Source organism: Hyperoodon ampullatus (genome assembly GCF_949752795.1).
Source record: "Hyperoodon ampullatus genome assembly, chromosome: 4".
Taxonomy (NCBI): domain Eukaryota; kingdom Metazoa; phylum Chordata; class Mammalia; order Artiodactyla; family Ziphiidae; genus Hyperoodon; species Hyperoodon ampullatus.
Window position 1 is genome coordinate 69,809,709 of NC_136917.1, and position 72,089 is coordinate 69,881,797.

The window sequence follows — 72,089 nt, forward strand, 5'->3', positions numbered from 1 at the left end:
TATTCCACAGATGCAGAGTACATCAAGTTGATTGTGGAGCTTTAATCTGCTGCTTCTGAGGCTGCTGGGAGAGATTTCCCTTTCTCTTCTTTGTTCTCACAGCTCCTGGGGCTCAGCTTTGGATTTGGCCCCGCCTCTGTGTGTAGGTCACCGGAGGACGTCTGTTCTTCGCTCAGACAGGACGGGGTTAAAGGAGCAGCCGCTTAGGGGACTCCGGCTCACTCAGGCCGTCGGGGAGGGAGGGGTACGGAGTGCGGGCCGCGCCTGCGGCGGCAGAGGCCGGCGTGATGTTGCACCAGCCTGAGGCGCACCATGCGTTCTCCCGGGGAAGTTGTCCCTGGATCACAGGACCCTGGCAGTGGCGGGCTGCACAGGCTCCCCGGAAGGGGGGTGTGGACAGTGACCTGCGCTTGCACACAGGCCTCTTGGCGGCAGCAGCAGCAGCCCCAGTGTCCCAAGCCCGTCTCTGGGGTCCGCGCTTTCAGCCACGGCTCACGCCTGTCTCTGGAGCTCCTTTAAGCAGCGCTCTTAATCCCCTCTCCTCGCGCACCAGGAAACAAAGAGGGAAGAAAAAGTCTCTTGCCTCTTCGGCAGGTCCAGACTTTTCCCCGGACTCCCTCCCAGCTAGCCGTGGCGCACTAACCCCCTTCAGGCTGTGTTCACTCCACCAACCCCAGTCCTCTCCCTGCGCTCCAACCAAAGCCCGAGCCTCAGCTCCCAGCCCCAGCCCGCCCCGGTGGGTGAGCAGACAAGCCTCTCGGGCTGGTGAGTGCCGGTCGGCACCGATCGTCTGTGTGGGAATCTCTCCACTTTGCCCTCCCCCTGTGGCTGCGCTCTCCTCTGTGGCTCCGAAGCTCCCCCCCTCCACCCCGTGCAGTCTCCACCCACGAAGGGGCTTCTAATGTGTGGAAACCTTTCCTCCTTCACAGCTCCCTGCCACTGGTGCAGGTCCCATCCCTATTCTTTTGTCTCTGTTTATTCTTTTTCTTTTGCGCTACCCAGGTACATGGGGGAGTTTCTTGCCTTTTGGGAGGTCTGAGGTCCTCTGCCAGCATTCATTAGGTGTTCTGTAGGAGTTGTTCCACTTGTAGATGTATTTCTGGTATATCTGGCCCGCCGTCAGCATGACTGTTGCGGCTTCGGCTGCTGGGGCCCCTCCAGAGCCGGCAGCCTCAGTGAGACTGCCCTCCCCTCGGGCTCCGGGGCAGTTCCCTGGCAGTGGAGGGAAGAGACCCCGAGCCAGGAGTTCCAGCTCTGCGGAAACGCGGGCTCCCTTCTGGGCCGGTATGTTCTGTTTCTATTTCCATTTGTCTCTAGACATTTATTTCTCCTTTAATTTATTCTTTGATCCATTGGTTGCTCAGAAGAGTGTTCATATCCATGCATTTGTGAATTTTCCCATTTTCTTCCAGTTATTGATCTCTAGTTTCATACCATGGAAGTCAGAGAAGATAGCTGGTGTGATTTATTTCTTCATAAATTTGCTAATGTGGCCTCACACATGATCTATCCCAAAAAAATGTTTCATGAGCGCTTGAGAAGGATGTGTATTCTGATGCTGTTGGATAGAATGTTCTATACATGTCTCCTAGGTAACTTTGGTCTCTAGTGTTGTTCAGATGCTCTCTTTGCTTATTGACTCACTGTCTGGATGACCTAAGCATTGTTGAGAATGGGGTTTTAAACTCCCATTTATGATCAGGAGGTAGTTCTATTTTTAAACTTGGGGGGAACCTCGATAGTGTTTGCCACAGTGCCTTACTGCAATTTGCATTCCCATCAACAGTGCACAGGTGTTCCTTCTCTCCACCTCCTGGCCAACACTTGTTAATTTTTTTCCAGTTTTATTGAGGTAAAATTAACATACACCACTATGCATATTTAAGGTATACACCATTACAATATTTGGACTTACCTATATTGTGAAATGAACACAACAGTAAATTTAGTTAGCATCCTCATCTCATTAAGAAACAGTTAAGGGGCTTCCCTGGTGGCGCAGTGGTTGAGAGTCTGCCTGCCGATGCAGGGGACACGGGTTCGTGCCCCTGTCCAGGAAGATCCCACATGCCGCAGAGCGGCTGGGCCCGTGAGCCATGGCTGCTGAGCCTGCGCGTCCGGAGCCTGTGCTCTGCAACGGGAGAGACCACAACAGTGAGAGGCCTGCGTAACGCAAAAAAAAAAAAAAAAAAAGAAAAAAAAAGAAACAATTAAGAAGAGGAAGCAAAAAAGAAAAACATATACTGGTTTTTTTCTTATGATAACTCTTTAGGATATACTTTTCTTAACAACTTTTATATATATCACCCAAATGTGTTAACTATAGTTTCCTTCCTTTACATTGTATCCTTAGTACATATTTATCTTATAAACCGAAGTTTGTCCCTTTTGACCACTTTGATCAAGCTTCCCCTTCCCCTAACCCCCGTCTGTGGTTACCACAAATCTCATCTCCTTTTCTATGAGGAGTTTGGCAGTTGCTGTTGTTGTTTTGTGGTTCCATGTATAAGTGAGATCATACAGTATTTCTCTTTCTCTGACTTGTATAATTTAGCATCATGCCCACAAGGTCCATCCATGTTGTTGGAAATGGCAAGATTTTTCTTCCTTTTAAATGGAGTAAAATTCCATTGGTAGATACACTACATCTTCTTTATGCATTCACCCATCCGTGGATGCTTCAGTTGTTCCCTGTCTTGGCTATTATGAATAATGCTGCTGTGAACATGGGGGTGCTGTTGTGAACGGAATCATTTTCTTCATTTCTTCTTCAGATAATCATTGTTAGTGCATGGACGCATTACTGAATTTTGTTTGTTAATTTTGTGTCCTGCCATTTAACTCAGGTGGATGATTAGATCTAAGAATTTTTCAGATTTTCTATATGTAAAATACTGTCATCTACAAATAGAGACAGTTGTCCTTCTTCCCAATTCCAAGGCCTTTTATTTCTGTCTATAGCCTTATTTCTCTGACTAGGACTTCCAATACTGTGTTAAATACAAGTGGTGAGGAAACATCCTTTTCTTGTGCTTGATTTTAGAAGAAAAGCTTTCATCCTTTCACCACTGTGTATGATATTACATATGGACTTGTCATATATGGCCTTTATGTTGAGGTGTGTTCCTTCTATACTGAATTTTCCAGTTTTTTTTTTTTAATTTTTCTGGAGTTTTTTAAAAATCATGAACAGTTGTTGGATCTTGTCAGTTTTTTTAGATCATGTGCTTTTTTTCCCCTTCCATTCTATTAATGTAATATAGCATATTGACTTATTTTTGTGTATGCAGAACCGTCCTTGTTTCCCAGGGATAAATCCCAATGGATCATGGTGAATGACCCTTTTAACGTGCTGCTGAATTCAGTTTGCTCATATTTAAGTAAGCAATTTTCAGCTATATTCATCGGGGATGTTGGCCTGTACATTTCTGGTAGCATCCCTGTCTGGCTTTGGTATCAGTGTAATGCTGGTTTCACAGTATGAGTTTGGTAGTGTTCATTGTAAGATTTTCTGGAAGAGTTCAGTTAGAATTTGCATTGAGTCTTCTTTAAATGTTAGGTATAGCTGCTGATGTATAGCTATTCCTGCTGTTGTATTCTTTTTGTTTTTGTTTTTTATTGGTTACCATTTGCTTGAAATATCTTTTTCCATCTCTTCCCTCACAGTCTCCGTATGTCTTTTAAAAAAATATAAATCTCTTATTGGCAGCATATCATTTTACCTAGTTTTTTATCCATTCAGCTATTTAATGTCTTTTGATTGGAGAATTTAATCCATGTACATTTAAAGTCATTATTGATTGGAAAGGACTTACTATTGCCATTTCCTTAATTTTTTATTGCTGTTGTGTAGACTCGTTCCTGGTTTCTTATCCTGTTGACTGTTTTTTTCTGATGTCTTTTGGAATCCGTATGCTTGACCTCTTTATCATGTTCTTTTGTGCAGTTACTATAGGTTTCTCCCTTTTGGTTACAGTGAGTCTTACATAAAATATCTTAAAATTATAACAGCTTATTTTAAACTAGTAACAACTTAACTTTAATAGCATTCCTAAACTTTACACTTTCTCCTCCCCTCCACACTTTAGGTCATTGATGTTACAGTTTACATATTTTTTCTTTTCTGTTAATAACAACAAATTATTGTAGTAATTGTTATTTGAGTTGTGATTATTGAGTTATGGTTATTTTCACTATTTTAACTTTTAAACTAGAGTTTAAGTGCATTAAGCACCTCTTTTTCATTGTTACAGAATCTAACTTTGATTATATACTTACCATTTCAGTTAGTTTTACACTACCTTCTTATTTTTTTTATGACATTAATTGGCCACCTTTTACTTCTGTTCAGGGAACTCCCTTTAGCATTTCTTGTAAGCAGGTCTAGTGGTGACAAACTCCCTCCACTTATGTTTGTTTGGGAAAGTCTTTATCTTCTTCATTTCTGAAGGACAGTTTTATCAGGTGTAGGATTCTAGGTTGATCAGGTTTTTGAGTTCAGTATTTTGAACATATCATCCCATTGTCTCTAGGCCTGAAATTTTTCTGTTGAGAAATCTGCCTGTTACCTTATGGGGATTCCCTTGTATGTAACTTCTCTCTTTCTCTTGCCATTCTCAAAATTTTCTTTAACTTCTGCCAATTTAATGATAATGTGTTGTAGTGTAGCCTTATTCAGGTTCAACCACTTTGGGGTCCTTTGTGACTCACAGATCTGGATGTCCATTTCTTTCCCCAGGTTTGGGAAGTTTTTGACCATTACTGCTTTAAGTATAATTCCTGTCCCTTTCTCTTTTCCTTCTGAAATTTCCTTCTGCCATCATGCAGATAGTTTCTTTTGATGGTGTCCCATAATTCCTGAAGGTTTTTTTCATTCCTTCCCCCCTCCCAACTCAATAATTTCAATGTCTTGCCTTCTAGATCACTGATTATTCTGCTTGGTCAAGTCTGCTTATGAACCTCTCAATTTAATTGCTCAGTTCAGTTATAGTATTTTCCTGATCTAAGATTTCTGGATTTTTAAAAAAATTTTATTTATTTATGTTTGGCTGCCTTGGGTCTTTGTTGCTGCACGTGGGCTTTCTTTAGTTGCGTTGAGTGGGGGCTACTCTTTGTTGAGGTGTGCAGGCTTCTCATTACAGTGGCTTCTCTTGTGGAGCACGGCCTCTACGTGCACAGGCTTCAGTAATTGTGGCTCGTGGGCTCTAGAGCGCAGGCTCAGTAGTTGTGGTGTGTGGGCTTAGTTGCTCCGCGGCATGTGGGATCTTCCCAGACCAGGGCTCAAACCCATGTCCCCTGCATTGACAGGCGGATTCTTAACCACTGCGCCACCAGGGAAGCCCTGGATTGTTTTTAATGGTTTGCATGTCTTTGTTGAACTTCTCATTTGTTCATGCATTGTTTTCCTAACTTGGTTTAGCTGTCTGTGTGTTTTTGTAGTTCACTGAACTTCTTTGAGGGTTAATTTGAATTATTTGTCTGATTGTTCCTAGATCTTCATTTCTTTAGGGTTAACTTTTGGATCTGTATTAGTTTCCTTTGGTGGTGTCATGTTTACCTCCTTTTATGTGATCCTTGATTCCTTACATTGGAATCTGTGCATTTGAGTAAGTGGTCCTCTCTTCCAGACTTTACAGGTTCCCACTGTCAGAGAAAAGTTAATCTCTGGTCAGCTCAGTCTGGGCTGCTGGACATGTCTGCTGGTGATATTCTTGGGCAGGTGGTGCTTGCTATCTTGGTATATTTTTGGGTGTGGCCACTGCCAAGCTCTGAGGTTCGGGGGGCGGGTGCCACTGGCTGAAAACAGTTGCATAAAACTGCTGGCTTGATTCTCTACTCAAGTGAGGCTAGAGGATGGGCTCTGCAGTTACCTGGGTTCTCTGGTCAGGCTTACTAGGCAGTCAGGATTGGGTACTATACACAGCAAAGGTGGACCTATGAATTAGCTTCCCTGCTCCGGCAGGATAGCAGGACTGATCTAAGGGCCTGCACAGCTTGTTTTCTGGAGACCCGAATCAGGTGACTATGTACTGAATTCCCTGGTCAGGAGGGGCCAATGGTTTTATTCTGCAAGAGCCATGGGTTGTGCTGTGTCAAGCTCCATGGCAAGCATGGCTGTTGGATGGGCTCTACAGCTTCTGTGTGCTCTAGTTAGGTTCCCTTTGGGTAGGCTGAAGGCTGTATTCAGGAATTGGTGGGGCTGCAAACGTTTCCCTGTTGGGGCAGAGCAGGAGACCCAACTGCAAGGCCAGTAAGGCTCTTTGCAGTCTTGACTCAAGTCATCCTGTGCCCCAAGTTCTCTGGCTGAACAGGGCCACTGGATTGCTCTACAGCCTGTCAACTCTGCCTACTGATCCTCTACTTGTGTTGCTGGGCTGTGCAGCTTCCAGGCGTTCATGCCAGCCTTTCTGGTTAGGCAGGGCCAAGAGCTACACCCAACCTGCCAGCTGGCCTGTGGCTAAGCCCCCCTGCCTGGATTGGGGCAGAACAGGTTCCACAACTATTGAGGCTCTTCATTTGAGGGCCTGAATCAGATAGACATGTACCTGCCAAGTTCCTGGTCAGATTGCTCCACTGACTTGTTTCTGCAGATAAGCAAAGCTGCTCTTGGCACTTGGGCACTGCAGGTATGAACTCAATCTCTCAAGATCTGAATGTTGGTGATTGTAAGCCTCTCCCCCTTCTCCATCAGTCAGATTCCCAGTGGTCAAGCCCTGAAGATTCTCCTGCACCCTCCATTGGAGACCAGAATAGCAGCTCCCACAAAGCAACCTACAGTGCTGGGTGTCACCCGCCTCTTTTTTTCCATGATAGGCTCACAGCAAGGTGCTACTCCAACCTGGGGGAGGGGCCAGTGCAGTGTGTATCCGCTCCTCTTAACCATCTAATGTGGTCTCTCTTGGTCTCTGTGGCACTGGGAGATGCTTAAGCCTCATCCCCATGGCCTGGAATTCCCTCAATGGTGGCTTGTCCATGAATAGTTGTTAGCTGGTCTTCTTGTGAGACGGAGCAAAGTCAGGAACAACCTATGTTGCTATCTTGGTGACATCACTCTCTCTAAAATACCTTAGTATATGCAGAATGAGTCAGGATTTGTATTACAGCAGTGGTTTTCAAAGTGTGGTCCCTGAAGCAGCCATAAGTACTTTTATAATATTTAAAAACGTATGTGGTCAGTACCTTGCTTGAAGACTAGCTTAACACTAATGACATCTCTGGCTTTTATCCTAAAAATACTAGAAGGTAAACCTAGTTTATGCTTTCTCAATTTTGGGAGTTAGAATAACCAGTTATCACAAATATATTTTCATACCAGCAGCAAAGCCAAAGCAGCCCTCTCAAACTAAAATGAAAAACAAGGCATAAAATAGTTTCCCTTAAACATAATATTGTAAAATTAGAAGTATACTAGGGCAAAGTCCTCATGCCACTATTTGAATTCAGTTAAATTCAAAAAATAATTATAAGTGATTTACCCATAACTTCCTGAAGCAAATATTCAGGACGTTTTGGAAGAGAATGGTTTACCAAGTTATATATTCCTTTTGACTTCTATCTCTGTAACTTGTTTGCCAGGATGATCCTGGATAAGCAGCTTAATCTGATTCGGTTATGTCATCTATAAAAATAAGTGCCTACTCCATTGCCTAACTAACAATAGGTACTTATCACATAAATGTTAGCTTCTCTTCCCTTTCTTACTGCTTTAAATCCTTAAAATGAGTTCACTTTATGGATAGTTCCGAAGATTTCCTTCATCCTTAAATTTTTTAATTTCCTTGATAATGACCTTTGCCAATTTTGTTTCTGTTGCCATTTTTTTCCCTCTTCCAGTTAATTCTGAAACAAAGTATAAATTTAACAGGGCTTTTCCTGGGCCCTAAACTGCGTTTTTCTTGTCTCTTGAAAACAATAGTTTGTCTTTTGGCAAATAAATCCCCAAATCAATATCCTACTGTCTTCTGGCATGTATCCCTTCCCCCACCAAAACAAAAGAAAAATCCCTCGTCCGGGGATCATAGGCTCAGAATAGCAAAGAGTAATGAGTAAATTTTTTTTTTTACAGTAAGATACTACTGTAGGTCAAGGGTAAATTAAACTCCCCACTGGAGAGGTTTCCTTATGAACACAGGCCTTAACTTCCTGCCTATTACTGCCAATGTATCCTCTCCCCCAAATATTCTGAGTTCTTTAACCCTGAAGTTAAACTCTGTTATACAGTTGACCCTTGAACAACATGGGTTTGCACTGTGCAGGTCCACTTATACACAGATTTTTTTTTCAATAAATAAGCAGAACAGTATTACATAATCAGTGGTTGGTTGATCTCTGATGTGGAATTATGGATATGGAGGGCTAACTGTAAAGCTGTATGTGGACTTGAGACTGTACAGAGGGTCAGCTCCCCTAAACCCTCATTGTTCAAGGGTCAACTGTATTTGAATGTTATAGTTCCACTTGAAAGATGGTGTTTGAAGCTGCTATTACATAATTCTTGGCAGCCAGTAGCCAGTTGAGACAAAAAGAAATATGGGTCCTTCTAACATAATATGAATATGATTAGCATTAAAAAAAAATCACTTGGGATGTAAGTCGAGGTATTTTTTATTTATGACATATTTACATACGTACAAAATTGGCTTTATCCAATACATCATCCTGCATAGTATCTTAAAAAACAATACCATATTCTGGGAGTAAAAATCCAAGTTTCTTAATTTATGTATAACCTAACATCTTTTAGAACACAGAACATTACCAATTTGGCTTCACAGAACACAAATTCCTGTTTAGAATTTTTTCTAGCCAAGGAACAAAGTAAATTCAACAACATCTTAAACTAATTTAGCTGACCCTGAGTATATTACTAATTTGCATAATTTGAATTAATGTATATAATACACTTTCATCTGTACTGTTATCTACTTATATTTATCATACTACCATTTTGTCTATATCCATTCATCTCAATTTTCTACCTCATTAATCCTTGAGAGAAAGAACAAAGAATGGGGAAGTAATAATAAGAGATTCAGAGGAGAAAACTACAGGTATTGGCTCAAACTTTTCCACCCAGAAGTCTGGGGCCCAGCTCTAAGTCCAGGGTTACCTGATAAACTTAATAACAAGACGATATTGATCTGAGTAATCTGAGTGCCTTCTGTCAATTGAGGCTGATGTAAAATTACTCTTCCTGCATTTCTTCCTGCTCTATTTCACAACACTTAATTAAGAAGTATACAAACTGGGCTTCCCTGGTGGCACAGTGGTTGAGAGTCCGCCTGCCGATGCAGGGGACATGGGTTCGTGCCCTGGTCCGGGAGGATCCCACGTGCCACAGAGCAGCAGGGCCCGTGGGCCATGGCCACTGAGCCTGCGCGTCTGGAGCCTGTGCTCCGCAACGGGAGAGGTCACAGCGGTGAGGGGCCCATGTACCGCAAAAAAAAAAAAAAAAAGTATACAAACTTATCAAATTCAGTAAGTAGTTCTGGGAGCACTTCAAAAGAAAAAAAAATTACACAAACATGACCAAAACAGTAGTGGCAAAGAACTGTGTTAAAGACAGGTTTTCCCAAGATGCTTGAGGGTAAAAGTCCCCAGCTCAACTCTCCCTAAAAAATGCTAGTGCAAGAATTATAAGGAAACAAGCAAGAAAAGAACAGGGCAGCTGGATGATTGGTGAAGGGAGCCGTGGCCTTAGGTTGATGACTAGCATATCTCATGCCAAAGTACCAACAGTAAAAGACCTCCTGGCTCACGCTGCCCTGGTGTGTGAGAGGTAATGAGTTACTTTTCTTGCCCCTTGTACAAGAGGGAAATCCAAGAATGAAAAAGTAAACAAGAGGCTGGGAAAGTTGACTGTGGAGTCAGTCATGCACTGATGGCTTTCAAAGATAACTCTGGGCCAAAAAAGGAATAAGGGGCCAGAACGAGATCATGTATTTATCTTTTCCATCTGCCCTTCCCTAGTCCTCACCCACTCGCAAAGAGCAGAGGGTGCAAATTACCAGGTGCAGGGAAATCATCTGCACCCAAACCACAGAATAACTCTGCCATTGCTGTTTGGGGATTCGAAGAAAACTGTCCTCTAATGGGATGTCAATGTTAATGATTCTATGAAAACGACCCTCAAAAACATCAACTAAGATATTTGAGACTTTGTAAAATAAAAAGAAAATTTTATCTTTAGGATCTGTAAAATTTCCCTATAATAGGGAAAAAAAGCAGAAATACGAACTATGGACATATGTTCCTTCATTCCTAACAGTGATGTGTCATCAGGCCAATGCCATGATAAAAGGGTAGCTTTTTAAAATAAAGGATAAAAACAAATGGTAGAGAAAGGCTTCTCTTATTCACGAAAGATGGAGAAAACATAGACGAAGTGTTCCATAAATACCAATAAAAAGGGAAAATAAGTATTCCTGTGTCCCTATTATGCTATAGCAACTGGCTACATCTCTCTTCTTTCTCTCATTACTTTTACACAGAAGTCTGAATTGCACTGAATGACAACTATACAGTGCATAGAAATTAACACATAACACAGATGGAAAATTAGTATTTAATCTTCTCATCCTCAGGTAAAAAAAATAGCAGAAATCAAACAAGTACTTGAAATGATATTAATACAAAGCAAACATTACATGTAATGACAGCACAGGATAACAGCTTCAATACCTTGAAAGATTTATAATGATTGTGCTGATTCTTTTATACCTAAAGAATTATATAGAAGAGTAAATAAAAATTAAATTATGTTTATATAAGAAACTATCTTCAAAATGTTATTTGAACTTTCATACATAGAGTTCAAAAGTATATGATGAACTATTTATTTTTGATTTGTATAAATCCCAAAATGGTAAAATATATTATCTGGGGGAAAAAGAAGCTTTCATTAAGTACAAACATAATGGACTAAATAAACCAGGTTCACTATAAAATAGTTTCTTGGAAAACTTCCATAAAAAGTAAAGGCAGAATGGCACGAAGTTAGAAAAGCAGTGTTTAAGGCAAACTAAATAAGTAACCTTAAAGTAAGTCATATGACCCCATAAACAACAAAGTAATTTCCTCTCAAAAATTTCTCTATTACAGTTGGAGAAATGAATTAAAGCAAAAATAATGGCTGTTGTCAGAGTTTACTTGGAAGCACTGAATACCATTATGCAAAAAAACCCAAATGCTTCTAATTTAAATATGCTTGACTCATTTGCCACTTAGTTTTCATAGAGCAATGAAAAAAATAAAATGCATTATCCCAGTGTTCATCGTACAGTATGAATGTGAAATGCTGAAACATTAAAAAAAAAAATTTTTTTTTCAGGCTATGTGTATAACATAACCAAAAAGAAAATGATAGATTCTGTTATTCTGGCCTATGTTAAAAATATGCATAGACAAGTGCACCATCTCCCTACAAGTAGGTGTCTTAGAGTCTCTTGTTGAGCACATGGCTTAGCATCAGATCTGTGATCACATGGACACACGAAAAGCTTCCAAGACGGACAGGGAAGAGATTAATCATGAATTAAAAGAAACAATGCTTTTAAACAGTGTTCGGTAAACATGTTCTTTAGTCAACTATTTCTTAAAAAACAAAATAATCAAGTACATATCATTAAGTTAAATATCTTAGCACATAAATTTGCAACCTTATAAATTTGGTGTATCAAACTGTCCTATAAAAATATTTATATATTTTTTGAGAACTATGGTATGTGCAATTATATAATCAGAAAAAGGATCTGTTTCTTTTCATCTACTGGAATGACACCATGCCTTTCTAAGAAAAAAACTGCAGCCTACAGGAAAATGATCAAAACAGCTGGACTGACTGAAGTTGTCCAGTTTAAGAAGGGACTGTCTCTTCTCCACCAGCAGCTCAAAGTTAGCAAGTGTCAGTATCCCAGGCCAGCCTTCTCACATGGTCCTGGGGGACAGGCGCTGTTTATACATGCCTGCTACTGCTTTGGCTGCACTGTAGATCATCTGCCGACGAGACATGCCAGTGAAAGTCACATGCCAATCAGTCCGGCTGACATTGAGTAAGCTCTTCTCCAGGACTTCGCCCACTGTCACCAAAAGGCCCGACCACCTCAGACTGTAGTCCTGGGGAGTTAGACTTTGAGCCTAAGGAAAAAAGAAATTGATATTTTAATACATTAAAAAACATCACTGGAAGTAGTTATGTCATAAGTGACATTTCAAAGTCTCTCAGGTTACTTCTCATAGAGATTATGACAGACCCTGAGAAACACAGCTATGCTGCCAAATGTATGAGTTACAAGGCTACAAAAAAAAACAAAAACAGTATTGCACACATGGACTTGATTTACAATGTCCACACTAAGCTCATTTTGTTGCTTAAATACAATCTAAGTCTTAAAGCTGATGACTATCTAACGGAGCTCAGTGTCAGAGGGCCTAAGTGTCAGTTCTATATTCAGTGTCACTTTAGGTTAATAATAAGATTAGTGCTAAAATAGAAATGTTACTTTTATCTTTTTACAGTAATAAAATTCCTATCAGAAAGAGAGATAATACTGCATATTAAGGCTTCAACCCTATCAGAAAAGAATTGTTAAATTAATTTGCAGAAGAGTATTCCTGGAAACTTCATTTATGTGTGAATAAGTTAGTACCAATATATATCAAATAACATCCAGTCCAGGAGAGAGCATCAACCACTGTTACATCACTTGTACTTGACCCAGCCTATATCTGCTCCATGGAAATCATTTATTCACCTACATAGGAATGAAAAAATAAACTCATTGCCTGATATCCAAGAATGATATAGTTTTTTGGCTTTAGGGTGGTAAATATAGTCCAGAGGAGTATATCCATATGTAGAAAGGATCCATGCAGTGATTCCCAAATGTGCTATATATTACAATCACCTAAGATGCATTTTTTTTTTTAACAAAACCAGTTTTCATGCTCCACCTAAGACCAATGAATTGGAAACTCACAGATGGTTCCAAGAGAAAGAGCACAATATTTATAAAATAGTTTCTGACAAAATTTGCTGTGGACAGCCCAGCAGCTTGGGAGCCTGCTCTGTCTTCCCTTCCACAGGGTACACTGCACTATCAGTATTCTACTGTGTTTCAAAGAGAGACAGCAGATAAACCACTATGGTCCTCAGAACTGTGTTTCTCAAATGCAATGTGCACATGAAGCATCTGGGGAGCTTCTAAAGTTGCAGATCCTAATTCCATAGCCTTAGGTTAGGACCCAAGAGTACTTTTTTTTTTTTAAGACTAAATGGGCAATGCACAAATCCTTTTTTTCCAGTTTTGAGATTAAATTGACATATATCACTATTTAAGTTTAAGATGTACACCACAGTGGTTTCACTTACATTTATTGTGAAATGATTACCATGATAATCACCCCATATTTAGATACAATAAAAAGAAGCAAAAAAAGAAAAAAACCTTTTTTCTTTATGACAAGACCTCTTAGGATCTACTCTCTTAACAGCGTTCATATATATCATACCATAGTGTTAACTACAGTCACCATCCTATACATTGTATCCTCAGTACTTATTTCTCCGGTAACTGGAAGTTTGTACCTTATGACCACCTTTCTCCTACCACCCTTCCTCAAGCGTGCATTTTTAACAAGTTCCCAGGTGATGATTATGATGCTAGGCCTAGGATCATACTTTTGAGAATCAAAATACTTGACATTATCAGCAAACATCCAGAAACTGGGTTTTTAATTGGGGGAGGAGGGATCATTTATATTTGTTTAACCAGCATAAACTATATAAAAATTTTTCCTGATTTTCACTAATATACTGATACATGCTAATTATAATCCCCTTAAGGGCTGATTTCTAGTCTCTTAAAAGCTCTTTAAAAATTTCAACTACAAGGGAACACAGAATTGAACATCTTGCAGTGGATAAAACAAGAAACAGCGTAGAACTGAAGAGCAAGGATAAGAGGAAGGAATCTCAATACCTATACTTTTGTATCTCAACTTTGTACCTTGTGACAGAAATGAAATGACAGCAAAAATGGCAAAACAAAAAGCAAACGACACTCTTTGAATACCACTGTCCACAGTTAACCACACTAAGAGCCTGTGTGTACTTTTCCAGGTCTTTTTTTCCTATTCATTTATATACATTTTAAAGTATATATGGGTGTATGTGTGTGTATATATATATGGATACTACATGCAGTTTATTTTCACTTAGCAATGTCATAGACAAATTTGAATATTAGTATATACAGTTTTATTAGTATATATACTTTTGATGCTTTGTTCCTTGAGCATAATGTCTGTTTCTTTCCAATATATATTTTTAAAAACAGAATAAAAATTGTCCTTGCAGTGATCAGATATCTAGCAAAAGAGTCACCAACATTTTCTGAAAAGGGCCACATAGTAAGTATCTTAGGCTTTGTGGGCCAGAGAGTCTCTATAGCAACTACTCAATTCTCCTGCTGTAGCAAAAAAGCAGCTGTAAACAGTATGTAAACAAATGGGCCCAGGTACATCCTTTACGAAAAAAAACTTCTTTACAAAAACAGGGGTCAGGCCAGATTTGGCTGTAAGACTTTTTTCTTTTTTTGTGTGTGTGTGCCTTTGTGTGTGTGTGCTAGTCCCTGATTTCAAGCAATGTAAGAATGACAGTGATAGAAGCAGCCTTACAATTACAAGGTTCCTAATGTTTTACCATTAGATCTGATTTTTGCTTTGACTTTCCAGTATGCACATACCCTTCTAATCCTAATTAGCTAAGAGTTATTCACGGTTATAATTTCTTTTTTTTCCTTTAAATTTTTATTGGAGTGTAATTGATTTGCAATGTTGTGTTAGTTTCAGGTGTACAGCAAAGTGAATCAGTTATACATGTATCCACTCTTTTTTAGATTCCTTTCCATTAGAGGCCATTAGAGAGTACTGAATAGAGTTCCCTGTGGTGTACAGTAGGTTCTTATTAGTTATCTATTTCATATATAGTAGTGTTTATATGTCAATCCCAATCTCCCAATTTATCCCTTCCCCCCTACCCACCCTTGGTAACCATAAGTTTGTTTTCTACATCTGTGACTCTGTTTCTGTTGTAAATAAGTTCATTTGTACCCTTTTTGTATATTCCACATATAAGCTATATCATATGATATTTTTCTTTCTCTGTCTTACTTAGTATGACAATCTCTAGGTCCAGCCATGTTGCTGCAAATGGCATTATTTTGTTCTTTTTTACGGCTGCATAATATTCCATTGTATACATGCACCACATCTTCTTTATCCATTCATCTATCGATAGATGTTTAGGTTGCTTCCATGTCCTGGCTATTATAAATAGTGCTGCAATGAACATTGAGGTGCATGTATCTTTTCAAATTATAGTTTGCTTCCGGATATATGCCCAAGAGTGGATTGCTGGATCATATAGTAGCTCTATTTGTAGTGTTTTAAGGAACCTCCACACTATTCTCCATGTGGCTGTAATAATTTACATTCCCACCAACAGTGTAGGAGGGTTTCCTTTTCTCCACACCCTCTCCAGCATTTATTTGCAAACTTTTTGATGATGGCCACTCTGACCGGTGTGAGTTGGAACCTCACTGTAGTTTTGATTTGCATCTCTCTAATGATTAACGATGTTGAGCATCTTTTCATGTGCTTTTTAGCCATCTGTATGTCTTCTTTGTAGAAATGTCTATTTGGGTCTTCTGCCCATTTTTTTGATTGGGTTATTTGTTTTTTTTATATTGAGCTGCATGAGCTGTCTGTATATTTTGGAGATTAATCCCTTGTCAGCTGCTTCATTTTGCAAATACCTTCTCCCATTCTGAGGGCTGTCTTTTCATTTTGTCTATGGTTTCCTTTGCTGTGCAAAAGCTTTTAAGTTTAATTAGGTCCCATTTGTTTATTTTTTATTTTATTTCATTACTCTAGGAGGTGGACTGAAAAAGATCTTGCTGTGATTTTATGTCAGAGTGTTCTGCCTGTTTTCCTCTAAGAGTTTTATAGTATATGGTCTTATATTTAGGTCTTTAATCCATTTTGAGTTTATTTTTGTGTATGGTGTTAGAGAATGTTCTAATTTCATTCTTTTACATGTAGCTGTCCAGTTTTCCCAGCACCACTTATTGAAGAGACTGTCTTTTCTCCATTGTATATCCTTGCCTCCTTTGTCATAGATTAGTTGACCACAGGTGCATGGGTTTATCTCTGGGCTTTCTATCCTGTTCCATTGATCTATATTTCTGTTTTTGTGCCAGTACCATACTGTCTTGATTACTGTAGCTTTGTAGTATAGTCTGAAGTCAGAGAGCCTGATTCCTCCAGCTCCATTTTTCTTTCTCGAGATTGCTTTGGCTACTTGGGGTCTTTTGTGTTTCCACACAAATTGTAAAATTTTTTGTTCTAATTCTGTGAAAAATGCCATTGGTAATTTGATAGGGATTATATTAAATCTGTAGATTGCTTTGTATAGTATAGTCATTTTCACAATATTGATTCTTCCAATCCAAGAACATGGTATATCTCTCCACCTGTTTGTGTAATCTTTAAATTCTTTCATCAGTATCTTATAGTTTTCTGAGTACAGGTCTTCTACCTCATTAGGTAGATTTATTCCTAGGTATTTTATTCTTTTTGATGTGATGGTAAATGGGGTTGTTTCCTTAATTTCTCTTTCTGACCTTTCATTGTTAGTGTATAGGAATACAAGAGATTTCTGTGTATTAATTTTGTATCCTGCATCTTTACCAAATTCATTAATTAGCTCTAATAGTTTTCTGGTAGCATCTTTAGGATTTTGTATGTATAGTATCATGTCACTTGCAAACAGTGACAGTTTTAATTCTTCTTTTCCAATTTGGATTCCTTTTATTTCTTTTACTTCTCTGATTGCCGCGGCTAGGACTTCCAAAACTATGTTGAGTAACAGCCGTGAGAATGGACATACTTGTCTTGTTCCTGATCTTAGAGGAAATGCTTTCAGTTTTTCACTGTTGAGAATGATGTTTGCTGTGGGTCTGTTGTATATGGCCTTTATTATGTTGAGGTAGGTTCCCTCTATGCCCACTTTCTGGAGTTTTTATCATAAGCAGGTGTTAAATTTTGTCAAAAGCTTTTTCTGCATCTATTGAGATGATCATATGTTTTTTTATTCTTCAGCTTGTTAATGTGGTGTATCACACTGATTTGTGGAAATTGAAAAAACCTTGCATCCCTGGATAAATCGCACTTGATCATGGTGTATGATCCTTTTAACGTGTTGTTCAATTCTGTTTCCTAGTATTTTGTGTAGGATATTTGCGTCTATGTTCATCACTGATATTAGCCTGTAATTTTCTTTTTGTGTGATAACTTTGCTCAGAAGGGTAAGTGTCAACTCTTCTCTGAATGTTTGATAGAATTCACCTGTGAAGCCATCTGGTCCTGGCCTTTTGTTTGCTATTAGATTTTTAATCACAGTTTCAATTTCAGTATTTGTGAGTCACATTTTCTGTTTCTTCCTGGTTCAGTCTTGGAAGGTTATACCTTTCTTATCTGTCCATTTTTTCTAGGTTGTCCATTTTATTGGCCTAGAGTTGCTTGTAGTAATCTCTCATGATCTTTTGTATTTCTGCAGTGTCAGTTGTTACTTCTCCTTTTTCATTTCTAATTCTATTGATTTGAGTCTTCTCCCTTTTTTTCTTGATGAGTCTGGCTAAAGATTTATCAATTTTGTTTATCTTTTCAAAGAACAAGCTTTTAGTTTCATTGATCTTTTCTATTTTTTCTTCATCTCTATTTTATTGGGTTGGCCAAAAAGTTCATTCAGTTTTAAGTAAAAATAAAAGACACATTTTTTCATTTTCACCAAGAATTTTATTGAACAATGTATTTACTAACCGAATGAACTTTTTGGCCAACCCAATATTTATTTTTGCTCTGATCTTTATGATTTATTTCCTTTTGCTAATTTAGGGGTTTTTTGTTGTTGTTCTTCTTCTTTCTCTAGTTGCCCAACAAGGTGGAAATTTTAAAAAGTTATGAAGACATAGGTGAATACAGTAAATTTTGATTGGGATGAAACAGAGGAAACAGGAGATTCACAGAACTTATCCCAGCAGGGTGGAAATCTTCAGATGGCCATTAAGAAACAGGATGAATAAAACAGACATAGGTGGGATTAAAACAGAGGTTTTAACACAGCACTACCAAAGGTTGAGTGGGACTCCCTGCTGGTTCCCCAACATTGAAGGGCCCCAAATAAGTCTGCTCTATTTATCCTAGTTAGGAGAAATTTTAAAAGTCTGAAGGTAGAAATGACAATGAGAAATTTAAGCAGCAATCAATTGGGGCAGTGACTAGGCAGATTAACCAAGATAAAGACTGACAAATGGGCCAAAACCCCTTGGCTCAATCCCTAGTTGGGGACCCAAAGACTTTTGTACAAGAGTGAGTAAAATGGTCAGGAATGGAGAAGAGAAGTTTCCAGGAGTAGAAACAGGAGTCCCTTGAGCTGTGTTACCAAAGTCCATTAGTGAAGGCCTGATGTGTGCTACAATTAGACTGAAAGAAAGTAAAAATGTAATGGTTGATAGGATTATGAAAGTTGAATGTTTAAGCATAACATAAGGAAGTGTGTCTCCTTTACCTGGATGGATATTTGGCTGGGGGACACTTCCCCTACCTAGTATTACAAAACCAAAACCCACTGATGAAGTCTCAATGGGGGCTACAGTGAGGAACATAAGTGATGACAGAATTACAGTGTAAGTTTGTAGGAGACTTGGTATGTTTGAACTGGTTTCATGTGAAGTGACTGTTTTTTTTTCACCTGATTATATTTTGGGGATGGACACTGTATCTCACTGGAGAACGTTTCCCTTATCTAGCATTGTAAAACAGAAGAGATGGAAAGCCACCCTTCAAGCATTATTAACTGGACATGCTATATGGAACCAGTAAGACTGTCTGAGCCTGCAGTGTGGAATAGAAGTTGGAGCGCTGGTAGGGACAAAATGCTCCGCGCCACAGCCCTATGTGGAACGTAGACTGAGGCTTATGGCAAAAATCTGTGAGTGCCTCCCAGCAATGACTACCTGAACTTCGAACTAGAGAATTTCCATTTGAGGGGTGTTTACTACCTAGCCACTGGACATTATTAATTGAAGCTACTCATATGACTAAAGGACATAAAATGATATTGAAATGTGAAATACCCGAAACGTCTAGGATGATGGAGAAACACCCTAATAGGGATGGCAGTGCCTGGAAGAGTTCCACCATAATGGAAACGGTTTATACAGGATCATGCTGTCTGGGGAATACAGGGAGGAGACTAACAAGCTCGGTGTCTCTTTTCCTCTAGGACAGATTCTGGAGTCACCTGAGAAGCTGCTGGAACCGACTGCCATGTAGACAGTGCCCTATGAACAGCTCTTAAGTGAACAACCAAGAGCTGCTTGGTTTATGGGTAGCAGTTGCAAGGTGGATGGATAACATACTATTTGGAAGTCCACTGCTCTGACTGAGGAAGGTAATAACAAATCAGACGGGCAAGGCTGAACTGCATACTGTTTTCCCAGCAGTGATGAAAGAATTGAACAATGATATAATCTCCTATCTTCTGGTTTTTACTGAGTCATGGGCAGTGGTCAATGGCCTGGCCATATGGTCAGGCAGGAGGGCAATGGAAACCTGGCCTATTAAAAGGATGCCCATATAGGACACACAACCCTGTGGAAATCACTGTGGGAACTGGAGGGATGCATTAAAGTAGAACATGTTGATGCCCATCAGAACTCCTTTCTAGGCTTGGAAGGTGAACAGAATCAACAAGCAGATATCCCCCTGCTCTCTCTCAAGACGGCCACCTGGGTCCATGAAGTGAGTAAATATGGGGTTAGTGCAGCAATGCAGAGATGGGCTGAATCTAGACACATTCTTCTTGTACACTCTGAGGCACAAAATGCCAATAAAAACTGTTCTGTCGACCAGCAAAAAAGACAGACTGCAGATGGCTATGTGGCAGATTTCCTGTTAGGAAGGCCCTGAACATAGCTAGCAAGTTAGTTGGTAGCCTTGGGGGACTACAAACGGTTCTTCACAGGCAGAGACAGTGACTCTAGGTGGGGCTTTTCTGACCCAGGGGTAGCAGCAAATGCTCAGTTACAGTTTCTGGTTCAGCACACTGTGTTTTTTTTTTTTTTAAACACCTTTATTTTAACTATGTTTTAAATCTTTGTTACAATTCCTAAGGGCCTATAGGGCAAGATGTGCCTTCACTCCATCTGAAAAAATGGGGCTAACAGTGATTGCTGCTAAATGGGCTGGTGGTAAAGACAGCCCACCTGTTCTGCACCTATGTAACCTTAACTTATCTGAATAGAAGTGGATGAGGGGGAGGCACCTGCTAGACTAGTATTGCTATCTGTAATCTAGACCAGCACAGTCGCTGAACCTAATGTCCCTTCCAAAGGTGGAAAAGTTTGGGTATGAATGGAGAAAAGGAAAAAAGGAAAAAAAAAAAAAAGGCTCAGAGCAAGAGATGATACCATCTCTCAGCTCTATTATACCACATGCCTGAAAGGGTGAAGCCATATACTGTATCTCTGACACCCCTCCTGCTGTTTTTTTTAATTGAAGTATAGTTGGTTTACAATGTTGGGTTAGTTTCAGGTATACAGCAAAATGATTCATTTATACATATGTATGTACAGATCTATTTTTCGGATTCTTTTTCATTATAGACTACTACAAGATATTGAATACTGTATAGCACAGGAAACTGTAAGTCCTTGTTATCTACTTTTTATATAGTAGTGTGTATCTGTTAACCCCAAACTCCTGATTTATCTCCTTGCCCCACCCCCCCACTATCCCCTTTGGTAACCAAAAGTTTGCTTTCTATGTCTCTGAGTCTATTTCTGTTTTCTAAATAAGTTCATTTGTACCATTTGTTTTTTACATATAAGTGATATGTATTTGTCTTTCTCTGTCTGACTTACTTCACTTAGTATGATAATCTCTAGGTCCATCCATGTTGCTTCAAAATGACATTATTTCATTCTTTTTAATGGCTGAGTAATATTCCATTGTATATATGTACACCACATCTTCTTTATCCAGTCATCTGTTGATGAACATTTAGGTTGATTCCATGTCTTGGCAATTGTAAGTAGTGCTGCTGTGAACAGAGGGGTGCATGTATCTTTTCAAATTAGAGTTTTTGTCTTTTCTAGGTATATGCCCAGGAGTTGGATTGCAGGATCATATGGTAGCTCTATTTTTAGTTTTTTTATAGACCCTCTATACTGTTCTCCGTAATGGCTGTACCAATTTACATTCCCACCAACAATGCAGGAGAGTTCCCTTTTCTCTACACTCTCTCCAGCATTTATTATTTGTATACTTCTTGATGATGGGCATTCTGACTGGTGGGAGGTGATAACCTCGTTGTGGTTTTGATTTGCATTTCTCTAATAATTATTGATGTTGAGCATCTTTTCATGTGCCTGTTGGTCATCTGTATGTTGTCTTTGAAGAAATGTCTCTTTGGGTCTTCTGCCCATTTTTTGATTGGGTTGTTTTTTTGTGGTAGAGTTTTATGAGCTGTTTGTATATTTTGGAGATTAATCCCTGTTGGTTGCTTCCTTTGCAAATATTTTCTCGCACTCTGCAGGTTGTCTTTTCGTTTTGTTCATGGTTTCCTTTGCTGTGCAAAAGCTTTTAAGTTTAATTAGGTCCCATTTGTTTATTTTTGGTTTCATTTCCATTACTCTGGGAGACGGATCCAAAAAAATATTGCTGTGATTTATGTCAAAGAGTCTTCTGCCTATGTGTTCCTCTAAGAGTTTTATAGTATCCAGTGTTACATTTAGGTCTTTAATCCACTTTTGAGTTTATTTTTGTACATGGTGTTAGAGAATGTTCTAATTTCGTTCTTTTACATGTAGCTGTCTACTTTTTCCAGCACCACTTATTGAAGAGACTATATTTTCTCCATTGTATATCCTTACCTCCTTTGCTGTAGATAAACCGACACACCTGTGGTCAATTAATTTCCAGACTTTCTATCCTGTTACATTAAATCTATGTTTTGATGACTGTAGCTTTCTGGCATAGTCTGAAGTCAGGGAGTGTGATTCCTCCAGCTTCATTCTTCTTAAGGTTGTTTTGGCTATTAGGGGTCTTTTGTGTTTCCAGCCAAATTTTAAAATTTGTTGTAGTTCTGTGAAAAATGCAATTGGTAATTTGATAGGGATTGCACTGAATCTGTAGATTGCCTTAGGTAGTATGGTCATTTTAACAATATTGATTCTTCTATTTCTTTCATCAGTCTTAAAACAGTTTTTGGAGTACAGGTCTTTTGCCTCCTTACATAGGTTGATCCCTAGGTATCTTATTCATTTTGATGTGAATGGTAAATGGGATTGTTTCATTAATTCCTTCCTTAATTTCTGAGAACTTAAGAAAACAATTTCCACTCCTGCTTTTGAAATCTGCAAACCCATGTGCCCTCATGCTCGGAGACATTCTCATGATATGACAATGTACTAAATAGTTATTAATGACAAACTGGGATGCCAGTAATGTGCCAGTATCATTTAACATTTATGACTGTTTTACTATAAGGGATCCATGTTCAAAGACCAGGGAGTGGATTGTGATATTTTGATTTATAAAATATTTATCTGGTCTTCAACACTGGTTTCTGGCACAGAGCTCCTAGGAACTTGGCTGGTTGCCAAGGGAAGAGGGTTGGAACTTTCAGTCCTATTTATTCCTCCCCCCCCCAGGGCCCCTGCACCTCTGAAGAGGGGACTGGAGGTTTGAATCAATCACCAATAGCCAATGATTTAATCATCATGCCCATCTAATGAGGCCTCCATAAAAACCTAAAAAGGATAGGGTTTAGACAGTTTCTTGGTTGGTGAAGGTGTGGAGATTTGGAGAGAGTGGGGCACTAGGAGAGGGTATGGAAGCTCCACCTCCTTTCTCCATAGCTTGCCCTATGCATCTCTTCCATCTGGCTGCTGCTGACTTATATCCTTTTATATCCTTTTATAATAAACCTGTGATCTAGGGTGAAGTGGGTTTCCTGCATTCTGTGAGCTACTCTAGCAAATTAATCAAACCCAAAGAGCAGGTTATGAGAATCTCTGATTTCCTCTGATATACAGGCAGTCAGTCAGAAGTTCAGGTAACAACCTGGACTTGTGATTGATTGATAGGTGTCTGGAAAGGAGGGGTGCAGGCAGTCTTGTAGGACTGAGCCCTTAACCTGTGGGATCTGACACTATTTCTAGGCAGAAAGGTGTCAGAATTGAGTTTAATTATAGGATATCCAGCTAGTATAGGAGAACTGCTAGGTGGCATGGGGGAAACTACCCCCCCACACACTGGAATTCATTTCAGAACCCTTTTTAATGTTCTAATAAATACATTTCAAACTTTTATTAGTTTTACCATTTACTTCTTAAGTGATACTGAATGTATTATAATTTATTTTTTGGTTAGGTTACAAGCTAGTCTCACAGAATAAAATGGAAAACTTTCTACCTCTATGCATGAGAATCATGTATTCTTTGAATACCTTGTAGACCTCACAACACCATTAAAACAGTGATTTTTTTGGAGCTAGATGAAACTCTTGCATCAAAAGGCTTCACTAAGATAATTAGGTTAAATCTTATGAAACTGCCAAAATTTGACTGGTTTTGACTTCAATGAGCAATTTTGTATGGTTCACCCTAATGGTTATAAACTGCCATTGTTGATTCAAGAATATTTTCCTAGAAAATCAACCATTTTCTGTAATTTTTCTATATTATTGTATAACAGCATATAATCTTTTAATCACCTTCACACTGGAGTGAGTTTAACAGTACCACGTATAAGATTGTTTTCTTCAACTTCTGAAGAGAAATTTTGGTAAAATTATGGCATAAGTAAGTAAAGGTTCAATAAACTTAAAAATTCCAAGCATAAATTCTTATTCCCCATCTAACCTGTAAACCCCTAAGAAGGCCACAGGTTGCTTTCAGGGGCTCTGTAAACATGTGAGCCAAATTTATATGCGAGTGCATACATCCTACATGCATGCTCTTGGGGGAGAACCCAGTAGCTTTAGCAAATTCTCAAATACCTGAAGTCCCAAATAACTTTAGAGAGTTTTGAAATGACATTTAACAAGGTACATACATAAAAATGTGATGGAAATTCTATTAAATGGAAGACAGGAAAAATACCATTTCAGACTACAAAGAGGCCAATGTAAACAAACTCTTACATTCTATTTCATTTAAGAAAGGATTAAAAGTACATAAAAATATAGAAGGAATGAAAACCATTTTATATTAATGCTAACATTCTTCTAGAAACTATGTGGATAGGTAAACATTTTTCAACAAACCGAAAAGACGTGACTTTCATCCAAGGTTTGTAAACTTCTATATGTGTTTCTACATGTTTTTACAGATGAACAAACTAAAGAGGAAGATGAGGACAAAGAAAAAAGAACTAGAGTAACAGCAGAAAACAAAATGTGAGATAAAGGAGACAGTTAATGAAAGGTGAACATAAAACCAGAACAGGTAAATTTTTTTCTGATCACAAGGTAGTGAACACAATCATAAAAAGAGAGAAAACAATGAGAAAAAGAGCATTAACCATGTAATGGCTTACCTTGACAAAGACCGCTGGAAAACGAAAGTAGGGAGGTACTGAAACAACATGGAAGGAATAGAAAATTGAAAAGCAAAGAGAAAAGGCTAAAAGTAAAAAGAGTGAAGCAAAATCAAGAATATACCATATTTCCAATGAAAAATCTTATTTTGAAAACAGTATTTCAGGTTTCTTTGAAGCATAATGAAAAAGAAAAGGATAAAACTAACCTGTTGTACAAATTCCAAGGGTACTGGTGTGGCTTGTGTAAATGCTTCTAGATGAATACCATGCACAGGGTCTTCAACTATCAGACAGCCAATATCAAACCATCTGCAACAGAATGTATGAGTTTCACGTTGTGTATGTGCTAAATGAGTTATGGTGAATAGATAAAGTACTAACATTCAAATAAAACATTACCAGATTGATTAGAAAAACATTTCCTTGAAATTTTCAAGAGGACAATCTATAAAACAACATATAAAATTACCCTGTTGGCTTAATTCAGAGAAGGAAAAAACAAAAAATGGGGAAAAACAAAGAAAAAATAATTGAAAATTACTCATCATGGAAAGTTCCTTTTCTTGCTAAGATTTGGAGAAAAGAATGGCAATTAAGGGTGCTCAAATATGCAACAGATAAATCTACTCATTTGAAAATGCAAATAACATCATAATTTAAAATGTCACTTGCTAAAATATGGGAAATTTTATATTACCAACTCTATACTAATATATAGCCAAGTTGCAAAGTTACTATAAAAATATTTCTGAATTGTTCACAATGAATCAGTCTTTGAAAACAGCCTCATGAAATCAAGAAAACTTTCTTCAATTTAAAGATACACGTAAAAAGTGATACAGTTAAAAACTGACTTAGGTGAGGTCATCTGTAACATCACTAGTATTTTAACTAGCCAGAATCAGGAAATCACGAGTTTAAATGACAAGATACAGAGCAATAAAATTTTAAAATATACAGATTAAAGTGCAATGAAATACAATACGATTAGGAAACTTATTTACATATTCAAAGAAACAACAAAACAATATGTAGAATAACTTTGAGTGTTAAAATGGCAGTTTGTAGTATGCACATCCTAAAACTTTGCTTTAAATTAAGAACCTTAGTTATTTTATTTATTATATGAATCATTATTTTAAATAATTTATTTGGCATATGATGAATCAGTATTTTATTTTACGTGATTTGTGTATTATGCAGATGGCAGAGAATAACTGTAGTGACTAAGCTTCCAGGCACAGCACGGACGTCCTGAAAAGCAGCAACCCTGAAGGTACGAGCAGTCTCCCCTACAATGCCGGTGAACACACGAGAAAAACTCCCCTTCCTCTCCAAACTACTGTCACGCTCCCGAGCGTGTCAACCTGGATATCCCATTCTTCTCAACTCAAATCTAAACTGCTGTCACTGTCATGCCCACGGAGACCTCTTCCATTTCCCTAACTAGTGCTATTGGCTGAGGAAACATTGTCTTCTCCCTCCTTCCTCCTGTCCTTCCACCCCACTCCCACTCCCCACCCATCAGGAGGAAGAGTGTTGGTCACTGTGCACACTCAAGGACAATTGCTAAGGAATGCTCTCCTCCTCACCCTCTCCATGCAGTTGGTGAAATAAGATAGACTCGACCAATCCTATATGGAAGCTACTTAGACTTAAAAAAGGCTTAAGAATGGTGGTTCCAAGACATTTAGATTTCATGTAGCAGAAAAAAATCAAAATAGCACCTGAGGAGCTGACACAGATATGCCAATTTGTATTTTATCAAAGAAAGACCATCCACTACCACCAGTCACTTCACAGAAGGACATTTTAACCCATTTCACACATAACCCTTGGTTTTAGAACTTGATAGGTTAATCTCAGAATAAGGACAATTAATTCATGCTTACACAGGTTATTTTTCCATTTTGGTATAAAACATGCTAATTTTCCTCATGTAGCATGAACTGATGCAAAGTTTATCACAAATAGCTAGGTCTGGCTTTACTATTAGGAGCCAAACACCAATGGTCTTTTGACTCAGTTATAAGCATGTATTTCCCTGACTTTATCTTCTGTGCATTTATTTCTCATGGGAACACCACAGAGAGAAGTAGCCAAAGCAAACTATCAAGTGTTTTGGGTCATGGGTTTGCTGTTTGTTCTCATGTCCTTCCTCTAATCCCCTTCTGTATCTTAATATTACAGCCTTTTCATCCTCTCTCCTCCTTAAACCATACTGGAAACCATCCACAGACTTTCCTAATACCATTTACTATTCCTAATCTTCCTTATTTGCTAGTCTTCTGCTCAAAAAAAGGTAGGAAAAATACCACATCTAGGTATGATGGAGCAGTTGATGGCAGACCAATGCTCCCAATGAAAAGCTGGATGAGTATACAAGTCATATCTAATGGCATCCAAGAGCTGTAGAAGCAAGGAAGACAAGATGGAGTAACATTCTGGACAGGGACAACCTTTCAAAAGTATGTTGAAGATTTTCAGCTGACCCTGAGCACAACCCAACCTGGACTCAGGTCAGTCTATCTAAAGTGCACCAAACTACCCCTTCCACACACCTCACTACTCTGTTTATTAGAGGGAAGAGTGAACCTTCTCAAAATTACCTCAAGACTCTTGAGTTTCTTACAAACAATGCCTGGCTTTCAAAGATTATGAGGCATCCACAAAGACAGCACCTTATCGTCACACCAAAAGGAGGCTAAAAGAGGCCCACACACTGGATTCAGTAGACAGAGATCTTAAAATAAATATGACTCATATTCAAGGAAAGAGAGAGGTAAAGGTAGTTGAAATAGAAAATATAGGTATTCAATAGTAAATTAAATCTACTTTAAAAAAAAAATCAATGTATGGGCTACACAGCAGAAGACAGGTAAACAGAAGATACTCGAACTAAAGAACAGAGAGAAAAATCAGAGTGAGGAAGGTAGGGGAAAGAGGGGACTGACCAAATGAGAACTCTGAGGCACAGTCAGAAGGTGAACAAGCATGTAATTATAGTCCTAGAAAGAGAAAAAATGGGCCAGAAGCCAATTCTGAAGATACAATGGCCAAGAACTTTCCAAAACTGATGAAAGACATAAATCCAATGAAAGAAAGAATCAAGCTCAGGGAGTCCACAAAAATTCAATACCTAAGCAAACACATACCCCTGTACATACCATAAAACTGCAAAAATAAAATGACAGAAAAAATCCTAAATGCAGCTAAACAATACATTCTCTTCACAGAAACAAGCTGGATAGCTGATGTAACAGAAATGATGGAAGCCAGAAAACAGTACAACAGCATCTTTAAAGTACTGAAAGAAAAGATCTGCCGATCCAGACTTCTACATCCAGAAAAAAACACCCTGTGAAAATAAAGGTGCTTAAAGGCACTTTCAGACAAAAGCTGAGAGAACTCCTGGCTAAAGTCTTCCATCACAATGTATATAGTACCAAAGGATGCTCTTTAGGCAGAATGAAAATGATCCCAGACAGAAAAACCAAAACTGCAGGAAAGAATTCAGAGAATAAATATAAGTGAATGGAGTGTACAGAACTATACTAATATCTTAGGAGTTTAAAATATATACACAATTAAGATACTTAACAATACTGCAAAAGATGAAGGGGGTAAATGGTATTGAAAGTAGTTCAGTATTATCAAAAGTCATAGTTTCTATTAAAACATAATACATGGAAAAAGGCACAATGGAATCTCTAAGGTAGCCCTTAAATGAATATTTCATTTTTCCCCTCTGTTAACCTTTTAATATTCATCATCACTGGATGGTTGCTTGGTACTTACACAGAAAGTTCAAACTTCCCAACCTAGCAATCAAAGCTCTTCAGTCTGTCCCCAAACTACTTTTTGATTTCCTATCCAACAGTGTTCAGCCAAGCCGATAAAATCACTGACCCCAGAATACATCTTAATCATCTTCACACTTTTCCTCCATGCAGAATGTCCTACCTATTCTTCAAAATTCAGCTCAAGTCCCAATCATTCACGACTCTTATCTGACACTATCTCCACATAAAGTTAATTCCACTGAAAATGCACATAGCATTTTATGTACAGCCCACGTGCAGCAACGAAGACCCAATGCAGCCAAGAATTTAAAAAATAAAAAAATATGTTCCTCTACTGACTGACAGGTGTTTGGTGATACCTATCAGTGTGAAAAGATACTTTTTAAAAAATGATGAATTATGTAGCTGGAGGTTTTTTCCAAACTAAATAGATGAGAGGTAGTGTTCAACAGAACTCAAACCTAGTGACTGCCTCCAGGCCCTCTTGCCATACCTTCCATTACTCTGAATGACTGTGTAAATGATTGTTACTGGAGGTCAATCTCCAAGCCAATAACTAAACCACTGTATCATATGTAATTGATTATTAATACAATCTTAGCATGCAGGGAATACAATATCCATTTTATAATTAAAAAGGAGAAATAAGAGTAGAAATGTGAGCTGAGCTACACAGGTCACATAGCTAGATGACAGAGCTAGACCAGAACGTAATTTTCTCTCTGGTTCTAAAATAGGATACATTTTTTTTTACTAGATATTCAGTGTAAGCAATCATATTTTGCTCCTAAGAGAAACATAATAGGCCTCTTACTGAACCATTATATGCCAACAAACTGGACAACCTAGAAGAAATGCATAAATTCCTAAAAACACACAACCTACTAAGACTGAATCAAAAGAAACAGAAAATCTAAACAAATGGATTACTTGTAAGGAGACCAACTCAGTAATCAAAAACCTCCCAACACACAAAAGTCCAGAACCAGATGGTGTCACTGGTGAATTCTACCAAAGATTTAGAGAAGAATTAATACCAATCTTTCTCAAATGCTTCCAAAAAATAGAAGATGAGACACACTTCCAACACACTTCCAAACTCATTTTACAAGGCCAGCATTACCCTGATACCAAGCCCAGAAAAGGACACTACACAGAAGAAAATTAAAGGCCCAATATCCCTGAAAAACAGAGATGTAAAAATCCTCAATGAAATACTAGGAAACCGAATTCTACAATGCATTAAAAGGATCTATACCATAATCAAGTGGGATTTACTCCAGGGATGCAAGGATGGTTCAAAATGTGCCAATCAATCAATGTGATACACCACATTAACAAAATGAAAGATAAAATCATATGATCATGTCAACAGAGCTATAAAAAGTATTGGACAAAATTCAACAGCCATTAATGACAAAAACTCTCAACAGAGTGGATACAGAAGGAACATACCTCAACATAATCAAAGTCATATATGGCAAGCCCATAGCTAATATACTCAACAGTGAAAAGCTAAAAAGCTTTACCTCTAAGATCAAGACAAGAATGCCCACTCTTCCCACTTTTATTCAGCATGGTATTGGAAGTCCTAGTCAGAGTAATTAGGCAAGAAAAAAAATGCATCCAAATCAGAAAGGAAGAAGTAAAACTGTCACTATTTGCACATGACATATTATATATAGAAAAACCTAAAGCTACCACCAAAAAACTGTTAAAACTAGTAAATTCAGTAAAGTTGCAAGATACAAATTCAATACCCCAAAATTTGTTGTATTTCTATACACTAACAGCAAACTATCAGAAGAAAAAAATTTTACATACCATTTACAATCACATCAAAAAGAATAAAATAGTTAGGAATATATTTAACCAAGCAGGTGAAAGATGTCTACTCTGAAAACTGTAGACATTGATGAAAGAAACTAAAGAAGACACAAATAAATGGAAATATATTCCATACCCACGGACTAGCAGAATGAACATTGTTAAAATGTTCCTATTACCCAAAGGAAGCTACAGACTCAATGCAATCCCTATCAAAATTCCAATGATATTTTCCACAGAAATAGAACAAACAATCCTAAAATTTGTGTGCAACCACAAGACCCTGAATAGCCAAAGCAATCTTGAGAAAGCAGAGCAAAGCTGGAGGCAACATGCTCCCTGATGTCAAATTATAATACACAGCAACAGTTATCAAAACAGTATGGTACTTGCATAAAAAACAAAAATACAGATCAATGCAATAGAGCCCAGAAATAAACCCATGCATTTATGGCCAATTAATTTATGACAAAACAGCCAGGAATATGCAATGGGGAAAGGACAGTCTCTTCAATAAAAGGTGTTGGGAAAACTGGACCACAATTTTATACCAGACATAAAAATTAATCAAAATGGATTAAATACTTGAGCATAGCATCTGAAACCATAAAAAACTCCTAGAAGAAAACATAAGCAGTAAGCTCCTTGATATCTGTTGTGGCAATCATGTTTTTTGGATTTGACACCGAAAGCAAACGCAACAAAATCAAAAACAAGTGGGACTACATCAAACTAAAAAGTTTCTGCACAGCAAAGGAAACTATCAACAAAATGAAAAGGAAACCTACCAAATGTCAGACAATACCTGCAAATCAAATATCTGATATGGGGCTAATATCCAAAATATATAAAGAACTCATACTAATCAACAGCAAAAAACAAACAATCCAATAAAAAAATGGGGAGAAGATCTGATTAGCCTCCTTTTCCAAAGATGACATATAGATTGCCATATGTGAAAAGGTGCTCAACATCACTAATCCTCCAGGGAAATGCTAATCAAAACCACAATAAGATAGCACCTCACACTGTTAGAACGGCTATTATCAAAAAACAAGAAATAACAAGTGTTGACGAAGAGGTGGAGAAAAGGGAACCCTTGTGCACTGTTGGTGGGACTGTAAATTGGTACAACCACTATGGAAAACAGTATGGAGGTTCCTCACAAACTGAACTACCAAATAATCCATAAATTTCACTTCTGGGTATTTATCCAAAGGAAACGAAAATACTAACTCAACAAGACATATGCATCCCCCTGTTCACTACAAAATTATTTCCAACAACCGAGGCATGGAAGTAACTTAAATGTCTGCTGATGATAAAGAAAATGTGATTTATACACACACTCACACATATATATGTATGTATATATACAATGAAATATTATTCCATTGAAAAGGAAGGAAAACCTTGCCATTTGCAGCAACGTGTATGGACACTGAAGTCATTAAGCTAAGCTAAGTACATCAAATAGAGAAAGACAAATACTGTATGATCTCACATGTGGGGGGAAAAGCAAACTCACAGATACAAAGGACAGATTGGTGGATGCAGAGGCAGGGGTGGGAGGGGGAGTAAAATGGATAAAGGGGATTAAAAGGTACAAACTTCCAGTTATAAAATAAGTAAGTCATGAGAATATAATGTACAGCATGGTGACTATAGTTAATAATACTTTTTGTACATTTGAAAGTTGCTAAGAGAACAGATCTTGTCTTGTAAGTTCTCTAAAAAAATTATAACTATGTTAAAAAAAAATCCTCTTACTTGTCAGGAAGCAATTCTGCAATGAAGTTTTCTACTGATACAGCAGTCTGTTTTTCATGGATCACTCCAGTTCGACGTAAGCTATCTATCCGTTCCTGGGCACCCTGAAACAGTGTACGTTAGAAACTATTTTAAATTATTCGGTTTTAAACACACTAACTTATGACTATATAAGTAATATGCATATACATTTATACACAAACACATATATACTCACTGTAAACATGAAAACAATACAGAAGCACACATATGTACTCATTGTAAACATGAAAACAATACAGAAGCATAGAGAGTAAAAAGTGAAAAAAGCCCCACTGTATTCCCCTCAGTATTAAGAGTCTGCAGTGCATCTTCCAAATTATTCCTATATGCATTATTATTTTGGTTGCTATCATGAAATGGATAACTTTTATATTACATGTTCTAATTGGTTATTACTAATATAAGGAAACTATGTGCTTTTTAATGTTGATCTGGCAAGAGGCCATCTTACTAAATAAAAATCATTTATCAATTCTAGTAGTTTTTTAGTTGATTCTCTCGAATTTTTCTAGGCAGGCAATCATATCAATAGCAAGTATGTTTTTTCTCTTTCTTCTGATTCCTTTTATATATAGCCTTTAAAGTTTGCACCAAAATGACATTATTTTAACTTCAAATGTATGCATTACATCAAAGCTTACCATTTATGAAACAAAATTGAGGGGCTGAGAACACTATATAGATAACTCAAAATCATGAATTAAATATATACCTATGGCAGAAAACTAAAAGCTGGATTAATGAGGACAAGGTTGTTGTGTACTACTTTTATTTGAATCGCTTCATAAAAGTGATCATGAATGATATGATAAGAATGTGTTCAAAAAGCAAGATAAAACTATTTCTGAATAAAACTAGTCATGGATAATACCCCTATTTTTATCATGAACAGCAGAGCTAAGCAGTGAATGAGATTAAGGGGTCAATTCTTCTTCAAATGAAAATTAAGAAAGCTAGGATACTTCTAGAGACAACTGAATTTATTTCAGAGACAACTAAAATAAAGAAGTGACAACTGTATGAGAACATGTAGGCCAATTTGTCATTAGCTTAGAAACATGAAAGATGAAAGAAGATATGAGTTAAACTACAATAAAATCAAGCTGTATTTTTGCTTACTCTTGTATCTCTGGTACCTAGAGTAGTGTCTAACCTAATAGGCAGCCAGTGAGAACTTACTACACGAAAAAGTGAACAAGGGAAAAACTAAGGGCTTCTGAAGGCCTATATGGCTAATATTAGGAATCTAAAGAGTGTAAATATGGCATCTCCAAATCTAATAGTGAATGAGGAGGTCACTGTTGAATCTGAAAGAAAATACAATAGCTAAGATGAACTTAATTCTTCGTACTGGATAATGTAAATCTGCTCTGAAATTTGGGAGGAGTAAAATAATTCCCTCCTCCCAAAAGGTAGTTATGTCTAATTTTTACTATAAAGAAGTTTAAATAAATGTTAATTCAGTAAAAAACTATTAGGGGATTAGTGGGATGTTTAGAGATTCATCCGCAACTCTTCAAAGGTGCTATCTCAGCTACACACTACAACAAAATATTCCTAGATTTTATGCTCCCAGGAAACAGAAACTAAGTTGGTTCATTTTTACTATCCTACAGCACAGGGCTTGATACTTCATAGGGTTCACAAAATATTGAACTGAAATTAATTAGCATCTATAAAAGATAGGATAATGAGTTAGGTAGACAAGTGTAATGCTTGTTTTTATGGAATCCAGAAGAGAAAATGAAGAGGGGGTAAATCAGCCTCTTTCCTCCTCTGACCACAACATTACTTAAATGTGGCATCTTTTGGCATCACAGAGACACTTTGATATTAGTCACTACCAATGTTTTGAGAAGGGAATTTTAACTTTATTTTTCAGCAGTGTAGGGGATCAAAAATTAGGTAGTTTAGAGGCCACACTGAAGTAACTGTCTCAGAACTGAAGTAAGATGCAGAAATGCCTCTAGAGCTTATACTGTACTCTGAGAGCTTATACTAAGCAACTTGGTTCAGATAATCAAAATTCCATGCTTCTTCATAAATTCTTACAGCTATTAACTACATTTTTCTTGACTATAAGCTATAAAACAATGGTCATAAATATAATCGGCTTTTCAGTAAAATTAATACTTGGCATTGGAGAAGTTTCAGAAGCTTCCTAACTTTAACTACAGCTGATTTATTTCCTTAAACAATTTCATATGTTTAAAGGAAAACTTAAGTTTAGTCAAAAAAGACATTCACTTCAAATAAAATCTGATGGGGAGAAAAAAATCTGGGTTGAAATTTTAATATTCTACATTATTTTCTTTTTGTTAGTTCCCTCTACTGTTTCTGAAAAAAAACAGCTGGGAAAATTACAAATCACTTTCCTATATATATATATCAGTTTCAATGAATTTTAATTTTAAGCTTGTATTAAAGATTGTGGAAAAGGAACACTTTTCTAAATTTGAAGGGCAAAAACCAATACTAAAACAAATCTGTCAAATACTAATAAAATCACAATATAAGCTGAACTATTAATATTCAGAAAATAAGATTTTTCTTACAGAAAAAAATCCCCATCAGCCTTTCAAGTTCAGTTTATACCAATCTGAAGTATCTTTTATGCAATGATATTTAACATAAAATATTTAAGACTCATGTTTTAAAAACCATGAAATTCTGAGTTATGTTCCAAAAATCATGTGGTGATCTATCATCAGAAATTATGAATGACAACTCTATCAGTTTTTTTATCAGTTTTTTTGAGAACAATTAGAAACCACAGGACTTGAAAGAAGATTTTACCGAGTCATTACGTCATTTGCATTCTTAACATCTAAAACATTATTTTGAATTGTCCCTTCATATGACACTCAGGAGGATTTTAGGTTCCGAGGCAATCAGTGGGTGAGCAGTATATCTTTATTTTCTAATGGGAGAGGTCGGAGCTTATGAAGAGGAGATGAGAAAGAAGATGGCACGTTGCCTCCATTACAAGTATGTATTCAGGCAGAAAATTTTAGGAAAGAATACATATGGAAGTTGAGGAAGAAGCAGCTGAGTTCCTGAAAACTATCTGGGTCTACCTGGACCTTGTAAAATCTTTGCATGTCACCAGAGGTACTTATACACAAGTCTGAAGACCACTGTTTGATGGTAAAGGTACTATCAAAGTATAGCAACAGGTGGGCAGCTAGAGCTCTGGTAAGGGAAAAATCTCTATTCTCATATGGCTGACATGTTGTTAAACCAAAATTCAAAACAGATCCCAGAGTGAAAACATCTTCTGAATTAGACTGCTTACTTGAGGAAATAAATTATTAATTTAAAAAGTTTACCCTAGCACTTTAAATTCTATTGTTTGGGGTTTTATACCATGATATCTCAATAGGACTGCTAGATATTCATTTTAAAGAACATGAAGCACTATTCTAAAAGTTTGTATCTGTAAACGAAACAAAGATCTCTGCTCTTGTAGAACTTAATTCTAGTGGGAAAAAAGCATTAAAAAATAAAAATAACATAAATGTAAATTATATGGTAAATCAGAAGATGCTGGCTGCTATAGGAGAAAGATCAGAGGAGGGCTAGAGGGATCAGGAGTGCAGGGCAGGTAGGTGCAGACTGCAGTATTGAACAGGGCAGTCAGGACAGGCCCCACTGTGGAGGGAAGATTTTAGTGAAGACTTGAAGGAGGTCAGGGAGTCAACCAAGTAGATATCTGAGGAAAGAGTGGCTCAGAGAGAGCTGTGAAAAGGCTGTGAGAAGAGAGCAGCCTGTCAGACAAGTGCAAAGACCTGCAAGGAGGCCAATGTGGCTGGCGTGGAGTGAGCAAGGGGAAAGACCAGAGAAAAGCAGAAGGCCGCTGGTGCAGCCACTGTGGAGAACAGCATGGAGGTTTCCTAAAAACCAAAAATAGAGCTGCCATATGATCCAGCAGTCCCACTCCTGGGCACATACCTGGAAAAGATGAAAACCCTAGTCCGAAAAGATACATGCACCCCACTGTTCACAGCAGCACTATTTACAACAGTCAGCTCATGGAAGCAACCTAAGTGTCCATCGACAGATGAATGGATAAAGAAGATGTGGTGTGTATATACGAAGGAATATTACTCAGCCATAAAAAAAGAATGAAATCATGCCATTTGCAGCAACATGGATGGACCTAAAGATTATCACACTAAGTGAAGTAAATCAGAGAAAGACAAATATTATATGATATTACTTATATGTGGGATCTAAAAAGATAGTACAAATGAACTTATTTACAAAACAGAAATAGACTCACAGACATAGAAAACTTATAGTTACCAAAGGAAAAAGGGTGGGGGGATAAATTAGGAATTTGAGATTAACAGATATACACTACTACATACAAAAGATAAACAACAAGGACCTACTGTATAGCACAAGAAACTATACTCAGTATCCTGTAATAACCTGTAAAGCAAAAGAATCTGAGAAAGGATATATATATACACATATATGTATATATATATGGTATAACTGAATCACTCTGCTGTATACCTGAAACATTGAAAATCAACTATACTCCAATTAAAAAAAAAAAAAATAGAAGGCCAGTTCAGCCAGGCCATGTGGGGCTGTGGAAGCCTTGGTAAGGAATTTGGATTTTACACTCAGTGAAATATAAAGTTCTGAAAAGAACAGTGAAAGGGTTTGACCTTGTGTGTTGAAAGAATTACCCTGGCTACTCTGTTGAGGATAACATATAGGGCCACAAGGGTAGAAATGAGATGACCTATTAGGAGGTGAACCCAAGATTCCAGCAAGGCTTTGTGGTGGCTTCACCCAGGGTGGGAGCAATGGAGACAGTGACAAGCAGTCAGATGCTGGATGTATTCTGAAGGTACAGCGAGCAAGATTTCTTGATGAACTGGACATGGATAACAAGAGAAGTCAAGGATGACTCCAAGGTTTCTCATCTGAGAAAATGGAAGGACAGAGCCGTCATCAATTGAGATGGAGAAAGCTGCGGCGGGGAACAGGTTGGAAGGAAAGAAAAGCAGTTGAGTACTAGACATGATAAGTTTGAGACATTCAAGTAAAGGTATTAAAAAGGCAACTTTTAGGGCTTCCCTGGTGGCACAGTGGTTGAGAGTCCACCTACCGATGCAGGGGACGCGGGTTTGTGCCCCGGTCCAGGAAGATCCCACATGCCGCGGAGCCTGCGCGTCCGGAGCCTGTGCTCCGCGACGGGAGAGGCCACAACAGTGAGAGGCCCGCGTACCACCAAAAAAAAAAAAAAAAAAAAAAAGCAACTTTTATATTAACCTAGTTTACGTGAGAGGTCTCTGCTGGAGATACAAACTAGAAACTGTCAGCACACAGCTGGTACTCAAAGCTGTGGGACTGGTTGAGATCACTGAGAGAGTGAAGGTAGATGAAGGGAAGGAGACCATCAGGAGGTTGGGGAGAAAAGGAGGAGCCAGCAAAGGAAGCACAGAGGAATTAGTGAGGCAGGGAAGAAACCAAGTGTGGCATCCCCAAAGGCAAGCATAAAAGACATTACAGAGGAGTCTCAAAGCCAGTGGTAGGTCAAACAAGATGCACAACACTGGTGACCTTGAAAGCATTCTCGGTGGAGGGGTGAGGGTGAGAGCCTGCCTGGGGTGGGTTTAAGAGACTGAAGAGAAGAACTAGAGATAAAAGTGTTGGCAACTCTTTGCAAGTTTTGCTGCAAAACGAAGTGAAAACCTAGGGTTGGAGGTGATGGGGAAAGTAAGGTAAAAAAATTTGTTAAGGTTTTCTTTGGTTTATTTTTGTTTTTTAAGGTGGGAGCAGTGTTTACACGCTGATGAACTGTTCATTTGTTTTTGCGTGTTTGTATACTGATGGTAAAAAGTGTATGAGAGGAAGGGCAGAACTCTTGGAACTTTACCACTTAGCACGCAGGAGGGGGCCAGGTCTACTATGGTAATCGGATTGGCTTGAGTATGTGACAAATCTTTTTGGTTTTTTTTTTTTTTTTTTTTTTTGCTGTACGCAGGCCTCTCACTGTTGTGGCCTCTCCCGTTGTGGAGCACAGGCTCCGGAAGCACAGGCTCAGCGGCCACGGCTCACGGGCCCAGCCGCTCCACGGCATGTGGGATCTTCCCGGACCAGGGCACGAACCCGTGTCCCCTGCATCGGCAGGCGGACTCTCAACCACTGCGCCACCAGGGAAGCCCTGTGACAAATCTTTTAATGGTAACAGTCCAGAAGACAAAGTATACGATATTCAAGTGGTGGTGTGAGTATGCAAGTGTGTGAAATTTGTTTTCAAAATAAGCCATTCTATTATCTGCCACTATTACATAGGGATTATATAGGTATCTATAGACTTAATCACAAATTCTTCTTGCCTCACCACCAAAAACTATGGCAGTGTCTTCCTTTGGTAAGTGCATTACTACTGGTAATGTAATTTAATAGGTCTCTATATGCTGATGAGACCTTGGCACACTCTGGTTATATACAGGCTTTGTGCCTATAACATGCCAGCTAGTCGGGTCTCTAAGGCAAGGTAGTTAAAAGGACAGGGAAAGGGAATACTCAAAGAAAGTAAGTTAAGAAAACTTTCTGGATGAGTGCCAAGTCCCCTCACCAAGTACTGGGTTAGCCAAAAAGTTTGTTCGGGTTTTTCCATAACGGAAAATACAAGGGAAGAGGGGAACTTTGCCAGGTGTGTTTACAACCTGCTTACTAGAACCCCATTACTACTCTGGAAACTTCCAAATATATGAGAATCCCATAAACCATGAAGAAATACATAGAGTGTGAAGTATTATTAATAGTGATAGTAATAAAAAGCTTACGGGATTCAAGGGGTATTATAATTTCAGTAATGGATTTAAACGTTAATACTGGGTTAAGAAGATCTCTTTCAGGACTAAAACTGCTCTCTTTCTGTGCTCTTGGCATGTGGTTCCTCCCCTCCCCCAAAAATCAAAACCTACTTTAGGTTTCTTTAAATTAAAACTCCACTGTATCTTCCTAACACTACAGAATTGTCTAATTAAAAACCAAATCAATATTTCAGTATGTAAAAACCCAAAAGCTCCATATAGACCATAGGATTATCATCAGAAATTTTAAAAAATGAACTGCCAGCTACTGTATCTTGAAAAAGATGCTCTATTACTCACTTTTAATCCAGCTGCATAGCCCACTGGTTGTGGGGCAATGCTGGACTGCCCAGCTTCCCCTATCACCACAGCTAAGCCAAAGACCTCCTGGAAGGCATCTCGGACAGCGGCAACTTTTACTTCTTTATTTGACGTCACTACAATGTCCAGTTCACCTCCAGATTCTACAAAGACCAGAAGAAAATTTCAATTCCAAATTAAAATAATGAAATTATCATAATTACTACCATGCACTAACGTTTTATTACATAATTACTCTTAACCTGGCAAAACAATGCAAGCTATAGATTACCTTTTTACTGGCTGAGGAAACTGAGGCTGATAAGGTCTCGCCCAAGGTAACACAGCTACTTAGCGATGATGTCAGGACTCAAATCTAGGTCTGCATCTTTTCACTACACTGCCTGATGCAAGCAGACACATTTCACCCTGTCATCTAATGGCATCTTACTCTGAGATTTCTCAAGAGAGCTGTTTGTACTGTGAAATATTTTGCCCTAGAAACAATGCTTTTCCTAAGTATCTTTTGGAACAGCTGAAAATATTTTCCAAATATTTAGGCTTTTTATTATGGATTTCTTTTTTCCTGATTGAAACAATGTTCCACAGATCCCATCTTTACTGGAATTTCTTAAATTATTAAAACCTAAAAGCAAGGGTTACCATAGGAAAGAGGAGGAAGACTATATGTTTGTCTTTTTTTTTTTCTCCATGTGGGACATATCTCTTAACCCTATCTAGCTAAGTACTGTTCCATTAGGCTTCAGCTCAAAAAGCTTTTCAGTTTTTTGTGATGACTCAGGCCACTTTTAATGATTATAAAGGGAGAGCTAATCAAAAAAATGTTGAAACTGTGTTAAAGTCCATTTCTAATAGTTCTTGTGCTTTCTTGATACATTTGAAATTGTTATGGTGATTTCTAAAATATTTATATAAAAACACGGTAAGTTTTACTAGAGTTTTGTTAGATCCAAATGGTCTCATTTTTGCTGCCTGTCAATAGCTTTTTCACACTATTATTGCCTTTTATAGGTGATTAAGATTATATGTTATTATAGCTTCTAATAATAGAAATTTCATTTTGTATCTTTCTCTCCCCGTTTTATTTTCCTTTATCTGGATGTCATGCAGAGTACTGGCCTGAGAAAAGTCTTTGGTTTGAATCCTGATTTTATCACTTACTAGCTTCATTACCTTGGGGAAGTCACTGAGCTTGTTTCCTCACAGAAAAATTCCTGCCACCTCACAGGGCTGGCTCTAAGGATTAAATAAGGTAATTGATTTCACCATCTAACACAATACCCATTAAAACAACAACAGCTCCAAAAATACTAATTCCTTTCTTTTTCTCACTAAAAATAAGAGCTTGTGAAGAGAAGAACATATATACTGCATTCATTATGTCAAACTTGATTATTATGAATATATGAAATCAGTATATATGGTAGGGTCCAATTTCTAAACCCTGGCAATTACAAACACAGAGAACAATTCAGCTAAGTTAATTCTTTGATTCAATTTTGCACTTAAAGGGAAGCAAAGTAGCTAAGCGTTAGCTCCATCAAGTTGTGTAACCTAGGATAATAATAAAGCTCTCTGAACACAAGTTCCTCATCTAAAACCTGAGGAAAATAACACCTAGCTTGCAGAGCTCTTATGGGAATTAGTATCTGGCAGATCAAGCATTTAATAAATGGTACTTATTATCATTATTAGGTCTTGCCCTTTGACATTTACTAGACAATTATCAACAGACTCAAGACTTATGAAAGCTACTGACTTTTTATTGCTACTGAAAATCTGTTCAAGTACCTGGTGCATAGCTATGGCCGCTAAATTGTTATCTTTAACAGAATTACTAATAATTGGTCACAAATCCTGCTAAGAGATTATGTTATTTCACTTACTGGATATGTACATAAAAAATTAATCCTCCAGTTAACTGTCTGGAGGATTCTTGGTAATGAGGGTTCAAAGGTGATTAAAATAGCTTTCCCAACAAATCTAGTAATGATGTATTATTAGTAAACAGATTAACAGCCTATAAAAATTTTATTCCTGGGCTTCCCTGGTGGCGCAGTGGTTGAGAGTCCGCCTGCCGATGCAGGGGACATGGGTTCATGCCCCGGTCCAGGAAGATCCCACATGCCGCGGAGCGGCTGGGCCCGTGAGCCATGGCCGCTGAGCCTGCACGTCCAGAGCCTGTGCTCCGCAGCGGGAGAGGCTAAAACAGTGAGAGGCCCGCGTACCCCCCCCCCAAAAAAAATTTTTATTCCTGAGTTACACATAAACACATTTAATTAAAATAGATAACTGGAGAAATGTCAAAACCAAATATGAACAAAGCAACACTTCAAATGTCAACAATGAACGGTAAAATTCATATAAAGCAACACTAACCATATTCATAATTAAAATCAGTAAGTATACTAATAATTCAAATCATTTTTACTCCTCCAAAGTTCAATCTGGGAAGTTTTCAAAATTTATTTAATGGTGACTAAGAAAAAGATGAATTAAAAGTATCAAAACCAAGACTGACAATCAATGTAAGAATATAGGAGGACTTTCACTAATTACAAGACCTGTGGGATTACACTCAGTGGCTGACACGAGCACATACTTTATATGGCAGATGCTGCTCTATTTTAAGTACATACTGATATATGGAGCCATGCCAGGGTCCAGCGTTGTAATCATGCTTTCTACTGAATGTTTTGTTTTATCAAGCACAGATTTCACCATAGGGTTCCCAGCCACACCCTGCACAGAACAAATTCACATGTAAATACTCATTCTAAGCAAAGAACACCATGATTACCGGATGGTGAGGAAAAAAAAAATTGTTTTTAAGTTTCCAATGCATTGCAGACCTATACTCTTGTAAAATATAAGAAAACTAAGGTTATGGCAATGTCAAATTGCTATGAAATTTCAAAATGCTTCCTCTCAATTTCTCTTCTCATCTCATCATAGATTGACAGCAATCTACTGACCCCACTTCGAGCAACACTGGCCTGGGAAGTATGTTTATTGTATATATATGTATGTGTGTATGTATATATGTTTATTTCATTTCTATGTATACCTATATTTTTATTTCATTTCATTACTATTTATTTATCTATAAAAAAGACTAGGCAAAACTTGTCTATCAAGGTCCCAAATAAAGACTGTAATTGGATGTCTCTGAAGACTCATATTTTGTTCCCTAATATAAAAATGAAAACAGTTAAAAAAATTTTATCTTTATTTCCCAGAACAGTTACTTATTACCTTAATATATAATACTCTGTTCTATGAAAGTTTCTTTTTTCCTACTTCCTATTTGTTTTGTTCCCAAATTCTCCCTTTTAATAAAGCCAGACCTAGTCCTCTGAATTCCTAAAACCACACTATTAGACAGAAGGAACAAGATCTGAGTATTTCCTTCCATCTATGCTTCTCCCACAGTCGAAGAAACTTAGAGATGGCATCTGGCTAACAGGCCATGATTCCACCTGTCCCAACCTACCATTAAACTAAGGTGATTCAGAAAAACAGATGAGTTCATAACACTGATATTTAAGACTGTCCACCCATCTTATGCTGAATATTAGAAGAGTTATTTACAAGATCTGTAGGGTTGAACTGAGTATTACAATTGGTAACTGACATGCTGACACATGCTCTTAAGGAGGAAAAGAAGTGAGTCTCTACATAAAGAAGACCTTTAAAAAGCACAAAGTGATATAAAGAAACAGGCTTAGAAAAATGCCATCTTTCCGATACATAAAACTCAAACGCTGTAAATCAGTTTAACCAGCTATCAATTTAAAAATGCGTTTAATATGTAATTAAATTGCAGCCAAACCCTCAGAATATTGAGGGGAACTTGACAAAGCGATTCTAAAGTTCATTAAGAAAAATAAATAGAAAAGACCAGCAAAGAAAAATTTTGAAGAGAAAACAGCAAACTTACACAACCAAATGCTGATCTGCCTTTATGAATGCAGAGACTCAGAACTGACTTTTCTATCTGACTCATCTATGAATACTCTTCATCCGCACCTCAGCACAGAGTAGGCTTTCAATAAATATTAGTGTAATAAAGTTATAATAATTAAAATAGTGTGGTACTGTTGCAAGGACAGGCAAAGCAGTGAAATAAAATACAGAGCGCAGAAACTGAGGTTAACACACAATTTAGTAACTAAGGTAAAGGTAACATATCAAATCACTGGGATATGATTTTGGAACAGTTGATTAAGTGGTTGGAAAAAAATTAAATTTGACTTCTACCTCATATAATATAGTAAAGTAAGTATCAGCTATATCAACTTGGTAAGTAAAAAAAATGAAACCACAAGAAAATCAGAAGAAATCATAAAAAAATAATTATCATATAATACAGTAGGTAAATGTCATTTTTAACATTTAAAAAAATTGAAAAAAAAAATTGATAGAAATGACTCCCCAAAATTTAGAAGGCTTTGTGTCAATAAAGCATAATAAAGTTGAAATGTAAGATAAAAATGGAGGCTACTGCAGCATATGATAGCATATAATATTCTTCTTACATTAAGAGTTTTTATCAATTCATTAAAAAAGAAAATCATCCCAATTCAAAACTGAGCAAAGAACATGAATACAGACTTAACAAAATAAAAATACAAATGGCCAAAAATCACATTAAAAAAAGTTCAAATTGAGTAACAAAGAAATGCAAATTTAAACAAGGTATTATTTTTTTGCCTATCAAATTAGAAAATACTATATTTCAATTAATAAAATCACTGCTGGCAAATGAATGATGTTATGACAGTGATCTTGGTATATAACCTTCTTGGAGAGCAATATGTATCAGTAATTTTTAAAATGTCCACACTGACATTTACCAAGAATTAACTCTGATAAAACAGAGATGCACATAAAGATTGGCATACAAGAGTGCTCATAATAATTTAATTAATAAGAATTACAATTAGAAAATGCCAATAACAGGTAAGTGAAATAAAACATGGGAAATAAATACAATGACAGGTTGGGCAAAGTAGCCTGAAGAATTATAGCTGGGAAGATGTTCATGATACACGCTAGGTAAAGACAAACAGAAGACACAAAATTGTGTCCATGTGTCACTACTCCAGTTTGCTTTTCACTAAAAAAGAGATACATTTACATAGATATGTGCATCCAAAAGACAGAGGAACTATAGAAAAAGTGTAATAAGAATAAAAGGTATTTTAATTTTTCCTTACACCTCTTTCTATTTTCAAAATTCTCTCTAATGAATATCTGTTAGTTTTATAACTAAAAAAATTAAACGTGATTTTTAAAGTAAACACCCCTTACCTTAATAAAACCCCAGAGTCCACCAGCAGATGCTTCATCCTGCCCTCTAACAATTCTAGGATCTTCTTGCTCCTCTGGAAAAGTTATGGCTGATGTGGTTCCAGTTCCCTGTGCCAGAGATGTCAAACCAGCTTGCTGAGTAATGGGAGTTGGCAAAATACCTAGTTAATGGCAAAAATGTTAATATATGTAATTTATTCCATAAACTATTTCCTATAAAAAGAAGATACAACATATGAGATGAGTAGTTCAAAACAGCTTTAATAATGTAACTATATACTCAGGCATTTCAACACTGAGATATGAGCTCAAAGAATCACCTAAACCTTTATAAAATATACAAAATTCCAAAGAAGAAATTTCTTTCCCTCTTCATATGCTTACACCAACCAAGTGCCCTGAAAATGGACAGAAAATATACATCCAAAAGTACTTCATGTTTGCCCTATGAGCACTTGGATGCAGACAGCTATAGTTTGAATCTCTTTAAAGCATAAAAATAACTGATACGAGCACTCAAGCCCATCATACAAAAAACATGTAAAAATTAGTAAACATATCCATATACCCTATTTTAACTCAAAAAAAAATTCACATATACATACACATGGGTGTCATACTTGTACTCTTGAAAAAATTTTATTTGTTAAGGTAGACAAGCCAAGTTGGATTATAAAATCACAACAAAATTGTTTCTTTTCCTAAAATGAGAAACAATAGGCAGAATATGACAGGATGAAGTTTTGATATTGATATCCAATAACCATTCCAGGGAAGTCGAAAAAGTAGGTGTAACTGACCTAGAAAATAAAATACTCCAATTCCACCATCTTATGGCACATACACTTATTTGTTTTTGAACTTTTACCTGGCTAAATAAAACTACTCCTTGGACCATTCAGTCCTGATAATTTTTTAAGTAAAGCTTTAAAAAAAACTCTCAGACTTCACCTTGATGTTTCTCTATAACTGCACAAAATGTTAGGACAAAATTTTCTAATTCTGGCTGACATTCCACATACTAATCATGTACTAAGTTTTATATCATATAAAAATCATATATTAAGTAACATCAGCTTTATTTTAATAATTTAAATGAAAATAGGAAGCTCTGGAGATCAAGGAAAAGGGAATGAAACATTCATGCACAGTAACCAGACCCCTCATACACTGCTGGTGAGAAAGTAAAATGGTGCAGCTGCTTTGGAAAATAGTCTGGTAGTTGTTCAAAAGTCAGCAGTTCTGACATGCACCCCAGTGTTCACAGCACAGCACTATTTACAACAGCCAAGACATGGAAGCAACCTAAATGTCCATCGACAAATGAATGGATATATATATATATATATATATATATATATACACACACACATATACAATGGAACGTTACTCAGCCATAAAAAAGAATGAAAAAATGCCATTTGCAGCAACATGGATGTACCTAGAGATGATCATACTAAGTGAAGTAAATCAAAGACAAGTATCATATGATATCACTTATATGTGTAATCTAAAAAATGGTGCAAATGAACTTATTTACAAAACAGAAATAGACTCACAGACATACAAAAAAACCTTATGGTTATCAAAGGAGAAGGAGGGGATAAATTAGGAGTTTGGGATTAACAGATACACACTACTATATATAAAACAGATAAACAACAAGGACCTACTGTATAGCACATGAAACTCTACTCAATATCTTGTAATAACCTATAATGGAAAATAATCTGAAAAAGGATATAGATATATGTATAACTGAATAACTACGCTGTACACCTGAAACTAACACAATATTATATAGCAGCTATACTTCAATTAAAAAAAAAAAACCCTCCAGGAAAAAAAAAAAGTCAGCAATTCTGCACCTAGGTATAAACCCAAGAGAAATGAAAACACGTTCACATAAAACCTTGCACACAAAGGTTCATAAAATCAGTATTCACAATAGGCAAAAAGTGCAAACAACCCAACAGTTTATCAACTGATGAAATGAATAAACAAAACGTGGTATATCCATACAATGGAATATTATTCAGTCTTAAAAAGGAAGTTCTGACACATGCTACAACATGGATGAATCTTGAAAATATTACACTAAGTCACAGAAGACACATATTATGAGTCCATTTATATGAACTGTTCAGAATAAGCAAATTCATAGAAACAGAAAGTAGATTAGTGGTTCTGAGGGCCATGAGGATTGGGAGGAAGTAGGGAGTGACAGCTAATAGGTATGGGGTTTCTTTTGGGGTGATTAAAAGGTTCTAAAATTGATTTTGGTGATGGCTGCACAACTTGATACAGTAATAACTATTAAACTGTACACATGAAAGGGTTGAATTGTATGTGAATTATACCTCAATAAAGCTGTTTTAAAAATAAATAAAACATTCACCATAACCACTTGTTTCAAAGTATCAGTGAGAGAGAGAATTACCTGTCACCGGAGGTGCAGAAAAAGACGGCATCAGGGGTGTCTGGGGAGCTCTTCCTGCATGTCCTCGTGTAATGTCATAGGCTGAGCCAACAGAGAATCCTGATGTGGGAGGACCCGAAGCAGGGGCAGATAAGAGAGTGTTTGGGGCAGAAGTGGAAGGTGGGAAGTGGGATGAAGGAGGGTTACTGAAGGCAGCAGCAGTTGGTGGAGAAACATGAGGTGGTAAAGAGGTAATGAGTGGAGGACCAGAAGGAACCGGTGAAGGAGGCACAAAGGGCAAGGGTGGCGAAGGCCTCACAGGAGGCAGGGACTGCTGAGGGGTGGAGTACGTGTGTGGCGGCAGGGGCTGCACAGAGGACACGCTTGGAGAAGAGAAAGCGCTGGCTGCAGCTAGAAAAAGGAGGACACGAAAAAAATGCGTCAGTCAAATGTTTTTCACTTAGTTTTCAAAGTGTCTCATTACTGTCTTCTTGGAAAATTTTAAAATTTAACAGACCCTATCCCCAGAGTTATTTTTAAATGTGTGATTTGAACTATACAACTATGACTGAGTGCAAATGACTTTCAACTCCCGTCAGTAAAAGCAGCAGCTATGTAAAATTAAGTTATGGTATTGCAGACCTTTGTGTTTTTGTTTTGATGTGCTTTTAATAAAATAAAGCCGTTTTTCATCCCTGCTGGTATGAGCATAAAACCTCACAATTTAAGGCTCAAAGTCAGAAGGTCAGAACGTTAATCACCACAGTCACAGAACATTAGACAAAGCTAACACATACTTTTTAGGATATCTCTGTCACAACAAAGATGATTTCTAGTCAGTATGAACATAAAGAACGAAAGTTAAGATAAAGCAAAACATACATGTTTTCTGTCTTCAGGCTTAAATTAAAAAAGGCTATCTCCCTTCATCCTGGCAAAGATTACAGAATTTTTAATATACAGGAACACCTCATTTTATTTTGCTCCGCTTTACAAATTGAAGGGTTGTGGCAACCCTTGTGTCAAGCAAGTCTATCAGCACCATTCTTCCCAACAGCATTTGTTCTTCGTGTCTCTGTGTGACATTTTGGTAACTCTCACAACATTTCAAACTTTTTCATTATTATTATATTTGTTATGGTGATCCGTGATCTTTGATGTTACTAATGCAAAAAGATGACAACTCGTTAAAAGCTCAGATGATGATCAGCATTTTTAAGCAATACTTTAGCAAAGTTTTTACTTAAGGTACGTACATTCTTTTTTTAGACGTAATACATTGCAAACTTAATAGACTACAGTATAGTGTAACCATAATTTTTATATGCACTGGGAAACAAAAAAATTCATGTGACTCACTTTATTGCAATATTCACTTTACTGTAGTGGTCTAGAACTGAACTCTCAGTATCTCTGAGGTATGCCTCTATGCTTTTTTTAAATGACTCTGAGAAAAGATAACAGTATCTTGACTATCCTCAAAACATACTGATGCTAGACAACTGCACGTACCTAAAGGGGCTGGGGGGGAAGATGGCTGTGCCGCTGTGGCAGCGACAGCCAGTCCCACTGAACTTGGTGGAGGAGTCCCAGGTGGTGTTGTCTCTATTCCACTCTCTTCCATCATTTTTCTTCAATTACGGTAAAACTGTAAAAATATTAAAATGTAATAAATATTACACAGTAATAAAAAGTTTTTTAAACCTTGTATAGAGAATAGTTTTTTAAAATAATCAACAGACAGATGTCTGTCTTTACTGTTTATAATGCCACTTATCTCCAGGTGAAGGGTTTGTCAAAATTCCTAAGAAAATAGTCTGTGAGAATATTTAATGTGCAAACAATCTGAGACATTTTCATACACCTACTCCATTACTGAGAAATAATTTTACATTAACTAAGTAATTAATTACCCAATATATTTCAAATAGTAAATTACTAATTTAATTTCTGCCACATGAATGCATGGTAGATTTATATCTAGATTCCAGTCACTATTACTTTTAAAATAAAAATAAATTATTTAAAGTACTCTTGAAACACTTCCTCTCTCATTAAGCAGTGTACGAGGACTACTCCTGTTAACAGTAAAAAAACAATTTTTTTACTGTGCTCAATTCCCAGGTTTTCTTAGTTTACATTCTAAAATGTGCCCCATAATGGCTAAATGATATGTCTCAGGTTTTAGAAAAGTTAGCTGTAGCAAAAATGCCACTAGATAGCATTTCGACCTAACAGTCAAAAATGGGTTACAAAATGTGGGAAAACTTCCTTAAAAATTATAAATTTTCAAGCCTGCCTCAAGTATAAAATCAAAACTTCTAAATCTACCAAATAAGTTTTTGAAGTTTTTACTCATTTAACAAACATTCAGTGACGGTCAACCACTTGCCAAGCACTGCACTGGTGCCTCTGGAAATATAGTGTAAGCAAAACAAATGGGATACTTAAAGTCCGGTTCGGGAGACAGTCAAACAATAACAGCAACATAACAATGAACCATAGCCTGAATGATGTGCTCTGAGAGCAAGAACAATTCTGCTCGCTGGGAACACGGTTTTGACTTGTGAACAGAAAAGGGTTCCCCAAGGAAGTCACATATAAGCTGAGATCTGAGGGACGATCAGAATTTAATTAGGCAAGGGAAAGGAGCTAAAGAGGGCACACGCCAGAAAAAGTGAATATAGAGAAGGTATAAAGGCCCTGGAAGGTTGAGGGACATTGACACATTCAAGAAAACGCATGCAGCAGAAAGGAATAATGAGGACCGGAGACATGGAGAGGAGCTCAGACCATGCTGACACGTATAAGCCAAATTAAAGAGATGGGTCTTTTAAGAACAGAAAGTCACTGTGGGGCATTCAAACTGGGAATGACATATTGGGTCTTTTCACTTTTTGAAGAAATTTCAGATTCACAAGAAGATGCCAAAATAGAGCCGACTTCATGAGTACCTTAAACCCAGTTTCTGCCAACGATGGCATCCTACGTAACTAGACTACGGTGATAAAACCCAGGAAATTAACATTGGTACAATGCGAGTAACTGAACTACAGACCTTATTTGGATTTCACCTGTTTTTACATTCACGTGTGTGTGTGTGTAGTTCTATGAAGTATCATCATATGCACTGACTCGTGTAGCTACCACCACAATCAGGACACAGAACTGTTCCAGCACCCCCTCAAAGAAACTCCCACATGCTGCTCCTTGGTCACACCCTCTCATCAACCATAAGCTCTGGCAACCAACTGTTCTCTACCATTTTCTCATTTCATGAATGTTACGTAAATAGAATCATACAGCACACAACTTTTTGAGATTGGTTTTTTTCACTCAACAGAATGCTCTTAAGATCCATCCAAATTGTTGGATATATCAATGGTTGGTTCTTTATTGCTGAAGAGTATTCCATTTTATAGTTGTACCACTGTTTGCTTATCCATTTATTTGTTGAAGGACATTTAGGCTGGTTCCAGCTTTTAGCAATTCATATTTGTGTTTTGGAAAAATTCCTCTGACCACAGTATGCAGTTTGTGCCACAGGGCAGTCAGAGTAGATGCAGAGAGACCATTAAGAAGGCTATAGAAGTAGTTCAAATAACATCCTAGGTTAGTGATTCTCAAATGCGGAGTGGAGGAGGGTGATTCTGCCCCTCTCCCCTGCAAGGGTCATTTGGCAATGTCTGGAGACATAGTTGGTTGTCAGAACTAGGGGGTATTACTGGCATCTAGTAGGTAAAGGCTGGGGATACTGCTAAAAATCCTACAATGCACAGGATGGCCCCCACAAGAAAGAGTTATCTGGCCCCAGACTAAGGTGATGATAGTGGAGATGGAGAGACTGGATAGGCTCAAGAAATGTTTAGGTGGTTAATACTCAGTGATAGACTGGATATGGGATCCAGGAGGGGGAGAGGCATGACTTGCACAACTGGAGAGATGGTGGTGCCATTCAGTAAGACAGGGAACACTGGAGGAGGTCAAGGTGTATGTCTGACATCTTGGAAAAGGAGGGATTATGCAGTATTTAATACTGGACATGCTAAGTTCAAGCTCCTTGAAACGTCCAAGTACTGGTGACTTGGTATGCAGCTCAGCAACCACATAAATGTGGGCTTCATCAGCTTACTGATAGTCTCTAAAGTCATGTGCTGAAAAGAGATTACCTGAGAAGACCAAGAGAAAAAAGAAGATGGCCCAACAAACCCTTGAAGAAGAGCCCAGGAGAAAAAAAAAAAAGCCTGCAGAGAAGAATGAAAGACCAGAAAGACAGGAAGAAAACCAAGAGGCTGTGGTGTCCAAAAGACAGAGAAGAGGGTTTCAAGGTAGGAATGGGCAACAGTATCAAATGCTACAGAAAAGACAAATAGGATGATATATGAAAAAGTCAATAGATTTGCCAAACTGGAGATAAAACTTAGTGAGAGCCGTTTCCATAGAAGGAGTGGGGATAATAAGACACTGATGAAAGAAATTAGAGATGATACAAATAGATGGAGAGATATGCCATGTTCTTGGATTGGAAGAAGCAACATTGTGAAAATGACTCTACTACCCAAAGCAATCTACAGATTCATTGCAATCCCTATCAAACTACCACTGGCATTTTTCACAGAACTAGAACAAAAAATTTCACAATTTGTACGGAAACACAAAAGACCCCGAATAGCCAAAGCAATCTTGAGAACGAAAAATGGAGCTGGAGGAATCAGGCTCCCTGACTTCAGACTATACTACAAAGCTACAGTAATCAAGACAATATGGTACTGGCACAAAAACAGAAAGATAGATCAATGGAACAGGATAGAAAGCCCAGAGATAAACCCACGCACATATGGTCACCTTATTTTTGATAAAGGAGGCAGGAATGTACAGTGGAGAAAGGACAGCCTCTTCAATAAGTGGTGTGGGGAAAACTGGACAGGGACATGTAAAATTATGAGCTTAGATCATTCCCTAACACCATACCCAAAAATAAGCTCAAAATGGATTAAAGACCTAAATGTAAGGCCAGAAACTATCAAACTCTTAGAGGAAAACATAGGCAGAACACTCTATGACATAAATCACAGCAAGATCCTTTTTGACCCACCTCCTAGAGAAATGGAAATAAAGACAAAAATAAACAAATGGGACCTAATGAAACTTAAAAGCTTTTGCACAGCAAAGGAAACCATAAACAAGAACAAAAGACAACCCTCAGAATGGGAGAAAATATTTGCAAATGTAGCAACTGACAAAGGATTAATCTCCAAAATATATAAGCAGCTCATGCAGCTCAATAACAAAAATACAAACAACTCAATCCAAAAATGGGCAGAAGACCTAAACAGACACTTCTCCAAAGAAGATATACAGATTGCCAGCAAACACATGAAAGGATGCTCAACATCACTAATCATTAGAGAAATGCAAATCAAAACTACAATGAGATATCATCTCACACCAGTCAGAATGGCCATCATCAAAAAATCTACAAACAATAAATGCTGGAGAGGGTGTGGAAAAAAGGGAACACTCTTGCACTGCTGGTGGGAATGTAAATTGGTACAGCCACTATGGAGAACAGTATGGAGGTTCCTTAAAAAACTACAAATAGAACTACCATATGACCCAGCAATCCCACTACTGGGCATATACCCTGAGAAAACCATAATTCAAAAAGAGTCATGTACCAAAATGTTCACTGCAGCCCTATTTACAATAGCCCGGAGATGGAAACAACCTAAGTGTCCATCATCGGATGAATGGATAAAGAAGATGTGGCACATATATACAATGGAATATTACTCAGCCATAAAAAGAAACGAAATTGAGCTATTTGTAATGAGGTGGATACACCTAGAGTCTGTCATACAGAGTGAAGTAAGTCAGAAAGAGAAAGACAAATACCGTATGCTAACACGTATGTATGGAATTTAAGAAGAAAAAAAATGTCACGAAGAACCTAGGGGTAAGACAGGAATAAAGACACAGACCTACTAGAGAATGGACTTGAGGATATGGGGAGGGGGAAGGGTAAGCTGTGACAAAGCGAAAGAGAGGCATGGACATATATACACTACCAAACGTAAGGTAGATAGCTAGTGGGAAGCAGCCGCATAGCACAGGGAGATCAGCTAGGTGCTTTGTGAACGCCTGGAGGGCTGGGATAGGGAGGGTGGGAGGGATACGCAAGAGGGAGGGGATATGGGAACATATGTATTAACTGATTCACTTTGTTATAAAGCAGAAACTAACACACCATTGTTAAGCAATTATACTCCAATAAAGATGTTAAAAAAAAAAAAAGAGGAGTGGGGATAGAAGCCAATTTCAACCGGACTGAGGTGTGAGGTGAAGCAAATATGTACAACACTTTCAAAAAGTTCTGTTGTGAATGTAGAGGAAAGATCTATGGCAGTAAGTAGAAAACAGGTATCCAGGGAAGCAAAATCCTTTCATTCAATACCTACAGACGAAGATAATCAGGGACAGAATGGCCTTCTGGGGACTTTATCACTCCCTGACAAAGCTACCTCTTTTCTTCATCTCATTTTTCCACTGGTTATTTATCTTCCTCCTACAGATGCTACCAATTCTCATAGTAAATTAGTAGAAATCATATTTAAAGATAAATATTAATGAATGCATTTGCAAAAGAACCTGTACAATGAATACAGCCCGTAAAATGGAATAATTGGTCAATTTCTTTCTGTCTTTAAAAGCCATACTATTTGAGAATTGGCTTAATGACAATATTGGGTAAGTTTTGGATGCATAAACATAATACCTTCTACTAAAGAAAAGCTCCTGTGATAAAAGTAACAGCAAAGTGTCAGAGTTGGTAAAGGTTCTAGTGCTCATTCTCGACACAAAAAGGATATTAATGTATCAGCATTAAAGAAAAAGTGATGGAAATGGCTTGGAAAATTGAGTCCTCAGTCTCTGGACCGACCCTGATCTTCCAATTTGCTTGTGTCTTGGTTCTTCAGTTAAAAAGTAGGTGGCTACTTATAAAGATACAAGGAAAGGTTTGATAAACGTAAAAGCTCGTTAAAAGCGGTTATTATTGTTGATTACCGGTTCAAAAGATAACCTCTACTACCCTTTAGTGAGCACTGCTACAGGAAGGTCTGAGTTTTGTCTCTGCATTCCCACTTCTTATCCCAAAATAACTTCCATAAATGTTCACTGACAAAATAGCAGCTGTACAGGGAAAAGACTGGAATGCCAAAATGTGTCACGTTCGCAGAAATGTACATGTTGTCTCTTAAAATAACTACTTGGAATGACAAAAACTCTCTTGGATTGGACAAATTCTGCCAATCTAGAGAACAGGCTATCCGGTAAACTTGTCCGAAGCAGTTCCCAGGAACGAACAAAGAGACAGCAGAGTGCAAAAGCCCTCTGGAGCGGCGCTAGGCACCGATGGGGGAACCCACGGGAAAGGAAGCTACATCCCACTGCCCGCCCCCATTTGTTGACCTAGGAGTCTCCCAGGCGGTAGCAGCCTCCCCCCAAGCTCTGCCACGTCTCCAGGCCGGGCTGGGCCGAGCTAAGGTCAATGGGCTCCTGCCTCGTTATCTCCCCTCCGGCCAGCGCGGCGGAAGGTGGAGCCAAACAGCCCGGGGCGCCGGCGTCGGTCCCGGAACTGGAGCAAAGTGCCGGATAAGACCCCGGGGCCGCACCCACCGTGTAAACCGCGGCGGGAACGGCTTGCCTCTCGAAGCGCACCCTGAACCCTGCATGCACCCACGGCCCGCGCCCGGACTGCACGACGACGGAACTCCCAAACTACCCTCGTTCTCGGGGCGCCTGCCGGCCCGCCCACCTCGCACTACGGCGCCCCTGGGCGCCGGTTTGGGAGCCCAGCCGCCCGCATGCACCCGAGTTACTGCCAGACTGACGCTCACCTGCGGGCCGGAGAGAGTGCCTGCGTGGCAGTGAAACGTGGGGACTAGGGAAGCTGAGCTGTAGGACTACGACTACGAGAAGACGAGCAAGACGCAGAAAAGCACTCACCACGCACACCCCCGCCTCCAAGATGGCCACCGTAGGTGCACGTCCCTGCGCTGCCACGTATGCTGCGCGCCGCCCCGCCCCTCCCCGCCCCGCCCTGCGCCCCGCCCTGCGCCCCGCCCCGTCTCGCTTGCCCTGAGCCCCGACCCGTGGCCGCAAATTAAACCTGCTGGAGTACGTGGGGCCAAAGATCCTCCTTCCCGCAGGGCTGGGTGCTGCCCAGCTCTAGGAGCATTTTCCAGCAGGACTGCCCAACTTTCCACGCCGCAACCTCCGTACGCGAGAACGGAACCCTTGTTACCGGGTGTAGCTCACTTACTCTGTCCCGTGGCCGCCCGCGGGGATGACGATGAACCAGCCCGGGTCTTCCAGTCCAGTCCCCGCCTCCAGGAGGGACCTCGCTCCGGAAACAGGAGACTTATCCTATGTATTTTCAAAGATTTCCAGATAATAGCGGTTGCATCAAGAAAGAGAGATAGCAGGGTGGCAGCTACCATACTAATTTCCCCCCCAGAGTTCATGTATTACACATTCTTTTTTTTTAAATGGAAAACCAAAGATTACCCACTTTCTTAACCTTACGTGCTGCACTTAAAACAGTTCCTGAAAGTCGGTGCTCAATAATGTACACTAAATAAATCAATGAATAGAGTGCAATGGAGGAATATAAAGAATTTGCAATCAGAAGTCCTGTTTAGGTCCAGGAGTGCCCTAATGCCACTTGAGCAGTCATGGGACCTTGTATAGGTCACTTATTCTCCCTAAGTCTCCATATTCCATCTGTAAGATAGGAATAATATTGTTTGCCATCTCTAATCAAGCAGGTAACAGAGTTAAAATAAGACATAGGAAAGCACTTTTTAAACTGAGCGGTAAACACATGAAAAACTTGTTTTTGTTGTTCCCAAATTCCTTCAGGAACTCATTTGTAGATTTAGCATTAATATAATATCCCGGACTTGACAGCTGAAAGCATTTAAAAATACCAATACCTCACTGAACTATTAATACTATTTAACTATGCCCTAACTTCAGACAAAATGATTTGCAGCTGCAGTGGGTTGTTCCCTTTGGCAGTGACTCTTATCCCACCCACTGAGAATGTGTGTAGGTGGCTATCTAGGTTACTCTCCAGAAAGTGCTGTTTGGGTTGGTGTTGAAAATAGTTACCATCTCTATCCTCTTTGGTCTACACCCTTAATAGCTATAAGAGCTGTTCCTTTCTTCATTCATTCAACAAATATTTATTAGTGGCTGCAATGTTCTGAGCATCAGTACTGGAAATGTAGCAATGAACAAGACAGGCAAGATCCTTACACCAAGGGAGAGGCAGGCTATGAGCAGGAAAATAAAAGAACTAAGTACTGTTTGTGATGGGCACTTTGAGGAAAGTCAATAAGGTAATTATTATTGACCGTAATTGGGGTAGGCCACTTTGGATAGGACAGATGTGCAAGGCTTCTCTGAGGAGGTGCGATTTGAGTACAGATCATAAAGAAGCAGCCCTGTGGTTCTCTGAACAGAAGGAAGAGCATGCAAAGGCTCTGAGGGAGGGTGACTGGCAAATTTGCAGAACAAGAAGGAAATCGGGACTGAGAGGGTGGTAAGAAATGAGGTCAGAGAGATAGCCGGGCCAAATCATAGCCAGCCTTGTAGGCCATCTTAAGGCCTTTGGGTTATATTCTGAGAGAAATGAGAAGCAGGTGGAAGGTATTGAGCAAAGGAGAGACAAGACTTGACTTCAGTTTTAAATAATTCTGATTGCTGTGTGGACTGTAGGCAGGTGCAAAGACTAAAGCAGAGTGATCATAATGAGGTGATGGTGCCTTAGAGGAACTAATGGGATGAGGGCAGAGCGGGTACATGGTGTGGACATATTTTGAAGGTTAAGCTGTCATGATTTACTGATCGATTGGATGTGGCTGTATTAGTTTCCTAAGACTACCAAAAAAAATTACCACAACTGGTTGGCTAAAAGCAACAGAAATTTATTCTCACACAGTTCTAGAGACCAGAAGTCCAAACTCAAGGGTCAGCAGGGCCTCTCTAAAGGCTCTAGGACAGCATCCTTCCTTGCTTCTTCTAGCTTCAGGGGAGCCAGATGTTCTTTGGCTTGTGCCAGCCTAACTCCAATTTCTGCCTTTATGTCCACATGGCCTCCTCTCCTGTGTCTCTGTGTCTCAAATCTCCCTCTGCCTTTCTTTTATAAACATGCCTGTCACTGCATTTAGGGCCCACCCTAAATCCACAATAATCTCATCTCAAGATCCTTGAGGATCTAGACCCTATTTCTAAATAAGGTCCTATTCACAAGTTCCAGGTGGATGCATCTTTTTTGTGAAGAACACTGTTCTACCCACTTACATGGGTCATGAGAAACAGGAGTCAACCAAATAAGCAGGATTATAAAATAGGTTTTGAAGTTAACCCTGAATTGCATTTATAAATTGTTTTACTCATCATGTCTCATTTAAACTTCAAAACAACTTTGTGTGGCAGGTATTATTATTATTCCAATATAAGAAATAAGAAAACTAAGGGTCTGAGAATTGTGTGTAGGCCTGGAATTAGAACCCAGAATTCTTCAGCTATACCCCAGATTCTTGCCTGCTTTTGGGGTGGTGGGGTAAGAAGATATGTTCTTAGATGGAGGGCATTGAGGGGAGTCAATGGAAGATTATAGCTTAATGACAGACCTACTTAGGTTTTTTGGTTTTAGCTAGCAGAACTCATCCAATTTTTTTGTACAGGAAGTTTCTAACACATAATAGAGTTCATTTCTGAGCTACAGTGCTATAGTGGAATTTTGCTTTTATTGCTCAAAACCAGAGGCAAACAAAATTATTTCCCACTTGAGGCTTTTTTCAGCTCAATTTGTAGTTAATAGATCTATTCTTAAATAGCCTTAAAACAGTCCATAAAGTTTGTACTATTCATAAGAATATTGATGTGTTTACCTCCAGGTGGAGAGGAGACCAGGCTGAGGCTCTGAGCATCTGCAGCATAACCGGGACTAGAGGCAGAGCTGAATCTGTTTGAGAGACCATGGGCTCTGCTGAGAGAACAGTCAGTGAGTTATACAACCAGGAAGGACACATCAGCAGATATGTCAAGGGTACCGGCTCATGCATAGAGATCAGGGGCTCATACCCACATCCAACTCCTGCAAAGAGGAGATGTAAGTTCCTTTGGCACCTAGGAAGGAGGAGGATGGTTGTCCCAAACACTGCATGGGACATACTTGTACTAAGAAATTATTCATTGTTTATCTGGAATTCAACTTTAGGAGGAAAGCAAGCCATGACTGAGAGTCTGAGAGGCAATGTAGTATAGATTAGGACACAGATATTGGTACCAGATGCCCTGGATTTGAATCCTGACTCTACACCTGCTAGGTCAACAGCTAGCCTTGGGCATGTCACTTAAACTCACTGTGTCTTGATTTTTTCACCTATAGAATGAGAATTATACTAATACTTACCTCATAGTTTTGTTGTTATTGGTTTTTGGTTTTTTTAAATTTATTTTATTGTTGGCTGTGTAGGTCTTCGTTGCTGCACACGGGCTTTCTCTAGTTGTGGCACGCAGGGCTACTCTTCGTTGTGGTGTGTGAGCTTCTTATTGTGGTGGCTTCTCTTGTTGTGGAGCACGGGCTCTAGGTGCCTGGGCTTCAGTAGTTGTGGCATGCGGTCTCTGTAGTTGTGGCTTGCGGGCTGTAGAGCGCAGGCTCAGTAGTTGTGGCACACGGGCTTAGTTGCTCTGCGGCATGTGGGATCTTCCCAGACCAGGGATCGAACCCATGTCTCCTGTACTGGCAGGCGGATTCTTAACCACTGCACCACCAGGGAAGCCCCTTACCTCATAGTTTTTTTACTTGTGGATTGAATAACTTAATATGTGTGAAGTGCTTAGAACAGTGCCTAAATCACAGTATTCTCTAGATAAGTGTTAGAGGTAATAGTCTCTATATATTCTTTGACTTTTAAATTGCCTAAATATTCACCTGACAATGACTGTTTTAAACCAAAAAGATTTTTATTTAGGTGAGTCTGAGTTGCAATTTCCAAATAAAGTTTTTATATGCTTCTTTGTTTGTTTTCAACGACAGAAAATTTAGTTCAGTTTTAAACAGAGTGACTCAACCTCTTGATTTGCCCAGGACACTCCCAATTTACTGCCATATTCTCAGCATAATTATTAAAAGCACCCACCTTTTACTCTCAAAAGTGTTCCAATTTGGACAATAAACGCTGTGCTAATCCTAGTTACAGAGATATTAAGAAGTTACTCTCTTTGCACATGTGAGTTATAGTGTGGAAATGTCAGTACCTGCTCCTTACCTGAACACACGTAATCATCATTACCAGAGTCCACTGCAGTTTGCTTCAAAAAACTAACTTATCTTTCTAAAATATGCATTTATAAAAACACTCTGACTCCTCATTGCCTGCATGGTAAAATCTTAAAAACTCAACTTATCCTTATTTTCTAGACTCTTCTCCTCTTCCTGAATCTTCCTCCATATTCTCCAGGCACCAGCCTCAAGGATATGCCCCCTCCTGAAACCATGTGCCTTTGCTCTGATCAGTCCCTCTGCCTGAAATGCCTTTTCCCTTTCCACCAAATGAGGAATCCTCATTTTTCAAGGACCAGCTCAAAGTTTTCTTCCATTATAAACCTTCGTGCATTGAATTTTTGTTGATTTTGTCTATATTCACTGTTCATTTATAAGCTCCTTGATGGCAACAACTTTGTCTTTAAAATCCCAATATATTGGGCTTCCCTGGTGGCACAGTGGTTGAGATCCGCCTGCTGATGCAGGGGACACAGGTTCGTGCCCCAGTCCGGGAAGATCCCACATGCCGTGGAGCGGCTGGGCCCGTGAGCCATGGCTGCTGAGCCTGCGCGTCCGGAGCCTGTGTTCCGCTACGGGAGAGGCCACAACAGTGAGAGGCCCGTGTACCTCAAAAAAAAAAAAATCCCAATATATTCAAATGTTTACATAGAGTGACATGTTATCTGCAGACAGTGACATTTTACTTCTTCTGGATTCCTTTTATTTCTTTTTCTTCTCTGATTGCCAAGGCTAGGACTTCCAAAACTATGTTGAATAAAAGTGGAGAGACTGGACATCCTTATCTTGTTCCTGACCTTAGAGGAAATGCTTTCAGTTTTTCACCATTGAAAATAATGTTTGCTGTGGGTTTGTCATATATGGCCTTTATTATGTTGAGGTATGTTCCCTCTATGTCCACTTTCTGGAGAGTTTTTATCATAAATGGTTGTTAAAGTTTGTCAAAAACTTTTTCTGCATCTATTGAGATGATCATATGGTTTTTATCCTTCTGCTTGTTAATGTGGTGTATCACATTGATTGATTTACATATGTTGAAGAATCCTGTATCCCTGGGATAAATCATGATGTATGATCCTTTTAATGTGTTGTTGGATTTGGTTTGCTAGTATTTTGTTGAGGATTTTTGCATCTATGTTCATCAGTGATACTGGTCTGTAATTTTCTTTTTTTGTGTGATATCTTTGTCTGGTTTTGGTTTCAGGGTGATGTTGGCCTCGTAGAGTGAGCTTGGAAGTGTTCCTCCCTCTGCAATTTTTTGGAAGAGTTTCAGAATGGTAGGTGTTAAACCCCCAACAGCCAAAGCAATCTTGAGAAAGGAAAACAGAGCTGGAGGAATCAGGCTCCCTGACTTCAAACTATACTATTTTGATGACTGTAGCTTTGTAGTATGTATGGCACTGGCACAAAAACAGAAATTAAATCAATGGAACAGGATAGAAAGTCCAGAGATAAACCCACGTACCTATGGTCACCTAATCTATGACAAAAGAGGCAAGAATATACAATGGAGAAAAGACAGTCTCTTCAATAAGTGGTGCTGGGAAAACTGGACAGCTACATGTAAAAGAATGAAATCAGAACATTCTATAACACCATACACAAAAATAAACTCAAAATAGGTTAAAGACCTAAATGTAAGGCTGGATACTATAAAACTTTTAGAGGAAAACATAGGCAGAACACTCTTTAACATAAATTGCAGCAAGATCTTTTTCAATCCACCTCCTAGAGTAATGAAAATAAAAACAAAAATAAACAAATGGGACCTAATTAAACCTAAAAGCTTTTGCACAGCAGAGGAAACCATAAACAAAACAAAAAGACAACCCTCAGAATGGGAGAAAATATTTGCAAACAAATCAACTGACAAGGGATTAATCTCCAAAATATACAAACAGCTCATGCAGCTCAATATCAAAAAAAACAAACAACCCTATCAAAAAATGGGCAGAAGATCTAAATAGATATTTCTCCAAAGAATACATACAGGTGGCTAAAAAGCACATGAAAAGATGCTCAACATCACTAATTATTAGAGAAATGCAAATCAAAACTACAATGAGGTATCACCTCATGCCAGTCAGAATGGCCATCATCAAAAAATCTACAAGCAAGAAAGAAAAATATCATATGATATCGCTTATATGTGGAATCTAAAAAAGAAAATGGTACAAATGAACTTATCTACAAAACAAAAATAGAGTTACAGATGTAGAAAACACACTTATGGTTACCAAGCAGTAAGAGGGGGGAGGGATAAATTGGGAGATCGGGATGGATGTATACACACTACTATATATAAAATAGATAACTAATAAAGACATACTGTATAGCACTAATAAAGATATACTGTATATACCAATACTCTGTAATGGCCTATATGGGAAAAGAATCTAAAAAAGAGTGGATATATGTATATGGATACATATAACTGATTCACTTTGCTGTACAGCAGAAACTAACACAACATTGTAAATCAACTATACTCCAATAAAAAATTTTTTTAAAAAACCTACAAATAGTAAATGCTGGAGAGGGTGTGGAGAAAAGGGAACCCTCTTACACTGTTGGTGGGAATGTAAATTGGTATAGCCACTGTGGAGAACAGTATGGAGGTTCTTTAAAAAACTAATAGAGCTACCATATTATCCAGCAATCCCACTCCTGGTCATATATCCAGAGAAAACCATAATTTGAAAAGGTACATGTACCCCAATGTTCATTGCAGCAGTATTTACAATAGCCAGGACATGGAAGCAACCTAAATGTCCATCGACAGATGTATGGATAAAGAAGATGTGGCACATATATACAATGGAATATTACTCAGCTGTAAATAAAGAATGAAATAATGCCATTTGCAGCAACATGGATGGACCTCGAGATTATCATACTAAGTGAAGTAAGTCAGACAAATAAAGACAAACATCATATGATATCGCTTATATGTGGACTCTAAAAAAAATGGTACAAACGAACCTATTTACAAAACAAATAGAGTTACAGATGTAGAAAATAAACTTATGGTAAGAGGGAGAGGGATAAATTGGGAGATTAGAATTGACATATACACACTACTATATATAAAATAGATAACTAGTAAGGACCTACTGTATAGCATAGGGAACTCTACTCAGTATTCTTTAATGACCTATATGGGAATAGAATCTAAAAAAGAGTGGATATATGTATATGTATAACTGATTCACTTTGCTGTACAGCAGCAACTAACACAACATTGTAAATCAACTATAATCCAATAAAAATTAATTTAAAAAACAAATGTTTATATAGAGTGAGTATTCTATGAACTTTTTTGAATTGATTTGAACTTTCTATGAAGACCCATGTGTAGAACACACATTGCAAAAAGTACTTATAATCATGTTTTTTTTTCTCCCCTAAATATGATTTTGCTAAAAATAATCATGTAGGTGGCTGAGCAAATATGCTTCCTTTGGAAAATTTGAAATTTTACTTTGAACAAGAAACCATGCAACTGAAATGAGTTCTCTGGCAAAAACAAGAAAAAAAACAAAAAACACACTGATAATATGCAGGAACATATTACAAAGGATTCTAATTTTTCTCTAGACTTTTTTTTTCTTACAAAATTTAGTTTGCATAATTTTAACTAAGTGTTCCCAAAGCATAATAACTCCTAAATATTTATACCTGTAGTATTATTGATTCTCAAGTCTTTGGATTTACAGAACACTCCACTTTTCCCCTCTAGGTTTTACATCATAGTTTAGAAAAGAAAAAGAAATATAACACAGTTGTTCTTACAAGCACATTCATTTTCAAACGATGTTTAAAACTCAGAACTTGTATTCATTCTTTTGGCAATTCAACATTTTCTGTAGGGCTTAGAATTGAAATTTTGTAATGTAATGTGGTACGGAAACAAAGGCCACCCAAAGGAGAACAAGAAAAGGCTCTTTACTCAGAGCTTGCAAGGGAGTCAGCCCTTACCACTTTGGTTTGGCAGAAACTCAAAGGCAGGCAGTGTGGTAGAAAAGCTTTTAGGGGAAAGAAGGGAAGGCTTCAGGTATGCCCTGATTAGAGGCTGTGGCATGAGGAAGCTGTAGATGAGCTACCTAGAAGCCCAATATTCTATGTGATTGGTTAGGAGGACATATTTGGCTTTTCTCTGGCTGGTCTTAAATTGGAAGCTGTCAGTTATTAATCAACTCTTGGCCATTTGGGGCTGATTGCTGCAGGGGTTACTATTTGGCTTCCTGGGCAGGTTACTATAGGTTGCAGGTCAGAGTTCTCTTTTTATATGTGGTCTGGCCATTGTCCATTTTTATATTCAGTCTCTCAGAAGTATCCTGGATGAGATCTTGGAACTGAAAAAGGACATTAGGTAAAAACTAAGGAAATCCAAATAAAAGCATGACTTTAGTTAATAATATAACAGTATTGGTTCATTAATTGTGACAAAGGCACCATACTGATCTAAGATGTTTTAGTAACAGAGGAAACTGGGTGTGGGGTATAACAGAACTCTGTACTATCTTCCTAATATTTCTGTGAATCTAAAACTGTTCTGAACACTAAAGTTTATTTAAAAGCAACAACACCTTAGAGATATCCTTGACTCCTCCCTTCCCTCACCCTCCACATCCAATCCTTTCGCAAATTCTTAGTATTGACCCCACCCCTCTGCTGTACTGGTGTCACCTTAGCCAACTTCATCACCTCTGCCTTGGAAATCTTCACTAGTTTCCTAAGGGCCCACCTGCTTCCACTCCAGGCTATGTGATTCTTTTCCACAGAGCTTTACTGTGGTCTACAAAGCAACAGAAAGCTTCAACAGGTTTAGGGGCCCGATGAATATGGTTGGTGGAGGAAGGAGAGCTGTCAAATCGTATTTCTAATGACTGGATCAAATACAGTCCCTATAAAAGTCAGCAGTTGGCTCTTTTCAGGGACTGGATCCTACAAGCATAGCTCTGTCTCACTTAGCAAGTATGAATTCAGATTTTTATTTCAGATGTTAAACATTTTTTAAAAGTTTGAGTCAATATGTTTTTTTCATTAGTAATGTATACACACAGTACAAAATTCAAAGTTATAGAAAAGTGTGTAATGCCAAGTTTCTCTCATAAGTCTATACTCTAACCTCATTGTTCTTCTCCTTAGAGACAACCACTGCTCTGAATCTCACAAGCACATGTAATGCATACTCTTTTCCTTGTGTTTTTTACACAACTGGAAATACACCACATATACTGTATTATACCTCAGTGCTCGGTGTGTGTGTGTAAATACTGCATGCACATGAGTGTACATACACATGTGTATGAGACAGGCCTGGGACCCTTTGCTGCAGTGCTGCAATGCTTGCACCTGGATAAACGTCGAGCAACAAAATACAAAGAAACTATAAGGGACTAAAAATAACTGTGTGCAGCTGGGGAAAATTATGGACAACAAAATACAAGAAAGACCAAAAAGCCCAACTGCCACTTCTGAAGAGCCAGGAGCAAAAGCACGGGGTTGGGAGCAAAAGCAGGGTACTGTGCATGTCACCTGAACACAACACCACAAAGGGGTGGGCAAACCATCTAATCTACCCCTCTGGCCCGACCCCTGGACACACTCCTACCCTCACCCCTTATAAGGAACAAACTCACCGCCACTGAGGGAGCGAGCAAGCAAGGGAACCTGTTATTTGTTCTCACTCCCCCCAATAAAGCCTTGCTTGAATTTGTTGTCTGGCCTCTGATCAATTTCTACTGATTAAGGAGGCCAAGAACACTGGTCAGTTAACATACTTGGTGGCAACCACGAAGGGACAATTGTCCCCTTCCCAGGAGAGACCCTGAGCACCTCCAGGACCACTGAACGCAGATTCCCTGTGGGTAGCAAGCAGCCTCCTGAACCTCTTGTTTCAACATCACCACGTTTGGTATGTCTGCCTACCTGGCCCCTGTGGGCCTTAGTACCCTCATTCAGGCAACACTTTCCCCCTCTCCTTTGTTCTTTTTTCCCTCACCATCCCTTTCCCTCTCCTGAAAACTCTCTACTTCTCCTCTCTGTCCTCTCCTACTTCTATCCTATCCTTCCGAGAGAGTGGATGTCAGACAGCTACAGCATCACTCCTCTCAGCTTGTGAGACCTGCTCCCTCTGGCCGGCAATGGCTCACCTTGACAGGTGACAAGCAGAGGTGGAAGAGGCTTGCCTGACACCCTGCAGATCCTGGTCCAGCAGGCTCTCCCTGACCTGAGATTTAAGAGAGTGATAGAGGTTCAAACCTCATATCATGTAGTGGCTGGAAGTCTGATCATCCCAATATTCTCAGCTTTATTTTCCTGCCACTAAGAGAAGTCCTGGTGGGAATGGGCTGAAGCGGCAGATTTCTATATACTGGTGTATGCCTGGGTGAGAGTCCCACCTGTGGGTTAGAGTCCCACAGATGACGTACAACTGACTGGTTTCTTGGGCTTGATCACACCAGCGGGCAGTGGACAGGGTGCTTGCTCCTTTGCTGGCCCTTTCTGGAAGCACACAGGTTGGTGCCTGGATAGACACCCACAGGGGGTGGATTGAAACAGCAATCTCTCTCTTTCTGCCTCTTTCTCTTTTTCAGTCTTTTCTGTCCCTTCTCCCTTTACCTCCTCACCCCTACACTCCCATCCCCTTCATCCTGAAGACTCCTTGTTCGTGTCTTTAAGTTTTGGCATTGGCATCTTTGTTTGTGATGTAGTTCTGTCTGTCCAGCTGCTCTGGCAAGTCTCTGCTGACATCGTGGGGCACAGCGCAGTACTTAAGACTTGAAATACAAACACAGCTCACATTGCCTGCGACTCCAGCCTCGATTTACTTAGTGGGATTTTAAAGAACAAAAAGGAAAGGAGAGGGGTTTGCATCTCTCTCCTCTGCCTTTGCAATGTAACTATTCTGCCTGGGCTCTCAGGAACTACCTGATTCATCTGTAATCCCCCGGACTGAGGGAATAAAGGGCCACTTTTAATTCAAGTGGGAAAACTATGAGATCTCTAGTTCTGTAGAAATTGGCTTTTTTGGCTTAATTTTGTGGGTTTAATTAATACAGACCTGTCTTTAGAGTCATCAACATTAAGTACAATACATTCATTGTACCTAAGATTACTGCAAGTCAATAAGTACATATCGTTTCTGTTATCAAATCTGTCAACAAGGAAAATTGCCTAATATGATTAACCTTTTAAGTAAATATAACTGGGATAAGAGCTTTTTGGTTAACTCTATAGGAATAATTATGTTTTAGAAATGTCCATCTAAAATAGTCTCTCCAAATTTTGGTAACTTGAAACTAAATTAAGTTAAATGATAGGAATCCATTGCATATCCAGGCCATTTCAAGTAAAACGAAATACTGGAACATTAACTGCTAAGCAGGTCTAAATTTACTACTACCACTTTTGTTTTCTTGTAAGAGGGAAGCTAAAGATATTTGGGTTTATTTGACACATCTTGAGCCACATTAAGGAAAGAACTTGTGCTTTGGGAAGATACATGTTTCTAGAGGTTATGGGATATTCCAATCAGGGAATGCTAATATAAAAGACAGTTCAACTACCAAACGTAAAATAGATAGCTAGTGGGAAGCAGCCGCATAGCACAGGGAGATCAGCTGGGTGCTTTGTGACCACCTAGAAGGGTGGGATAGGGAGGGTGGGAGGGAGGGAGATGCAAGAGGGAAGAGATATGGGAATATATGTATATGTATAACTGATTCACTTTGTTATAAAGCAGAAACTAACACACCATTGTAAAGCAATTATACTCCAATAAAGATGTAAAAAAAAAAAGACAGTTCATGGTTGCTTAAGGAAAGTAGGATGTGTGTTTTCAAAAAAGAAGGTATGAGGAATGGAAATATATTTTGTTAAAAGGAAAAAGGTGACTTTTTGTCCTGGAATTGGTTATTTCTGAATGGAAAGAATAAGGGACAGGATAATATGGCTACAGAAAGCTGCAGAAGGTTTGCGGAAAAGGAATATTGGAAAAAGAATTTTTTATGTGGTCAGGACTTTCTAAGGTTGGATTAATTTAATTAGCAAAATGGTTTTTATTAAGAGTAGGCTGATGCAAGACTGGATTTGGTTTCTCTCTCTCATAAGAGAACAAAGTTTTCCTGGAATGCTGCTTTTTATAACAGATCTTGTGAGTTCCAGTGCCTTTAAGTGATCTGTATATACTTTTGAAATCTTTTTTCACCTTAGCTCAAGGCATAAGTACTATTTCACAGCTACCTATGATCCTATCTGACCAGGTGTTTTAAAACTTTCTGAATATTTTGACAGGCTTCCCAAATATCAAATTCTAATTAAAGTTCTTTTGACTTCCAGTTAATTTTGGGATGCTTCAAGGGGCCCCTGGAGCATCACAAAGAGAGATCCTAAACTAATCAGGTTCATTTGGTATGTTAAATTACATGGGACACATTGTGAAAACTTGCTGTTGCCTGTGTCAGATGGAATCATCAGGCTCTCCCCAATTTTATGATAGCTGCCAGACAGATAGGGGATAGCCGCCAATCTCACACCTTACTCTATGTCCAAAAAAAAAAAAAAAAATCTCCTGTGGGAATACTCCCACCTCTAGGCCCTCAGGTCCTGACCCCCGTGGCATTTTCCAATTCCCGACTCCAATTCCTCCAGGAGTTCCTTTTTGCACATCTAGGACCCTCTTCACTTCAAGCCTTGGCAGCCCAGACACTGTTACAGGTTACATATTGGGCTGGCCACTTCCAAGCAGCCAACATCCTAGGTTTTATAGATGCTCAATCTCTAGAAATACCCCTAGCATAGGGAAACATTATAGGACAAAAGCCCCCTGGTAAATGTTCCCAGGACGCTGGAAATCATTTCTAGGAGCACTCTTTCTCGGTTGCAGGTTACTCAACATGGGAGGATCCTCTTCTAAACCAGAAGAAGCACCTCTGAAGCATATCCTTAAAAATTGGAAATTTTTCAAAACAGATGTGCTGAAAAGAGAAAAACTTAAACTCTACTGTAACATTGCCTGGCCCTCATATAAGTTGGGGAATGGAGAAAAATGGCCTGAAAATAGGTCTCTAAATTATAATACCATCTTGCAATTGGATCTGTACTGTCGCAAGATGGGAAAATGGACTGAGGTTCCCTACATTCAAGCGTTAATGGTCCTTTACCAAAACCCCGTTCTATGCGGCTCCTGTAATCAAAAGCCTGAGGAATCAGAAAACACTCCCGATGTTTTAGGTGATCCCCTTCTAACCTTCCCCAGCTATCAGGAGGGAAACCAAGCCCCACCTACTTCCCTGGAGCCACCTACTTCTCCCGGTGCCTCTGACCAATCCCAAACTCTGCCTCCCTATGTCCCTTTATATCCTCTCTTGCCCGAGGAGGGAGAGACTAGTCCCTCCAGGGTAACTTGTAGTGGAACTTCCTGTCACCTAGGATCAGGTTCAAAGTTAGCCCCCATCTCTGCCCCACAAGGTCTTTACGCCCTTCGGGAAGTAGCTAATGGGAATGGAGAGATTACTAGAGTGCATGTCCCCTTCTCAATGGGAGACTTAGGAATCTGTAAGGAGAAGTCTGGCAGATTCACAGAGAACCCTAACAAGTTTAGGGACAAATTTATCAGGCTGGGGTTGACATTCTCTCTCACCTGGCAGGACATCATGGTTATTCTAGCCCACTGTTCCACCCTGGATGAAAAGGAGCATATACTGAGAAAGGCCAGGGAACACACAGATGGCCTACTGGTCACCAATCCACACCATCGACAATTTATCCGGCAGGTAGGGATGGAATCTTAGAACATGACCCGCCCTGGGAATATGAAGATCTCCAGGCTAGGATGAGACATTACATTACTAGTCTATCAGAAGTAATGAAAAGGTGCATGGTGAAGCCTGTAAATTATGATAAAGTCCAAGAGGTTACACAGGAAAAAGAAGAAAACCCGGCAGTCTTCCTGAGCCGAGTGACAGAAGCATTCAGGAAGTACACCAATACAGACCTTAGGTCCGCAGAGGGGAGGACACTGTTGGCTATGCATTTTATCAGCCAGGCTACTCCTGATAGCAGGAGAAAATTACAAAAGCTTGAGGCTGGGCTCCAAACCCCGTTGTCAACCTTGGTAGAGGAGGCCTTCAAGATCTATAACAACTGAGACTTAATGGAGGTGCTCAATAAGTATAAGAGGCTAATAAAGAAAACACAGCTTTTGGCTGCTCTAATCCACCCACCACCTCAAGAGGACCCTGGAGGGCCAAGAAGGCTGGACAGACCACCAAAGAAGCTGCCTGGGCCTGAACCAATCTGCCTTTTGTCAATGCCCCTTGAGGGGGCACTGGAGGGGAGAATGTCCTGAGCGCCCTCCTGTGGGATACCCGAGGGGCAATGCCAGCTGGCCCCAGTTCCTTGCAAATCTCTCGGATGAGAGATGCCCGCACGCTGACTGATGGGGCCCAGGCGCCTGCCCGGCTCCATATCCCACTCGATCCATCCTCATCACTCCAGTGGCGCCTCGGGTCACCCTCAATTTGGCAGGTAGGAAAACCAAATTTCTTGTAGCTGCTGGGGCCACCTGCTCTGTTCTGACTTGGCCAGCTGGCCCCCTCTCCAATCATGACTGTATTGTGAAGGGATTTGATGGACAACCAAAGGCAGGGCGATTTACGTCTCCCCTTGCCTGCGGAATCAGGTCCATTATTATTACTCACTCTCTTTTGTATATGCCAGAATGCCCTGTCCCCCTCCTCTGAAGAGATTTGCTAAATAAATTAGGAGCCAGTGTATTCTTAGGACACGGTGAAGCCCAAGGAGATAGAGAATTCAAACAGAATGCATCTATTGATAGCCCCAGGTGACCCACCTGCTGGTCATCAAAATATTCCCCAAGACATCCCCCAAGAAATTAGAGAACGAGTAGATCCTGCATTTTGGGATACCTCAGTGCCAAGAAGGGCAGAACGTCTTCCCTCAATAAAAGTAAGGTTAAGGCCTGGGGAAAAATACCCCTGGAAAAGACAATGTCCTTTAAAAATCTGAGGCCCTGAGGGGAACCAACAGCTGCTCAGCAAATTCCTAAAACACAGACTCATTAGGCCTTGCCAATCCCTTTGCAACACCCCGATCCTCCCCATTCACAAGCCTAATGGGGAGTATCGTTTGTGCAAGACTTACAAGCAGTGCATGAGGCAGGCATCCCTGTTCACACATTGGTGCCAAATCCACGCACCCTCATCACCCAAGTGCCAGGGAGCATTCAGTATTTCTCTGTTTTGTACCTCAAAGATGCATTTTTCTGTATTCCCCTACATCCGGACTCTCAATACCCTTTTGCCTTTGAATGGAGGGACCCTGACACCCTGCAGGCTACCCAATATAGCTGGACAGTGCATCCTCAGGGCCTTTGGGATAGCACCCATCTTTTTGGAAACGTGTTAGCAAGGGAACTGAGGGAGTTGGGCCTTAAGAAGGGAACTCTGTTACAATATGTTGACAATTTGGGGCTTCCCTGGTGGAGCAGTGTTTAAGAATCTGCCTGCCAATGCAAGGGACACGGGTTCGAGCCCTGGTCCGGGAGGATCCCACAGGCCATGGAGCAACTAAGCCCATGCACCACAACTACTGAGCCTGTGCTCTAGAGCCCGCGAGCCACAACGACTGAGACCATGTGCCACAACTACTGAAGCCCGTGTGCCTAGAGCCCATACTCCACAACAAGAAAAGAGAAGCCACCACAATGAGAAACTCGTGCACTGCAGTGAAGAGTAGCCCCTGCTCGCTGCAACTAAAGAAAGCTGGTGCACAGCCACAAAGACCCAACACAGCCAAAAATAAAAAAATAAATTTATTTACTTTTAAAAATCTTAAAAAAAAAAAACATGATGATTTATTGGTAAGTAGTGAGACCAAAAAGATTCAGATAAAAATACTGTTGGGGTCCTAAGTTTTCTGGAAAAAAGGGGATATGAAGTCTCTCCAACCAAGGCTCAGATCTCACAGCAATGGTTTCAATATTTAGGATTTGTTTTGACCACAGGGGCATGAGCCCTGGCCATAGATCGTAAAACAGCAATTAGTGCATTACCATCTCCAACCACAAAGAGGCAACTCTGAGGCTTTCTTGGGATAGCTGGGTTCTATAGTATCTGGATTCCAAATTATGGCCTTATAGCAAAACCCCTATATGAGGCTCTAAAGGGAAAAGAAAGGGAACCCCTTCAATGGAATAGGACCACCAGGGGCCTTTGAGACTCTCAAGACTGAGTTGAGTAAAGCACCAGCACTGGGGCTTCAAAATTTGGACAGCCCTTCACCATATACATTCACGAGAGGTCAGGGAGAGCACTAGGGGTCCCAAAAGCTGGGAACAGATCAGAGACCAGTGGCTAACTTTCCAAAACAACTAGACTCAGTGTCCCTGGTTTGGCCAAGCTGCCTGAGGGAAGTAGCAGCCACAGCCCTGTTGGTTAATGAGGCTTCCAAGCTTATCCTGGGACAACACTTAGATGTGTTAACCCCTCATCAGGTACAGAAGACATCATTGGTTAACTGGAGGATGGTTAACAAAATAGCAGGCCCTCCTAATGGACACCCCCGCCATTCACTTAAAGGTGTGTCAAACCCTGAACCCAGCAACTCTGCTTCCAGTGGCCAAGAGTGGAAGCTTAGTCCATCAGTGTATAGAGACCATAGAACAAACTTACTCCAGCAGGTCTGATCTTCTAGATGAG

The 72,089-nt window shown here is 39.0% G+C and overlaps 1 protein-coding gene across 1 annotated transcript; it reads right to left on the reverse strand.

The window, feature by feature from the left end:
• Nucleotides 1-11,925: 11,925 nt before the first annotated feature.
• PRRC1 (proline rich coiled-coil 1) lies at nucleotides 11,926-48,630 on the reverse strand (the record flags this gene model as incomplete). Its single annotated transcript, XM_079702812.1, has 8 exons — nucleotides 11,926-12,135; nucleotides 24,873-24,975; nucleotides 32,067-32,170; nucleotides 39,251-39,414; nucleotides 41,911-42,013; nucleotides 44,585-44,745; nucleotides 47,025-47,414; nucleotides 48,516-48,630. 8 exons carry the CDS (start codon nucleotides 48,628-48,630, stop codon nucleotides 11,926-11,928), a joined length of 1,350 nt encoding a protein of 449 aa, XP_079558938.1.
• Between the last annotated feature and the right edge of the window lie 23,459 nt (nucleotides 48,631-72,089).